The sequence below is a fragment of the Papaver somniferum genome, chromosome 7 (assembly GCF_003573695.1).
Source record: "Papaver somniferum cultivar HN1 chromosome 7, ASM357369v1, whole genome shotgun sequence".
NCBI classification, from domain to species: Eukaryota; Viridiplantae; Streptophyta; class Magnoliopsida; order Ranunculales; family Papaveraceae; genus Papaver; species Papaver somniferum.
In genome coordinates, this window is record NC_039364.1 from 37,665,871 (window position 1) to 37,737,959 (window position 72,089).

Genomic DNA, 72,089 nt, shown 5'->3' on the forward strand with positions numbered 1-72,089 from the left:
TTTAGATAGGCTCATGTACTGGCTAGTCAATCCTACTACTAAACTTCCCGATGAAAGTCAATGTTTTTTATTATTATTATTACTATGCTCTCGTCTTTGTGGAGTAGTAGAAATAATTTGGTGTTTAGAGGAAACATGAAACCCACTTAGTTGTCATTAACAGAGCCAAAGCTATGCCCCTGTCTAGGAAACCTAAGCTTCAGATCCCAACCAATATCAGTGTCAGCTGTCTAGACAAATGGATGCCTCCCCCTTTGGCTGGATAAAGTGTAATACTGATGGAGTTTTTGATGATCTATATCAATGGATAATGGTGCAATGTATGTGATGAGAGACTATTCGAAAAAAAAACCTTTTTTTTATGCTGCGACGATTTTCGGTGTGGCATCTGATGTTGAAGCCGAAGCTAGAGCCATCTAGTCAGTTCTCAGAAAAGCAGTGGAACTAAAGCTTTCTCACATTATCATTGAAAGTGCTGCTAAATCCTTGGTTGACCAACTTTCTGCTAGAATTTTTGATGGTGATGAATGAACGGATGCTATCTTCAGGGATATTTCTTTTTTCTCTTCGCAGTTTTTTTTTTTTTTATTGGTCAAATTGAAATTTTATTTAAAAAAGGCATTTAAGAGGGGTACCTTAACCCAATGATTACAACGACCAAAAAAGGGGAACCGAAAAGGGATTCGGTTACCCAAGAAAAAAAACCACAAAAAGAATTGCGGAGGCCGGTATAATGAATCTCATAAAAAAATCACCATATTTGTCGTAAGCCCTAACATTTTTGTATTCGATTCGGCCTAAAAGAACGTTTGCAATTTGATATCTCTAACGAGGCTTACCAAAATTTTCTTTTTGTTAGCCAAATTTTTTTTCTTCGCAGTTGATTGCTTGTTTATTTTTTTTCTACCTAGATTTTGTAATTTTGTTGGTTATGCTTTAATTCATTGGGTTAAAGTAAACTCTTCCTCTACGTATTGTCCTATGCCTCCCGCCTGGCTTAGGCCTATTGTTGAAAAGGACTCTCAGCCTTTTTTTGAAGGGCATTATTCATAAAAAAAAAATTAATAAAGAAAAAAGTCAATTGTTTGAATGAAGCCCCAAAATCCAATTACTCCACTTGAGTGTTTGCCATACCATCCAATCCAATGTACATAGTGAATTGGCTTTTTGTCCGTCTCTGTCTCTGTAGTGTTACATCTTTGGCCTAATCCGGATTATTGCTATTAGGTTAACCTAATCCACTTATGTTTCAAATTCATTTCGTTACACAAATGCACACAGCATACTCCACCCATGAAAACCAAAACGTGATCTAGATAGCCTAACTAACACACTCATGAATCGTCCTGATCTTGTTGGACGACGACCAAAGGGAGGAGTCCCTTAATGATGAAAAAATGGTGAGTTTGTCCGTCACAATGTTTGTGCAGAGAAACTGAAATTGGTTTTCTGGAAATCACAATTTCATGAAATTAAGCTCAAACTTGGGATCATCAATCAAATTGATTACAGATTTCAGTCATTCACAACTTAAAATTCTTTAAGATAGCCATCAGATTGATTGAAATCGATCAATTTTAAAATCATTTTATTAAAAAGCAGTTTTCTTTCATCGTCGGCCTTCACTGCTGCAGCAGTAATCTAGTTTATTTTCCGTGTTAAAGCTCACCAAGCAACTAAATGGCCGTCCTTATATAGATAATCTAATTTTAGTAGTTTTATCTTATTAAATCTGATATACTAATCCAATCTTATTTTAGTCTGATATAATCTTCTGTGTCATCTTCTCTATATTTAAGTCTCATCTTTTCAACGACAGGAGGACGAGAGGGAAGCACGCAAACACACAAAATGAGAGCTTGATAATAATAGTCAAAACGTGGGCCCCACCTGGTCAACCGGAAGGAAGAAAACGCGTCCTATTACATCGGAAATGCGACCCACAATGACCACACGAAATTAGAAACCTAGCGCAGGAAACGATCACTGCACTGGCAGTGTTAAGTTAACGGTGGGTGTAGCCTCTCCACTTCAATCAACGCTGGGTCCCACAAAGAAGAGAAAAAAAAAAGTGAAAGGAAAAAAAATGAAGTCGGTTAGAGAGGTAGTTGAATTGAACCGTTGGACATATAGACGGAGAACCAAAAAAAAGAAAAGTTTAATCAAAAAAGAAAAAAAAAACAGAGCCAGACGAAAACAGAGCTCTGGGGTAATGGCGAAACAGAAGCTTTGAATTCAGTCTTGATCATGGCAGTGAGGGAAAGAAATTTAAAATAGATATAAAAAAAAATTGAGTTTAGATTTTTTTTGTCTCTGCTGCCTTCTTCTTCTTCTTTTTTCTCCTCTTCATCTCATAAACCCTCCCCTTTTTCTTTCTATTCTTCTCAATAACCAATTAACAAGAAACCCTAAAGATGAAAAATTGTGAACATTTGATGATACAAGATTATCAGAATTAGGGTTTCTTTAGTTGAAAAACCTGGCGATTTTGAATAGTAAAGGGTTGTTGATTCACGGAGCAAAGAACAAATACTATTGCAATCATTGCTATCCTTATAACAAAGAATATTATTTCTGGAAAAGATGGGGAGTCAATGGAATCCAAATGCTGGATTCCAACTCCTTATTAGAATGTCAATGTTTCTTCTTTTGATTCTTCTTTTACACATTCATCAATGCCGGTCGCTTAATCTTGAAGGTAATTGTATTATCTGTGTTTATGTTGTTTATGATTGTTGTTTTCCGGTTTTGATTTTTAAATGTTTGATTTGTGTGGGGGAATGTAGGAGCTGCATTATTAGAATTCAGGGCAAATGTCACTAAGGATCCTTATGGTGTCTTAGAGAGTTGGAATCCTAATGATACTAATCCATGTACGTGGATTGGTGTCCGCTGCGTGAACGGCGAAGTTCGCATGCTGTAAGTTTTGTAGTTTATGTGTTTGTTTGGTTGTATTAGGCATATCAAAGAAAATAGTGGTTGAAATTTTAGCTAATTTGTTGCAAAGATTTGTAATTTGTGTACATATGTAAGCTGTGTTTTATGAGCTGCTGCGTAACATTCTTGTAGGGATTTAAATGGTTTCTCCTTGGAAGGCACGTTGGCACCCGAACTTGGGAATCTTGGTAACTTAAGATCTCTGTAAGTGCTCAATACATTTCGAAAAAAGGTTGAATTGCATGGGAGTTGAATCTTCTTGACTGTCTATTGTCTAAATAGGTGTCTCACAGAAATGATTGTATTTTTGCGAAATGATTGAATATTTTTACACTTATAGCCCGTTTGGATACCAGAAGTAGAAGCAAAATTGCTTCTGCTTCTGGCAGAAGTTACTTCTGAAAGATCACAACTTAGGCTTGACAGATTTATTGTCTTGAAAGTCGAAATTGTCATGGTTACAGATAGTTAAAGATATGCCATGGGCTCATACCTCTGATAGGACTGGAAGTGCTGGATGCATTTCTAGAACTGATTGATGTTTACAGTATGAGAAACTAGAGTTTTTTTTTTTCCGTTTGCTTCTAATCGATGTTTAGTACGCCTTTACATTTATACACTCACTGACATTTGTAAGTTCATTGTGTACTTCAATTTCATACTTAATGTTAATCAGTTTCCAGCATTTGAAGTTTTCATAAATCTCAACTTTTGTATCTTAGTGTATTCCTTGCGGCATTTGAGTTTCTTTGTTCCCCACAATTTATCGTTTTTTCTTTTCTTGTGTTTTGCTAGAATTCTACAAAAGAATCAGTTCACAGGATACATCCCTAAAGAGTTTGGAGGGCTTAAGAATCTGGAAATATTGGACTTACGGGCTAATAACTTAGAGGGAACAATCCCAATCGAAATAGGCCAATTGCAGTCACTGAAGCAGTTGTGAGTCCCTTTCCAATTTTCAACCTCAGTAATATTCTTTTGGGTCCAAATGCCCACTTACCTAGATTAGATTATGTTTTTGTATTGTAGACTACTTTGCAACAATAAATTCCAAGGCAGTATTCCTCAAGAGGTTGGGAAACTGAATATGTTATCTGAAGTACAATTTGACGAAGGTCTTACTCTTGCTTCTGGTTCTGGCATCAGCTGCCCGCATAGAAAATTTGGACACTGGTAAGGTATTCTTTTTCTTCAAAGAAATTTTCTTACCAAAAGAAATCTTTCTACAAGAAACTATAACTAGTATCTACTGTATAACTTATGAGGTACTTGATTTTTGGTGACATCTGAATTCGACTTATCAGATCAGACATCAGGGTGTATCCCTGACTTGATCATGATTCAGTTGCAGATTCATCAAAAAACTAATGCTACCTTAATCTGATAGCTGATCTCTTGATCTGAAATCAGATTCATCTTCTCTTGAGTATCATCTGTCATTTAGACAGCAACTGATAGACCATGTTTTTAGAGCAGCATTTGGCAGAACAGCTTGAAGCAGCTGAAGAAGGCAGATTACTCTTCCAGGAGTCCACTCAAAGGAAATCTCTTACATTATCTCAATGTATTGCCACTGTATGGATCAAACATATAAGTCATTACGTCTTGAATACGATTTTCTTGGTTCTATATTGTATCAATGACAGGTTTATTCAGGCAACTAAGACTGATATTGTTTGGTATTTGTTCTTTCTTCAGCTTTTACTTGAGAAAAGGCCCGTCGCATGTCCCTGTAAGAAGATGTTGTAACAATCTACCAAGTGAGTAGAAAATATAATTAATTTGAATGCATAAAATTTCTTTTTTACCCTATGCAGCAGAATGAAAATATATCCGTTGTTGGCACTGGCAGGTTCAAGTGAACAACTAATTGAGCGACGTGTAACTCATATCGCACATTTTGTACACCGGAAACTGCTTCAAGTACCCAGTAACCTCCCTGCTTCACCAGCAGGCAATGTTAACTCGGCTGACCAAGCAGCTGAAGTTCCATTTACCCGGAGTAGTGGAGCTTTCCCCGCCATACCGAATGGCAAGAAGAAACATCCGCCTCCACCTTCACAAACTTCTCCCGGTGATGATCCCGACAAAAAACCTCCTAGCACACTAAACGCCAATGCAGCCCAAAAGCCAACTGAAAATCAATCTTGGAAGACAATGAAGTATATTTACGTGATTCCAGGTGTCGCATTCCTTGTAACTGTTGCTGTAGCCATGCTCTGCATGTGTCGGAAACCAGGAGAGACCACCATAGGCCCTTGGAAAAGTGGACTTAGTGGCCAGCTGCAGAAAGCATTTGTCACGGGTAAATACATGATTTGGTTTCAATTTGAATCAGTTCGTGATTACAAATGTAAAACTTGGGCTTATTCATTCTTCAAAAATGCAGGGGCACCCAAGCTGAATCGTTCAGAGCTAGAAACTGCCTGTGAGGATTTCAGCAATATTATTGACACCCTTGATGACTGCACAATATTTAAGGGAACATTGTCGAGTGGAGTTGAAATTGCAGTTGCTTCGACCCTAATTCCATCCTTTAAAGATTGGAAGGATAGCTCAGAAATGGCCTACAGGAGGAAGGTATTATTCTTATCAACTTATGTATTCCAGCCAGCTTGATGGCACATGACAATGCATCGCAACAATTCTCAACTGAAATTTCTTATGGTTATTGTGTTTTCTGTATCTTATCTTATCTTTTCTGTATCTTATCTAGATTGATACACTGTCACGAGTGAACCACAAGAATTATGTCAATCTACTAGGTTTCTGTGAGGAGGATGAACCTTTCCTCAGGATGATGGTGTTTGAATATGCTCCAAATGGGACACTTCATGAGCACCTGCACGGTAAATATTTATTAGACATAACGAAGCAAGAATTGTGAAATCTTCTTAGGTTCTGAGGTATACCACGTGTTCCCTTTTCTGTCTATTTTGCAGTTAAAGAAGTTGAACATCTCGACTGGAACGCAAGGGTTAGAATTATCATGGGAACAGCCTATTGCCTTCAATACATGCACCATGAACTGAACCCACCTATAGCACACCCCAATCTGCAGTCACAAGCTATTTACTTGACAGATGATTATGCTGCAAAGGTAGAAAGAGAATGCACCATGCTTAATCCTTCTATTCTATTTTACTTTTTCATCCGCAATTTTTTGTCGTCAATTAAAATGTTGTCTATGTATAGTAAATGCTTTGATGTTGTTTTTGTTCTGATATCCCTTAGATTGGAGACATCAGCTTCGGTACAAATATTGCCCCCAAAGCAACAAGTCCAAAGGAAGAGTCAAAACATGCTAAGCTCCCTCCATTAGCTGACCCTGAAAGTAATGTCTACAGTTTTGGTTTACTGTTGCTAGAAATCATCTCTGGAAAGCTCCCTAGCACTGAAGAACATGGATCACTCATCAAATGGGTAAATCACCATATTGACTTAATATTGCAGTTTTGACCTTTGTTACCTACTTTTTGTTTCTTATACCAGAATATTTTTCCTATTTTCAGGCTTCTGAATACATAAATGACCAAGAAAAAATGAACTCCTTAGTTGACCCCACACTCAAGTCAGTCAAGAACAACGAGCTCGAAATCATTTGTGAGATCATCCAGGACTGCACCCATGAGGATCCAAAGAAGCGACCAACAATGAAAGAGGTCATCACTAAACTGAGAGAAGTAATTTCTATCTCACCTGATGCTGCTACCCCAAGACTTTCTCCACTCTGGTGGGCCGAACTTGAAATCCTTTCCGTGGAGGCAACTTAATATCTCTGGCTCCAGTTCTTTCTTTGTAAGTCAAGTGTCTCTTCTATTTTCCCCACCTAGCTCTTATATGCAAAAGATCTGCTGTGTAATCCATGTCTGGATACGTGTATATTCTGCCAGGTTTTCTGTATCCTAGTTTGGTATCTCTCTGTCTCTATATGGCTATGATGTTCCATATACTTGTTTCCTTTGTTTTTTCCTCCGTTTCTCCGCTGGCTGTCACAATAAAAGTGTGATGAATACTTTCACACCCGGGTGCATCCACCCTAATGTATACTAGAGGTCTCTACGCCATATGATATAGACTGAGATATGAAGATTACATATTACAGGGTGTCTCTCACTCGTTCTGTAGTAAATATCTTATACTTGTAAACGATTCTTATAAATAGGCTTTTGGGGGCTGTAAATTCTTTTAATCCCGCCAAGTTTTGCATGCCTCAGTTGTTGTGCCTCCTTTTTATCCTGCGACCACAATTTTCTCTTGAGCCTCTGCTGATAACTGAACAACACCGACGGTGTATTATGACAATTTGTTTGTAAACACTTTGAACCCAATTTAATTTTCTTTGAGATATATACTGTCTGTGTCTAAATGATGCCGAGCTCAGATGTGTTTTTTTTTTGTTAAATAAGTTGGAGACACTGGCAGAGAAAGAGAGTTCAAACACTTTGCAAAATTATTAATTCTAAATAAAACAAAATTGTAAACATAGGGAGACAAAAGGAATACAATCTTGCTATCACAGAGCAAAGAAGAAGAAGCTTTCTCCAGGCAACTCATCTGAAATACATAATTAATATCTGACTACATCTTACATGTCCTTTTTATCTGGAGAATCCAATATCAATCTTCATCAAGCATGGGAAACTTGTTTTTCCTAACTCAAAGTCTTAACTGCAAAAACTTAGAAACAGAAAATGGATTCAGACAATATATATGAAGGCTTAGTAGTTAGTAAGATTCAGGAACAGGCATGTCCTCTTCATCTGGTGGAGCCATAACCCATTTCCCGTCTTCAAGCACCATTCCTTTATTCTTCTCTACCCAACATGACGCTGGGACTAACTCGTCATCTTTCAGATAGTCGCTAGACTTATTAACTAATGCAACACTTCTGTCCACTTTCAATTCAAATTCTTTTTCTTTCCCATTCCAACCAGCAACTGTATGGAGTATAGCTTGCAGATTATGTCAGTCGCTAGGATTTCTGGAATCCTTTAAACTCGTCGACTTTCGAGTATCGACTTCAAAATCTGTCCCCGTATGAGCAAAACCTAATAGCCTACCTGGATAATGCGGTATAAGATCAATCGTGTTCTTCACATGCAATATCCGTAGGTTAGTGAATGTCGTTATCTTACTGCTGAAAGCTTTATCACCAATTTGTGGGCTACCGAATACGATAGCCGTCACAGGTACTTTAGATAACCCATTTTCAACTAAATCAAATGCACATAAGATCGCTAAACATGCACCGAGGCTGTGTCCAGTTAGTATTACACTTACATTTTCATCTTTGTACATCGTGACAAGTCTTTTGATCTTTGAGAGAACTTGGGTTCTCGCACTTAGCTTTGTGAATTGGGAATTTGGATTATCAGAATTGTAAATCGTAAGCCAACCCTTCATAACTTCAGGTATATTTTCTTCGTCATCAGCATCAGTAGCTTCATTCTGTTTGCAAATCGAAATGTCATACCAGTGGCGCTGGCGTTGTTCAGTAGCATTTGTTTCCGCGTTAAGGTATCTTGGCTTCAATAATGGTTTAATTGATGCCTTTTCCGCATCAAACACATTCATCCATTCAAGAGTTGTTGTTGTACCACGCCATGCTACGTATATTTCCCGTCTTCCAAGGATTTTGCTAGCTTCATCAGTGCTCACGGAAATGTAACCGATCCAGTTCGATTCACGATCCCAGGCTTCTTTAGAGTATGAGAACGAAAAGCAGGATCTTACCACACGTGAAGTTCCATAGAGGAATGAATCCACAAAGTAGTCATTTGCAGCTGATTCCAGTGCAACTTATTTGAAGAATGATTTTTTTCCATAACGACAACTACCACAATATTTGGAGTGCTTATCGCTTACAAATGAATCATAAGTTGCCTGGCAGAAGTCGCCACAACGGAGCATAAGTTGCCGCAAGTTCAAATCGAGAGGTTCCAGGAGCCCTTCCCAATGGTTGCTTCCTAATATTTCTTCCCATCTTCCTGGTTCCAGTTTTGGAATCTCCATTTTATGACTTTGAAAATGTATTGATAATTGCTCGGAAGGCTTAGAAAAATTGAAACTGCTCTGACGTGAAAGAACTCTCGGGGTAAATCCTTTGAGATTATATAGACGTGTAAAGTAATACTAATGATGATTATGCCAGCTCTTTAGTTAGATTGCGTGTTTTCCAGACTAGTCCAGGGCACTCAGGGCCATGGGGTTCCAATTAATAAATCCCAACTAAATCGTAATTTTGAGATCACACTGACTTTTTTTTTTTTAAAAAATGATGAAAGTTGAGAACTTGAAATGAGTTTCAACAAAACAGTCCCAAGCATAGGTTTTGGTGCATTCCACGCAAATTGGCGACACTGTTTAGTAACGAGCTTCTTTTTTCTTTTCCTTTCAAAAGTTGCTGTAGCTAGTGATAGATGTCGATCTTTTAGTGGTAGTCTTTGACCCCTTTCTTCTCTTGGTTCTTGATTAGGATCGAATGTTGAGAAAGCAGTTTACCTAACAGCCAATGGCTTCACTTTCAATATACCAAAAGTTCGAGAAGAAGGAAAACTTACAGTTTAGTCCCTTGGTCTGCTTATCTGAAAACATATGGGATCCTCAAATTTCCCTCACATGTTCTTGGTACTGATGAAATTCATGGGCGCCTAGGGACCAGTGGCAGAGGGACCGGGATTTGGTGTTGCGGAGGGCTGAATTTCTTTTTTCAAGAACTAAGAATTCGTTGATTTTTATAGTTCGTGTGTAAAGTTTTTCCGACTCTTAACATTTTTTTTTTTTTTTGTTTTTTTGGCATGGTTGAATGGTCTATTAGAGCAATCACAGTGGGCGATCAAACCCATAAATATGATCTAGCAACGAGACGCAGTGGGACGGATTAAAGAGCAAAAGCCTGACTATAACCAAATCCTAGACTATATTTGGTCTGGGATCAAGACCAAACCCAAATATAGTCGAGCGAACTTAAAATGTACGCTTGTTAACAGGCGAACGTATAATGTACATTTCATGTGGGGCAGTTGTATAGTCCCCATTCCATGAGTTGTTGTGTATGGCTCACATTATATCTTCGCCTGGCTACCCATCGGGCATACATTATATGTCCGCTTCACATATGGGCTCACGTTATATGTTCGCTCGATCATATATAGTCCACCACCGTAGCGGCGTAAATACAACACGGACTAAACTCAAAATTTGGTCTTCTTTTTTGCTCTTTAGTCTTTGTTTTTGATCGCACCACTGTCGTTGCTCTTAGTATGTATAACTTAGGAATGGACTTGAACAACTGGAATGGGATAGGTTTTGTAATGCACTAGGTCATGTACCTGTTTTTGATGAGGAGATAGATGAGATGTCTTATGAAGGAGATTATAGTGTGAAGAAGATTTATGAGTTGCAGTTGGAGGAAGTTGAAAATTACAATTTTCAGAAGTTCTTATGGAGAAAGAATGTTCCTGCAGAGGTAAGTCTTCTCTTATGGGTCTATATGCATAATTCTATACCAACTCTAGCTATGCTAAGGCACAAGGGAGTTGAAGTTGCTTCAGATAGATGTTATTTTTGTCAGAATGTGGTGGAGGAAGCTGATCATATTTTTGTTCACTGTGAGCATGCTTGTGAGCAATGTTTTTAAACTCGTACGATTCACGAGTCAAATCATACGAGTCGAGTCATAAATTTCCATTTCAATTCAAATCGCTTGTGTGAAGCGTTTGACCCACGAGTCGTACTAGTCAACGCTAGTATACGCTTCAGAGTCATAAATTTCCATTTCAATTCAAATCGCTTGTGTGAAGCGTTTGACCCACGAATCGGACTAGTCAATGCTAGTATACGCTTCAGACTTCTTCTTTTTTGCAAAAATGACGCTGGTAGGGATCGAAACTGCGACCCTAGGTCACAGAACAACACCCCAACCATTGAACCGTGGCATTTTGTGATTGGTAAGGTATTATCATTTTATTTATAATAAACTTGGAAAACATATGTAATTTTTGTTGAGCTTTTCACCAATTCATTAGTTTTTATAGGTAAATATACGATTCAAAAATAGACTATGAATCTACGATTCAGGATTTAACATACGATTCTATTCAAGGATTCTCAAAAACGATTCACGATTCGATTTACGATTTAAAAACCTTGCTTGTGAGGTTTGGATGCATTTCATGGAAGCTTTTAAAATGAACTGGGTTATGCTTGATACACTGGAATGTCTATTTGAGATATGGAGTCACTGCAATATCAGAGGTAGATGCAAGGATGTTTGGGAGAAGATACATTATGTCATCATTTGGCATTTATGGCAGCAAAGGAATGATAGAGCTTTTGGAGGAAGACACAAGCCTGTGTCTGAGTTAGTCTTGCTAATTAAGCAGGATATTGTCCTTTGGTTTCTTGAAAAGAATACGTTTAGACATATCCCTGTAAGGTCTATATTATTTAACTGGAAAACTGTTCTACACTTCTAATCTAAGTGTTTGAATTTTTTTCTGGGTTGTAAATATTTTTTCATCTTTAATATAACCTTTTTTAAAAAAAAAAAGTATGTATAACTTAGGGGGTATATTAATTAAATACCCTTCGATTTGGAACCCTTCAAAAATACCCCTATCACATTATAAATATACCCCTTCTCTTATATATAAACTTTATCCATTTAGAAATAAATTATTTTAGTAATCTATTCAATATGATATTTTTATTTATTTCAAAAAATAATAATTTTCTATCTTAATCACTCCATCACCGCCTCAAACTCTACCGACGTCAATTCACCACCACCATCACTCCACAACCATCATCACTACCACCACCACTTCACCAACATTTCACCATCACAACTCCACCACTCATCGTCACCGCCATCGCAACCACCATCGCCTCCAAATCCACTATCGTTGCCGCCAAGTTGATAACGAAATTGAAAATTTAGAAATAAGTTAGGTCCAGATTTTTGTATCAACAACCGAAGTTGATCCAGATTTTTGTATCAACAACCAAAGTTGACACCAAATTTTGATGTCAACAACCGAAGTTGATATCATATCTGGTGTCAACAACCCGAGTTGTTACCAAAATTGAAAACTCGGAAATTAGTTAGGTCAAGATTATGTGTCAACAACCCAAGTTGATACCAAAATTTGGTGTCAACAACAAAAGTTGATCCCAAAATCTGGTGGCACCACCACCTTCAACGCCGGCATCACCACCACCACCACCAGCATGTGATATATAAATAAAATTATTTTCATCTAAATTTTTATTAATATTGAAAAGGTATTTATATGATTCAAAATTAAATGAATTACATTTTAGAAGATCGAGGGATATAATTATTGATGGATAAGGGTATTTGTGAAATCCATGAAAAAGAGGGGTATTAATAAAATTTCCACTAACTAACTTAGGTGGGTGAATTTTGTAAGGGAAACTTAGGCGCAGACCCAAAAAAAATATTCTTATTGTCAGGCCCAAGATTAATTTTTAGTTATGTGACACCCATAATTATATGAAATTTGAAAAATGTCTGCATAACGGGTTATGCACCAGGGGTATAATTGGCAACACAATTTGGATATAACATATCTAAAAATCCGCGCCTTGGAATTTTATAGATTTTATATCGTTGGAAATCTTTTTAAGAGAGCTACGCAACGAGTACAAACAAGAATATCAAATTTTTGTTTTTCACGAAAAAATCGGAGGTGATCATCATTTTAGGCAAAATTTTCGAAAACTTGATACATAACCATTATGCAGCCACCAAAAAAGATGCATAACACATTCTGCAGACGCATAACGAATTATGCAACTATTTTCTCCACAGCATAACAAATTATGCATCTGTATAATAAAGTTATGCATCTATAACAAGTCATGTAGCCATTGTATCAGTGCGTACATGAAAAAATGATGCATAATGCATCTATTTTCTCGATGCATAAAGCAACCAAAGGTGTTCCTATTGGTAGAGGTTTGTCAATAGGAATTCGGATGCAAACTTTAACATTTTTCTTTGAAGGATGATTTCCGTAAGGATCATTAGCTTCAAACAGTTCTCCCATCTTGAAAATAAGTTTACGAAGATCTTCAAACTCAGTTCATTTAATAGGATCGTTACATAGAATAAGCCACGTTAACTCTTCATCAAAAGAAGTTTGGCAGTTGAAAGACCATCGAGAAGGAAGGTGTTTATGGGTGAAAACTATTTCTGCTGGTTTTGGTAATTTGGGGTGTGGATGAGAAATGAATTTAAACCCTAAACAAATGCACTGCACGGGAGTGCTTTTGATTCGAGAGATCAATCTGTACAATTCTGGCCTAAACCAAGAAATGGTCGTTCCATACTTGCTTCGGTCACAAAGTGAAGGAGATGGGGTTGATCTTAGAGAGGGAAGCGAAGAAGGTGTTGAGATCGTGAAGGTGTTGGATGTTTTTGACTTGTATCAGAATACCGAATTGGCTTGCAATAATGTAAGCAAAGCTCTGTGTGTTTGAATACGTTGTATCAACACTTGGTTTCTTTCTTGTCTGTTTTTCGGAAATAGGGAGGAGAACCTATTTATACAAGTCATTGAGCCTAACCCTCATCTCTCGTGGGAAGTGGAGGAAGTGGAGTGATGGAGTAGTGGAGTCGTGTTAGTGTCACACGATCAGTCTTTGCCCACTTCTCCCATCATCACTAACCGTCCATGTCTTCCTGACACGTTCTTGTGTTAGGAAGGATTGTAGAGAGGTGATTGATTAATCTAGGCTGTTCTTCGGGAATATAAGACCAGATTATCAATTGGTTCCTGTTCACCTTGATTTTATATCTTAATACGGAACAAAACCTAGGGTTTATCTGTGGGAGACATATTTATCCTTTGATAGATTTTTCTGTGTGAGATAGATTTGTTTATTATCAAGTCTGCGATTTTGGATTGCAGCAACTCTTGGTTGTGGGTGAGATCAGCTAAAGGAATCAAGTGCGCAGTGTCCTGCTGGGATCAGAGGAGTAGGAGTACAACTGTACCTTGGATCGGTGGGAGACTGATTGGGGTTCAACTATAGTCCAGTTCGAAGTTAGCTTGTAGTAGGCTAGTGTCTGTAGCGGCTTAATACAGTGTGGTGTTCAATCTGGACTAGGTCCCGGGGTTTTTCTGCATTTGCGGTTTCCTCGTTAACAAAACTTCTGGTTTCTGTGTTATTTCTTTTCCGCATTATATTTTATATAATTGAAATAATACAGGTTGTGCGTTCGTGATCATCAATTGGAAATCCAACCTTTGGTTGTTGATAGATATTGATTGATCCTTGGACATTGGTCTTTGGTACCGTCCAAGTTATTCCTTGTATTTGATAAAGACTCTCTATTGATTTTAGCTTGAGTAAAAATCAAATCAAGAGAGAGATATTAACTCCTTGAGATACTTTTATCTAGATTGAGTCTGACTGTCTAGTTGATTCTCTAGCAAAGTATTTCGGAGTTAGTCCATACAGATTGCTAAGCGAAATATTGGGTGGTGTTGTTAGACCCCCGCTTTTTCAATTGGTATCAGAGTAGACAAACACGTTCAAGACCTTACAAGTCTGTGTTTGTAACGATCTGACTCTATGGACAGTAGTGTTATCTCAATAAATGCACCACCAGATCCAGGGATTTCAAAATTCTCTTCCATGACTGATTTAATAAAATCTGTAGAAGAAATTCTATCTAAACCTCCACCAGGTTTAAAATCCCTTGAAGTGTTTTCAGGGCTTGAAAAAAAGCTTGAGAGATTATCTCTTGATGTTGAGTTATACCTCCAGAAAGAGCAAGAATATCTTGACAGGCTAAATCAAGTTATGATGAACAATATTCATGTTGAGGTTGATATTGATTTACTAATCAGTGAGCGCAATGCTCCTCCTCTGCGTAATCCAGTTAGTTGTGATAAACTAAACGAATTACAAGAGGAGTTTAAATCTCAGTTATCTGAGTGTATCACCTCAAAGCATGAATTGATTCGTTGCTCAATTCCTGATACTTCCTATGAAGATAGTAGTATTGTCTTATTTTATGAAGAATCTAGGACGTCTCTTTTTATCAAAAGAGTTTCCCTTCGCAGGACTAAAAACTATCTGCATAAATTGTTTTTTATAAGTTGGAAAACAAGAAATCAGAAACACAAATCTTTTTGGGTTCTCTTGAAGTTCTTTGATAGACTTATAAAAACAGTTCCTTGGGTGTTTCTCAACACTACAAGATTTAAGAGTTTTTGGAAAGAAACTCTTTCTTGGTGCCATGGTGAGCAAGACATTGTTCACCTCAATATAACTTGTTTGTGTTGAAAGTGCATCCTCACCAAGAAATGCCCTGCTATGTATACGGTGAGGGAAGCACAACAATTTGGGCACACAGATTATATTCGGTAAGGCTGTAGAATTCAATTGGACTTTTCTAAAAAGGTATGTCTATAAGCTTGAGCAAGTTTTATGTTTTTATTACTTATTTGAGTACTTATAATGATCCATGTACCTTGTTTATTGTTCATTTCTACCTAACTTGATCTGTGTTTAAGGTTCTTAAATGTTTAGGTTTGAAAATAATAGTTCGGGATGTTTGGACTACATGGTACACATACCAAGTATGCATAACAACATTCAAAATCAAAATCCAGGGGTTTAAGTTCGCAAACCCGTATGCATACTTGACGTCGATATTCGGTAAACTTGTTTTGGCCGTAACTTCTTCGTCCGAACTCGGATTTACCTCATTCTTTTTGCATTCTCTTCCTTGTTGAATTCCCTTGAAAATGAAGATGAGAATTGTTGAATTTGTATGAGTTAATATTGGTCTTTGTCCTGTCTCTTGTTTTTTAGTGTTTGCTTCGTTTCGTTGCATTTGTTCTATTCTCTTGGACTTGGGCACTGGGATTCTTGGAGAAATCCTATTCTAAGCCATTTTGTGGATGTTACAAGAGTGATGTTGGTGAATCACAAAGAAGGAAGTTCGAGAATAGGTAGTAGTTCACATTGCTATATATTCTTGAGTGTTCACAATCATCTCATGTGAACTATGGTGCATAGTCGTCAATGACTTTGTATGTTCTTCTTTGTTAAGGAAATCTTTTTATACGCTTTTGGTAACCAATCTTGGTATAAATCCATGCGAAAAAGATTGATTCTACCTTCTAAGGGCAAAGATTGTTATTGCAGTATTAATCTTTATGATTTTGTGATAATGCAATTGTTTATGGGATATGTATTGTTTGCATCCGTGAACTTGAAGGTCCCATATGTTGTCAAAAGTAAAGTCGTTCATAAATTGGTGAATGGACTTTTGAAAAATACAAAAGTTATGCCTGCAATCATTTATTTGACGAAAAACAGGGTAAAATCTTTTGTGTGACAAGGATAAAGTCTATTATGTCGTTATGCAAATAGTGATGGAAAAATAGAATAGATCCTTGTATGTATTTCACAGTAATGATCATCACTGATCCATATCTTATGTATTACTGTGAGGCTCCGTAATGTGTCTTATGTCGAGCACGATACAACTAATTTGATTACTTTGTGATTAGCTTTGTTGGTTGTTCCGTAAGGTACTTTATGTCGAGCATTTTTGAACTAAATTAATCATCTTGATTGGTTATTTAGTTATTTTCTCCGAAAGTTTTCTTTTGTCGAGAAAAACTTTTGACCATTAAATTGATTACCTTCGTGATTAGTTTGGTTGTTTGTATTCCAATTAGATTAATTATGGGTTCTCTTGTAATTAGTCTAGTTGAATTTTCATATATTCCACAAGTTCTTGTGTTGAGTATATGAACGGATATAATAACTATGTTTTATTGGTTGATGTAGTCGTATATTCCGTAAGGTTTTCCTTATGTTGAGTATGTGAACGATTAAGTTAGTCATCTCCGTATGATTACCTTAGTCGTAGCTCCTTAAGTTTTCTTATGTTGAGAAGAATCAATTAAATTGATCACTTTGTGGTCTGATTTAGTTGCGTATTCCAATTAAATTAATCATGGGTTTACTTGTGATTAATTTGATTGAGTTTTGGATATAGAAAATCATTTCCATGGTTTTTGGTGTCCAATTAAAAATCCTTCTTTTCTTTCGAAATTAAGGTCGCTCTTGTTGTTCTTTCGGGAATGACATCAAATGGGGGAGAGTTCTTTTGAACTTGTGCTTAATGGTAATATCTTGCGGGGTGTGCGGCTGTGGAATTTTATAGGGGTTATCTTGTATCTTAAAACTCCTTGATGAATGCATTTAGCCTCGGCTTTATGATTGCATCTAAATTAAGTTGGTATGTATTTTTCTTTTAGTCTATGAAATGTCTCTTGTGGAAATTTCATTATGATTCCGTTCTTGTAACTTTGCCAATTTTATTGACAAAAAGGGGGAGAAATATTGTAGTTCACACTACAAATACATATGGTTTTTGGATCATTATGTAGGGGGAGTGATTTCCATGATCGAGATGGAGTATTGACTAAGGGGGAGTGATACATATCACCATAGTATTATTGTTAAAGTCGTGATACAATTGGACTTTGATGTTACATAATAATACTATGACACTGTATAATAGTGATCGAGAATCTCGATTTCTCTCATTGTTAAAGCTACGGATCTTCAACAACGGGGATGCTAAACTTACAACCTTTGGAATCATTAGAGTACTTGGAAGGACGAAGATTTCGGGGAACATTAAAGATTAGACTATGGAATAGGAGCCACTAAAGTTTATCTTTTTTTGTATTCCATACTTATTAATAGTTTTGTCACTAAAATTGACAAAGGGGGAGATTGTTAGAGCATAGCTCGGCCGACCTCGCATGCGTTGCTATCTCAAGCATGTTTGTCAATGTTAGTGATCAAAACTATGAGTCTTGATTTCTAGCCTACATAGCTAAGTCTCGGATTAGGATAGAAAAGTGTAGTTGAGCTCAAGGACTTCATGGCGATTCATCATACAACGACGAAGATCTACTCAAGGAACCGTGGAACTTCATCAACAAAAAGGTATGTGGAGACTTGAACTTATCTATCACTCAAAAGTGTATCTCTTCTATCTCGTACTTCTTATGAGACAAAAGTCGTATGCTATATAGACTGGATCATACACAGTTGATATTTCGAGCCGAGTATATCTCGCCTATCTATATCTCGAAATCATGTGTTGGTAAAGCGTTTCGCTTTGATCAAGTTTATCTTCACCTAGTGACGAAAGTCATGAAAAGTTTCAATTACTTTGAGAATTGCTCTGACGCGAAACGGTCTGTGAATAACGGCTATATAACGTCCTCTGAGAATGTCTCAATGATTTAAATGAGAGTTTAGATCACATAACCATGTATTCCTTAATCCGAAATTTTCGAACTTTGTTGATTGAGAGAAACCGGAGGAATTGGCTTTTCCAAGTCCGCGAACTGACGGAAGTTCTTGTTCCGAGAATTTTTGCTGGGATTTTCCAAAAATTCGTTTGCGTATAAGTCCGTGAACCTAGTCCGCGAACTAGCGAAAGTCTCTTTGCCGAGATTTTATGCTGAGTTTGGAAAACTCCACCGGTTGTTCTAAGTCCGCGAACTTGTTTGAGAGCTTAAGAGGTTATGATCTAAAGATGTGCTCTGAACATGAAACTTAAATTACTAAGGAATGCTTTATGCAAACTGTGGATATAAAGTTCATGAGCCCATTCAATCGAATCATCTTTGTTTCAATTGTGTCTTGTGTAGTTACATAAGATCTCATAGCAATTGAACAACTCTTTATCTAGTTCATTTGAGTCAATTGAACTAGTTATGGTGAAGAAGAACAAGGTTAATATGAAATGCTCATATGGTTAACCTTTTGGGTTACTATATTGAACCAACATACACGTACACGTTTGGGCATGGTTTTCACAAACCCAGTAAACGTCTACCCAAGTGTGTGTGACAAGCTAAGTTTTCGATCTAACGGTTGAGAAATATTAGCTTGAATCTAAGATCAGGTTTTCATCTAACGGTGAATATGGATTGCTTTGTAACTAAGGTAAAACCCTGATTTGAAGGCTATATAAAGGAGACATCTAGCATTGTGCAAAACTAATCCCCACACGTCTGTGTGATACTAGTGCGCTCTCTAGAGTCGATTCTCCTTTAACCTTTTGTTTTATTCTCTAAAACCAGGTTAACGACTTAAAGACTTCATTGGGATTGTGAATCCAGACCAATACTACTTTTATCGTAGTTGTATGATCTGATCTTGCATCTTCTATCGTACGAGTACAATCTTTGATTGGCTTGAGATCGTGAGAGTTCTCCGATAGGCAAGATAAAGAAGTCACAAACATCTTCGTCTCACTGTTTGTGATTCCTCGACAAACCGCCTGTGTAGTCAGGAAGGATTGTAGAGAGGTGATTGATTAATCTAGGCTGTTCTTCGGGAATATAAGACCAGATTATCAATTGGTTCCTGTTCACCTTGATTTTATATCTTAATACGGAACAAAACCTAGGGTTTATCTGTGGGAGACATATTTATCCTTTGATAGATTTTTCTGTGTGAGATAGATTTGTTTATTATCAAGTCTGCGATTTTGGATTGCAGCAACTCTTGGTTGTGGGTGAGATCAGCTAAAGGAATCAAGTGCGCAGTATCCTGCTGGGATCAGAGGAGTAGGAGTACAACTGTACCTTGGATCGGTGGGAGACTGATTGGGGTTCAACTATAGTCCAGTTCGAAGTTAGCTTGTAGTAGGCTAGTGTCTGTAGCGGCTTAATACAGTGTGGTGTTCAATCTGGACTAGGTCCCGGGGTTTTTCTGCATTTGCGGTTTCCTCGTTAACAAAACTTCTGGTTTCTGTGTTATTTCTTTTCCGCATTATATTTTATATAATTGAAATAATACAGGTTGTGCGTTCGTGATCATCAATTGGAAATCCAACCTTTGGTTGTTGATAGATATTGATTGATCCTTGGACATTGGTCTTTGGTACCGTCCAAGTTATTCCTTGTATTTGACAAAGACTCTCTATTGATTTTAGCTTGAGTAAAAATCAAATCAAGAGAGAGATATTAACTCCTTGAGATACTTTTATCTAGATTGAGTCTGACTGTCTAGTTGATTCTCTAGCAAAGTATTTCGGAGTTAGTCCATACAGATTGCTAAGCGAAATATTGGGTGGTGTTGTTAGACCCCCCGCTTTTTCACCTTCTAATCAACAGAAGTTCTCTGGGGTTCTTGAAGAGTTGAAGGAAATAAGAAAGGATATGCTGCAAATAAATGCTTTTGTGTTTAGGACTCTTGAAATTCAGAAGGCCCTGGTTCGGCATCAGTCAAGAAGGTTCTTTAAAATTGACTCCTAACTCCATGAACCTTATGTTCCAATGACTATTGACGACAAGGAGTTCTGGGACGATAAAGAATTTTTCAAAAGTCTTAATGTCTAGGAAACTTCTTATGTGAGTTTATTCTTGTGTTTTAAGAAGGATAACTAGGGTTTGGAATAGCCATTATTGTGAGTACACATAGCTATTTCAAACGATTTTCATCTTGCAATGTTTTTAGATTTATTTATTTAAATTATAAAGTTTATTTGGAAGATGATTTTGCAGTATTAATCTTTATGGTTTCATATATTGCAACTTGTTATGGGATATGTGCGTTTTCGTCCGTGAACTATGATTGTCCCATACGTGGTCAAAAGTTAAGTCTTTCACATGTCATTATGCAAATATTGATAAAATATTGAATGAACTTTTGACAGATAAAAGTTAAGTCTATTATGTCATTTGCAAATATTGATGAAAGATAGGATGAACTTTTGTTTACAAATATTAAGTCTATTACATGTCTCTATGCAAATAGTGATGAAAAATAGAATGAATCTTTGAATATTCTGCAGTATTGGTTTTCATGATCCACATCCTTGTGTAAATACTGTGCGGCTCCGTAAGTTTTTCTTATGTTGAGCATTTCCGATTAAATTAATCGTGGGTTCTCTTGTGGTTAATTTAATTGAGTTTTCTGGATACAAAATTCATGTTTCATGAGATATGTTAATGTCCAAAGAAATCCTTCTTTTCTTATAAAAGTAAGGCCGCTCTTGTTGTTCCTTTGGGAATGACATATAATGGGGGAGAGTTTTTATTTGAACTTGTGGTTAATTGCCATATCTTTGTGGGGAGTGCGGCTGTGGAATATTATAAGGTTATCTTGTATCTTTATAAGGGAGTGATACATATCACCATAGTATTGTTGTCAAAGTTGTGATACAATTGAACTTTGATGTTGTGTAATAATACTATGACACTGTACAACAATGATTGGGAGCTATTGTTTTCTCATTGATATAGCTAAGGATCTTCAACAACCATATGCTGAGTTGAGCACATTTAAAATCATTGGAGTACTTGGAAGTGACGAAGATTTCGAGTAATGTTGAAGAACCAAGGAGATCAAGCATTTGGATGAGAAGCTACAAAGTTTATTTATATTTAAATCCATATGTATTGATAGTTTTGTCATTAAAATTGACAAAGGGGGAGATTGTTAGACCACTACTCGGTCGAACTCGCAAGCGTTTTTATCTCAAGCTTGTTTGTCAAGTTTAGTTGCCAAAACTAGAAGTCTTGATTTCTAGTCTACTTATATCTAAGTCTCGGATTAGGATAGTAAGTATAGTTGAGCTTTAGACTTCACGGCGTTCATCGATTGAAGACGAAGAACTACTCAAGGGAACTTGTGGAACTTCATCAACAAAAGGTATATGGAGACTTGAACTCATCTATCACTCAAAAGTGTATCTACTCTATCTCCTATTTGAGACAAAAAGTCGTATTGCTATATAGACTTGAATTATACACATTTGGTATTTCGAGCTGAGTTTATCTCGCTTATCTATTTCTCGAAGTATGTGTTGGTAAGCTTTCGCTTTAACCAAGTTCATCTTTTATTCTTGATGAAAGTCAAAAGATGATCATGTGAAAATCGCCTTGTAACTTCTTACATGATTTGTGTGAGACAGTCATTTGATGTAGAGTCGGAATATTTCGTATTGACCTTTCGATCACTTGAAAATTGCTTTGAAGCGAATAGTTTGTGTGTGACAGCTATTATCGTCTTCCAAGAATGTTTCAATGATTGAAATGAGGGTTTAGAACATGTAACCATGATTGGATATAAACATAGTGTGTATTCACATTTGTGTAAAGTTCAAAACCGGGAACCATGGTATGCGTACCCGTATGCGTACTGGTTGGTTGTTGGAAGTCCGAAAACTAAGTATGCGTACCCGTACACATACTGGCGGAAGTTCAAGTCCGTCAATTTCTGCTGGAGTTTGGAAGTGTAAATGGTATGTGTACCCGTACGTGTACTGGCGTAACCAAACTCAATTCAGTTACTTAGGTATGCGTACCCGTTTGCATACTTAAGTAGGTTATGTTCTAAAATCGTTTTGTTCATGAACTAATACATTTATATAATAAGGAATGCAATCTTTTGCAAACCATGGCTATAATGTTCATGAAATGATTAGAGTGAATCAAAATCGATTTTGCTTCAATTATGTCTTGTATACTTTTATGAGAATATAAACAATTGAACAACTCTCTAACTAGTTTCATTTGAGTCATTTGAACTAGTTATGATAAAGATGAATAAGGTTGATATGAAAGTGCTCATATGGATAATTCTTGGTTAACTAGTGTTGAACCAACTAAGTGTACACGTTTAGGTACAGTTACTTTTATCTAAATGATGGTACATTTCATTTGTGTATAACAAGCTAAGTTCGATCTAACGGTTGAAAGATATTAGCTTGAATCTAATCTGGTTTTCATCTAACGGTGAATATTGAATGCTTTGTTACCAAGGTAACATTGATTGCAAACCCTAATTTGAAGAATATATAAAGGAGAACTCTAGCAACTGGGAAACCTAATCTCCACACCTCCTGTGTGATACTAGTTGCGATTAGAGTCGATTCTCCTTTAACCTTAGGTTTTTTACGAAACCCTGTAGGTTAGCGACTTAAAGACTTCATTGGGATTGTGAATCCAGACCCAACTATTTTCTCTGTAGTTGCGTGTTCTGATCTTGCTGTTTTCTATCGTGATTGAGTAATATCTTCTTTAAAATTGCTCGAGATTTATTCTCCGATAGGCAACATTGAAAAGTAGTCACAAACATCTTCGTCTCATCGTTTGTGATTCCACAATATCTTGTTTCGTTAATCGATTAGGATTATTGTGAGGTGATTGATAATACTGGGATGTTCTTCGGGAATATTAGTCCGGTTTATCAATTGGTTTCTGTTCACCTTGATTTATCAAAAGACGGAACAAAACTCATAGGTATATCTGTGAGAGACAGATTTATCTATTCAATAGACTTTCATGTTTGATACAGATTTGTTTATCAAGTCTTCGACTTTGGGTCGTAGCAACTCTTAGTTGTGGGTGAGATCAGCTAAGGTAATCAAGTGCGCAGAATCCGGTGTGGTTCATGAGGCGTAAGGAATGCAACTGTACCTTGATCAGTGTGAAATTGGTTAGGGCTCAACTACATTCCAGTCTGAAGTTAACTTGGAGTAGGCTAGTGTCTGTAGCGTCTAAATACAGTGTGGTGTTCAAATCTGGACTAGGTCCCGGGGTTTTTCTGCATTTGCAGTTTCCCTGTTAACAAAATTTCTGGTGTGTGTGTTATTTCTTTTCCGCATTATATTTTGTTATATAATAAAAATATCACAGGTTGTGCGTAGTTCAATCAATTAGAGAATCCAACCTTTGGTTGTTGATTATATTGATTGACACTTGAACATTGGTCTTTGGTATCGTTCAAGTTATTTCACATAATAATCAGGCTCACGGATTTCTATCTGTTTGATTTGCTGATTACATTGTGAAACAGAGATACGAACTCTTGGATATACTTTTCTTGAGATTGAGTCTGACTATCTAGTTGATTCTCTCGAAAGTATATTGGAGTTTGTCCATACCGATTGCTAAGCGAAATATTGGGTGTGGTTGTTAGAGCCCCTCTTTTTCAGAACATATTTCGTACATCAAGTCATAACCATTGCTAAGAATTGCTACATTACATCAAGTCATAACCCCTTCATAGCATCAACATAAATCTCCTCAATACTGAATCGATAATAAAACCCATGAAAGCATTCAAGAAACAAAATCAAACCCCAAATTTGTTCAAAAAGCATTTAGAATCAAACCCCAAATTCGCTCACTTACTGCTGGTGTAGTTAGAAAATAAATCAAACCCCTATATTCATACGAATACCCGTCCAACTCAGTATCAATATTTTCCTGCAACGTTCACGGTTGTTTTTTCGTCAAAAAAACTCAAAATTACCAACAAAACAAACAACCCAAAAATCAATAAATTGACAGTTTTTAAGAACCCTAGCTTTGTCCACACTCTCTTCTCTTCTCCGGCACTCGATTGAGATCAAAACGACTGAGAAATCAACTGAAATTGTGCAAATCAAACAAAGAAAACACCAATCAACTATTGAAATCTCTTCACTCCAAAAGTAATTAGTCTTACGGTAATAAAAAAAACTTCTAATTAAACTGCAGATTGGTATCTTGTAGCCTCCTTTCCTCCACTTTTTTAAACCATAAAAAAAACTAAAGAGAAAATGAGAAACGATTACGAGGACAACCAAGTAATTGCTTCATCAAAATTTGACCAAATCAATGACAAATGACCAATCATGTGGGCCTTAACGGAATTGCTAACTGTAGTGGAATTTTATAAATTCTGAAAGAAAAAAAAAGGTCGCACTTTATTAACCTGGCTTGATTGGGGTATACCTAATGAGACAAAAGCCAGGTCATTTTGAAGTAAAAGAAGCCACCCCTTAACCATTTATTTTCTAACTGGCTAACATACCCTTGTTTAATTAACATTAAAAAAATCTGATTAGCTTAATTAATTTAGTTTAGATTGATTAATTGAGTAGATTAAAACTTCTTAAATTATGAATTTGATTATGAAATTTTGTTTTTGATTGAACTTATTTGGGAAGATTTGTGATGAAATTTTTTTTCTTTTGCGAAAATCTTTTGCAACGGAAATGAAAGCACACTACCCAAACACTTCTAAAAAGGGGATTGCAAAGCTGTTGTATGAAATCATACTCAATATTAGATCAGAAATCAACACTTTCAGTTCTGAAAGTATGAAAAGTCGGCAAGATCAATGAATGAATACCATGCCGACTATATTTGGCCGACAAGGTAGATGAATGAAGATGATGCCGACTAACTTTGGCCGGCAGGGTATTCAGATGAAGACAATGCCGACTTTATTTTTTTGACATACAGGAGACGACTAATATAGTCGGCAAGGTCTACAAAAAAAAACCCGCCGGCTGTTGAAAAATACCCTGCCGGCTGTTGAAAATTTACAGTCGCCATGGCTATTATGAAAAGTCGGCAAGATATGCATGTTACGACCTTGCCGGCTGTATTAGCCGACAAGGTCTTCAAAAAATACCCTGTCGGCTGCTGAAATTTTTTACAGTCGTCATGACTATTATGAAAAGTCGGCAAGATATGCATGATACGACCTTGCCGACTAAAGACACAGAAATCATAATTTGCGATTTCTAACCTAATATAACAACCAAATCACACAACACAATGATGGGTTTGAATTTAAACATCACTTAAAGTCTTCTTTTCGCCGGTAGAATCAACCATTTTTTTGGAAAATCAATGTTCAAGATTTTCGGTTGATGGAAGAAATGGAAGAAGATGAAATGGAAGAGCAAAGAGATTAGAGAAGAGAGTCAGGGAAAATGAGTTTTTTAGTTTTTAATTTTAGGATTTAATTTTAAGTTAATCAGTTTAAGGGTATTAAAGTAAAATCACCAATTTTGACCACCCCTTGACAAGAACACTAGGTCCATTTAAATTTAATTTGGGTATACGGATTCCCCAATCTAGCCAGGTTTATTAAACCGGAAAACCAAAATGCGGCACTGTGTTAAAATTCGCAAAGAAAAAAAAAGCGAAAATAGATCTGTGTAGCAATTGAAACACCTAAAATCCTTTGTTAGCTGCTGCTGCTCCGACGGGTAAGCAAACCTTACCATCTATTCTATTTCTGTGTTATTCCTGAATGTGCCCTGAAGAAGCCGATAGGGAATAACGGCGGAGGAGGCAACCTGGGTTTGTATCTGGTTCGAGGTTTTTTGTGTTCATTTCCCCAACTAAGAGTGAGTATTAGGATACTGAATCCGTCAAAGGCGTATTATCTTTGGGTTTCTTTTTTTTTTTCTTTGATCAGTATCTTTGGTTTTCTTATTATGGCAGGACTATGTGTTGCATTTTTAAAAATTGTTGTATTAGGGTTTATAATTTATACTTAATCTTAATTCAGTGGCTAATCTCCTTGATCGAATTTAGTGTAGGATGGTCCTAACTGGTACCGGGATCATATAAGCGAGGAAGAGGGATTTGTTAGGGTCTAATTCTGTTGTTAGTTCCCAAGTCCATTAATGTTAATAATTGGCAAGCAAGAACCGAGTTTGTTGGATTCAGATGGATCTTTGCCTTTTTACTTCTCCGATGATGCTCATGAGGAGCTATATGGTCCCAATTCTGGTGTTATTTATTATATGAAAAATGAAAAATATTTGTGAACTCACCTAGTCAAACATATAACCACATTTACCAGGATATGAACTTGAATGTCAATTTTAATCTTCAATTATCGGAATTCTTAGCCTGGTTTAAGACTACCTATGTCACTTAGTAGTTTCGTTGCCTGAGGTAAAACTGAACATGCTTTCTATTCTTCATTTTGTTTGACGATCTCGTGGTGAAATTTGGATGAAATAGATTGTAACGAGCTGGGTTTTGTCAATGTGTTAGGTAAAAGAAGCAGGAGGTACATTTCAGAACTGTTGTGCGGTTGTAAATAAATGCAGAGATGTGTTTATGTTATCCCAAATGGTTCTATATTTCAAATGATGCAATCTCAAAGCTCGAGGAGGATGAAAAAGAAAATCAGATCATTTCATGCACATAGTTCCGCTCAACACTGCAAGTAATTTTTTTTCCTTTTAAAGTCTTAATGTTCGATGTCTCGAAATATGTAGTACTTTTTTTGAAAAAATTTGAATATGGTACCGAGTACTTTTCTGTTTTCATGCATGTATTACTTTCATCAGGCAATTTCATCAATAAGAAATTAGTAAGAGAGAAGTTGTTTGAGCAGGGGGTATTGACTTTCACCATGACTCCCGTTAAGGTTGGTAATGCGAATTGCTTCAATTGATGATTTATTGGCGTTTTCTGGATTGTTTTCTTTCGAAAAACTACTGAGTCATTTGTTGTACAATTTGCAGAGAAGCTCTGCGTTTGAGCGGTCAGACATTCTTATGGGGGAGCATTATCTTCTTAAGATAACTTACCCGTTTAAGGTCTATCTTTGACACGCAATATACTACTTGGTCTTAATCTGCACGTAATTGGCGACTCTACCAAAGGAGCAATTTATCCAAACTACGCTCAGTGTAATGAACACCTCGTTAGTAAGGTCCTCCTCGCCCAACCTCATCATTTCTCCATGTTGTTCTTTTCCTTGTGATATCTTGTCGATTTACTGTAATTGCTGTATGCCAAAGCGGATCTATACATGCAGCTCACATATTTCTGCCACATTTTAGATGTTGTATGTTTCATCGAAAAGGTCAGAATTTTTCTGGGTCTGTTGAAGATTGGCTTACTTAGGCTCAAGGACAAAATCTGAAGCCATATGTAGTTTTTAGGATCCACATGTTTTCTTTTTAGTAAAAAAGACCACCCAATGAATATCAGGATGCACATTTTGATGTGGATCCCAAAATGTGCATAGTGCTCCAATATGGTAGATGCTCTATGAAAGGTGGGATAATAGAGAAAAAAATGTGTCTTAGAAACTATGAGTTAGGTTATTATGGTCCTTTTGCATAAGTTTTTGTTACCTTGTGTCAAAGCTAGTTGTTTCTCACTGTTATTAAAATTGAGTTGCAGTGGGAGCTCAAGGTCAGGATACCATTGCAGAAAGAACTTGCAAGAATTCAACTAATGGTTGATTTGGCAGCATCAACTCTGCAGAAAACTCTGAGAACGGTGCGCATATGGGTGGGTCCAGATTAAGCTCTTCCGCTTACATATTTTTGTTCTGTTTTATTATGTATATATAGACTAGGGTGTTAGGTGTAGCTTTGAGAATAGTAAGGTATAACCCGTGCGGCGTGGTATTTATGCACGTATTGTTACTGCATAAAGCGTATTTTATCAAGTAAACGATGTTGCAGACTTAGAGTGAGTAGTGACAATTTATCTCTGGTAACATTTCAACTTATTTCAACTGCCTCATCTTTGGCATCTTTCCTACAAAAAATAGTTGATAGAAGTATTTATCATGTGTAAGTGGCCTTGCTTATTTCTGCTTCAACTGCTTCCATTTGTCTCTCTATGCCCATCAACTTCTGGTTCATTGAATTCATCTTTCTCTTAGCATCCCTATCTGCATAAAGACGGGTAATGCTCGATAAATCCCTAGATAGAATGCATGGTTACATTTGATATGATCAGAGCTGAGAAATTTGTCGTGAGACTAATATATTTGGTTTTTAATTGAACATGCTATAAGCAAATCTTGTATCAGATGATGCCTTTTGAATTGCATTAAGTAAACACTTTGATCACAAATGAAGAGACCCTGTTTGATTAGGTTCAAGTTTTACAGAAATATTAAGAATATTCTAAGTACAATAAAACTAAAGTGGGAAATGCAGAAAGTGGGAAATGCAGATGGAAATCAAGAAAGTAATAAAACAAGAGTGTTACTTAATAGTGTTACAGTAAAAAGTAATCCATTTTTTACTGTACTGTTTTATGAAATTTGAATGGAGTTATACTTGGTTATATATATTGTCAGATTAAATATGCCATGCATGTATAAGAGAGATATGTATCTTACCAGTACGCTCAGCATAATCGATTATGGTTTGATAACAGGAATCTTGCTCTGAGGATGAGTTCATGAAAGTATCCGGACTCTGCGACCTTCTGTTTTCTCTTTTAGACGACATATGTTTGTAGTTTCTCTTTCTTGAAAAGTTAATAGATAAGTGAATACAGAAGTAGCAAGTACTTAGGAAAGCTGTAAGATACCTGAGCAAAAAATATCTAGAGAATGAATCAAATTATTCGTTTATATATAGAGAGAACGAAGAATGTCAAAATGATCCAAGATAAGGTTTTATAATTCTCAGCCATGATCATATTCATCTTTTGTAAATTACTTTCATCAATATGGTGAAGAATGACATATGGCAACATAAGTATGACATATGGTGAAGAATTTTACTCATCATTCAGATTTCAGATCTTCTTTAAAATAATAAAAAATCAAAACAGAAGAAGACGGGTATCACCAAAATATCCTAGTTTAATTGGGGGCCATGGAATTTTGTTTGCCCCCCAAAATTTTCAAGGGTGTAAATATCGCAATATGAATATACTATTTTATCCTTCACTAATTGAAAATCAGTTTCACTAATTAACTACCCTAATTAAGGTCCCTAATCTATATACCCTAATTAAATCAAAGAGAAAATCAGTTTCTCTTTTATCTTCATCTTCCTCTCCTCCCTTTCTCTTCTCCACCTCCACCATTAACGACTCCACCTCCACCGAGGAAAATTCTTCGAACCGATTCATCGCGTAATCGTCGATGATAAAACTTTAATCGACGATTATCTTCTTCTACAAATATGGCTAAAACAAAGCAAACCGCTCGCAAAGCACTTCAAATTCCTAATCTTGTAGATGCGGTGAATGCAAAGGTGTACGTGCGAAGAGCTCATGAAGCAAGCAAATCGAAACCCAAAAAGGGAATGGCTCCAATTAGAGGGTACGTGAACTTAAACCCACCTCCTATTCGATGTTTTGGTTGTTTTTTGATTGTGTAATCGAGATTGGTAACTGAAAAATAGAAGTTGCAGAGTGAGAGTCGTTAGCATCGAAGAAATAATACCCTAGCGACTTTTACATTGCATGCTTTTTCTATGAAAAATCGTTAACCTGTTAGTGTAAATATGACGACCCTTGTTCTGCTACTTCGACCTTTTGTGCCCTAAAATAGAGTCGTCGCCATATTAGGTTGAAGATGACGACTGTAGTTTGACGACCCCAAATTAGTGCGTAACGACTCTGGGTTGAACATGAACTGCCTTCTGTTGGAGAAAACGATAGAGTCGTCAGTAGTATATAATCCCTAGACTAGAGTCGTTAGTAATCTATAATCCCTAGAGTCGTCATATCTTTTAAAGGGTCGGCAGTTACTTGTTTGACGACCCAAGTTTAGTCTTTAACGACCCTTTAAGGACCAAAATCATCCTTACTGTCCAATTTTTGCAAAGAGTCGTTACCTTATAAATTACGTCGTTACTTTGTAATGAAGAGTCGTTATTTTGTTAGAGCATATCATTGACGACTCTTTAACTGATAGAGATAAAGTTGATGTCTTAAAATTTTTTTTTTCGTGTTTGGAATGTAGTGACAAGAAAACGAAAGACAAGGTTGAAATCACGATAACTCCTCCTTCGAAACCTCCCCGCAACGATAAATACTTACTTGCCGGTCCATTGCGCGGAAGAAGGCCGAGTGAGGTATCATTTTCTATCACCGAACCAAGAGACAAAGGTAATGAGTTGTCCGATTCGTCAGAATCAGACACTCCTGTTGTTTCAGCTAACACTAGTGCTGAAGAAGAAGATGAACAAGAAGAAGAGCAAGTAGAGGAGGAACATGGTGTAGAACATGAGATACAAGAAGAAGAGATTCAAGAAGAAGAAGAGGAACAAGAAGAAGAGCAAGAAGAGGAGGAAGAGGGTGAAGGTAATGGTAGTGGTGATGATGAGGATGATGGTAATGAGGAGGAACAACATAAAGGTAATAATGGCGGTGATGATAATGATGATGAGGAGGAAGAGAATGAAGGTAATGATGATGAAAAGGATGAAGGTGGTGATGATGGTAAAACCACTGTTGAGGATGAGGAAGAGAATGCAAAGGCGAAAAAGACGGTAAAGAGGGTTAAGAAGGATGGAACAGATATTGCACCCAGTGCGAGACACGTTCCCGCTACTCATTTGATGTTGCCTCCTCTTCGAGGTGGTAAACTTAGAGGAGAACCTAGAGATGGGGGCAAAGTTCTATTTGGATATCATGGATCGTGGGCTCATTGCATTAGTGAGACAATCGTAAGAATCCTAAATTTGCTTGCTATTTGATTAGTTGGTGTTAACTTGTTTATGTTTTGTTTTTTAAATACGTGTTTGTTTATGTTTTGTAGGATCATAAGGATGCCGCACGTCTTTTCCGGCACCAATCTTCTTTCAATAAAATGGAGTTGTGGCCGCTAGAAGGTGAATGTGCAAGAGTTAGAGATTTGGTTGAAAACTCAGGTTTGTACAATGCCGTTCTGAACTCTGTGATTGCGTATGACAAGGTCGCAGTATCTAGTTTCTGTGAAAGGTATCATGCTGAAGTCGACACATTCCAACTTCCTTTTGGTGAGATGGCGATAACTCCTGATGACGCAGAACAGATATTAGGGTTGCAGGTCGAAGGCAAATCAACCGGTGAGAAGTTCAAGAGAAGGCCTAGTTGGGAAGACATCTATACATGGACCAAGAACTTGTTTGGCTGGGATTCCGAGAAGACTAATGGGCTTTTCGAGAAGGGACCTAAGTACCCGAAGAAAGAGTTCAAACTTGTAGATATTAGGAACATGTTTTTTGGGACAGAAAAGAAGGAAAAAGAAGAAGGTCTCTCTGATATGGAATGTCGTTATGCGGCGGCTGGGTATTTGTTGTATGTCCTTGCGTCGGTTATATTTCCTGACAGCAAAGTTAACCGGGTGAGCGCCAACCTTCTTCAGCTTTTGGATCCCTTGAAAGACGTGAGCAAGTACTCTTGGGGGATTGCCATAATTGCACACCTGAATGGTCAGCTTTCTCAGGGATCTCGCAAAATAACTTCTCAAATTAATGGGAATTTGGCTCTAATCCAGGTATTTGGATTTATGAAAGTTTTCTTATTTTTGTACATTTTAAAAATTGAATTATTTATGTTTATTTCATTGGTTGCTATAGGTGTGGATTTATGATCATTTCCCATCACTGATCAAAGATAATGAACATGTGGAACTTAACCCATAATGGAGCAAAGGTAGTCCAACGGGAACCAAATACTTGTTCATTGGTTCTCAAGATAGGGAACAAACTGATGCGTTGATACAAATGCGTCAAAAACTTGACAACATCATGGCTAAAGAGGTAGTCTTCAATCCGTACAAGAATAATAGAGTTGGCGCAATGGAAGATGTCGTGTATTACCATGGCCCTTTGTTTCACCCTAACGGTTTTTCAATGTACAATCCGATAAGAATCATGCGTCAACTTGGTTTTATTCAATATTCACCCGATGAGGATTATGTACCTCCGTTCAAGCACAAGTTGGAAAAGTGTGAGGCTGACGAAGCGGGTATAAAGGTGGCTTATGAACCTGAAGTTGATGTCAAGCATTGGAATGATAGACACTCTAGGCTTGTAGAAATCTCATGGTGGGTGCATGCGGATGAAGGTCATGAGGCAACACCGGATTACGTCGAACGGTATGAAGGCTTCTCCCATGGTAGGGTGATATGGGTAGATCCGACTCCGGGTAGGAGGACCAACAGAGCATCCACCTCTTCTTCTTCTCAAGTCGACAGTAGAGATGCTACTTCCATTCTGACACTAGTGGTGAGTATTTAATTTTGTAATTGTGTTATTCATCTACATATAAGAGAGTTAATGTGAAATTGTTTTTGAATGCATATATAGGGAGCGAATGAAGCTTCTTGTCAAGGCTTTTTGTTGCTCGGCTGACAAAGGGGAAGTGATGGATCCTGCGAAGAAACGTCGGTACGTAGATTACTGCACGCACATTGAAAATCCCAATGCAAAGAAGATGTTCAAGGAGCTGGCTAAGGAAGGTAAGAGGAGCCGAAAATCACGTAGCCAAAGAGCACAAGAAGTTGATGAGCATGGCCAAAGTAGCCAACATCATGATGAACATCCCTCAGAGGTACAAGAAATTACTAGAGAAGATGATGGTTCCCCAGAGGGTGCTCCTCCTAAGAAAAGCCGGAGAGTTAGCAGGTCAGGGAGGCAGTAAGGTGGTGGTCGAGGTCGAGATGGTCGACTTCAACTTATGCTAATTTTACTTTATGAATTGAACTTAAGTGTGTGTTGAAACAACTTATGTGTTTGGTTTGGAGTCTTTGTTTTGAGTACTTTTATGTTTGGCAACTCCTGTGTTTGTTGCAAATACTATGTTTTCAAGTATGCTCGTTAGAACCATGTAGTACTCCAATGCAGACAACATTTCCCTTCCTCATACCAAGGGTCGTCATCTTCGTTTCATAGTACTTTGACGACCCTAATTGTATTTACCACTTCAACACACAGAGTCGTTAATATCCTCAAATAGAGATCTAACGACCATTTTTCCCAAAACATCCAGGAGATGGGAAGAATATTTCTGGATAGAGTCGTCAGTGTTTATAATGAAATCAATGACGACCCTTGGTTAAAAAAATATATCCAGGAGGTTTGAATTTATTTGGCTAGAGTCGTTAGATTTTTCATGTCAATGACGACTGTTTGTTGGATTTAGGAGTCGTTACTCTGCCATGGATACCTGTGACGACTCTCATTTTGAAACTAGAAAGGATTTTGATTTCATTAGTAAAATAACATTACATCTATCTCGTATTGCATAAGAGTTAACATGGGTATTCTTGAAGTTGATGCAGCAAATGGTCGTCAACGTTGTATATTCTGTATGGTGAATGGAACTTAGTTTCCCCATTACGTATTGTCCATAACCCATCGAAACGTTCCAGCTGAAATTAAACGAGGAATGTTATAAATTTGAAGCATGACAGAAGTATAAATATTAACGGAATACTCACTTTTTCCTTAAGAGGAGCTCTTGGATGGCGAAGTAGATCCCAACGGTCTGTTATTTTGAAATTCAAAATAAGGGTCGTTAGTTTTGTTTTTACACAAGATGACGACTCTGGAGATAACCAGAGTCGTCACTGTTTTACTAAAACTTATAACGACTCTTTATGAAAACATTACATGTTATTGTTCTTTCCGGTGCGAGATTTAACTACCATTGCGGCTTGGATGTGATGAAACTGCTCTCCTCTCCATTTGGTATATTCTTTTTGGGACGCACGTCTATCGCCTTTATGCCTCACGAGAAACTCGTTGTACTTGTTGTACAATCTCATAACGTGAATTGTCCTATCACGAATGTGGGACGGTTCATAATCATAGCCTAGATGCGCGTGGGAATTAAGGAAAGGACCGGAACCAACGTTTATCCAAAATTTCCATTCATCTTTTGCATCTTCGTCAAGATATTTGACGCTGTAATAGTTTTTAACCCATTCGGTCTCTTCCTCGACTTGCTTGAATACTTCCCGGAGATGCGCTTGTTCTTTTCCTCGTTTTTCAGCCTCGCGCATCTCTAATTCTTCCTTTGTAGGATATGGCGTAACGACTCTTGGTTTTTTGCATCTTCTAAGTATGCTTTCAATTGATGAAGGAGTTGCCATTAAAAAAAAGCTTTCATGAGGTTGTTTTCAATTGATTTTGCACCTTGATATGTTCCTCTACTTATAAATAATTTGTAACGGCTATTTTTTTTATGGGAAAACGTGTATAGAAAAAGAGTCGTTGGGGGTTTTTGCAAACAATTGTCATTGTATACACTATCAATATGGCGACTGTTGTATAATCCACTACAGTCGTTTAGGTATCTGAAAATACCAATGACGACCCTATGTTGGGAAAACATCCAGGAGACAACCTAATTTGGGCCATTAGAGTCGTTAGGGTATCTGAAAATACCAATGACGACCCTATGTTGGGAAAACATCCAGGAGATAACCTAATTTGGGCCATTAGAGTCGTTAGGGTATCTGAAAATACCAATGACGACCATATGTTGGGAAAACATCTAGGAGACAACCTAATTTGGGCCATTAGAGTCGTTAGGGTATCTGAAAATACCAATGACGACCCTATGTTGGGAAAACATCCAGGAGACAACCTAATTTGGGGCATTAGAGTCGTTAGGGTATCTGAAAATACCAATGACGACCCTATGTTGGGAAAACATCCATAAGTTTAACTGATTTTTATGCCGCAAGATAAAACGCATTGTATTCATTAGGCATTCTTTAAAATACAAATATTAGGGTTCAGGATACAACCATTATCAAAAAGTATGCTTAAAAATGCAATGCATAGTTTTGAATGTACATCTTGTCTCACGATTCATCGCCCATGTCTACGTAAACCGGGGTTGGGTCCATAGCATTCCAAAGGTTCATTCCATACTCGTACTGATTTGTCCACTCCTTGGTGTAGTCTCCCCAATCACCATAGGCCACCCGTGGTAAAGGACATTCTTCGGAAATCTTCAAAACTATGTAATGGTTATTGTTGACATGTGCCATTACAATTCTTCTTTTCTTTATCGCTGCGTCGCACCGAGTTCTTGAGGGTACGTACATACAAGACGCTCCGGGGAAGCCTTTGCTAAATACAATTAACACACAAGTGAATGTGTCCGCTAAGAGTTGACCACCAAAAGGCATTTGCATCCAAAACTTATAACCGGCCTTTTCGACCCCGTCCTCCATTTCACGTTACAAACCAACTCCCTAAACTTCATTTCCCTCTCTTTTGGATCTCTTTCCATGAGCATTGTCAAATACAATTGTTTGTCCTGAACAAGCTTTTCTGCCATTTTTTTCCTTGCATATTGGATTTGGGTGAGCTTAAGTTCGTCGGTGGATATAAGGTGATCCAAGATGACGTGAGGAAGTTGATCGGTGTACTCTTTATACAAAGTATAAGTAACACGATGTGGTCTTCCTTGAGAATCTCTAGGTGTGCGCGGATTTCCCTTAATTCCGCTTATGGTCACCATTCCGCTAGTATGGCTTTTCTGGGTACCGACCACATGCTCTGCAACATCCATGTCTTCCATTCGTTTCACTTTTGTTTCACTTTGGGTCAAATCATCCTTTTTTGGTCGACCCTTTTCCTTGGGGAGAGAGACTTCTCATACTCTGTATATTCCGCCTGGACATAATCATGACGTGACGGGTCACTTTTTCAACTCTTGGCCGCCTTCACGGTTTCTCTAAATGATTTTTTTGTTGTTGGTCTGCCCGGTGGTTTTTGTTTGATTGGCTCTTCTTCTACTCCCAAGCTCTTACGGGCAGCTGACCACAAATTAGAAACCAATATCTGTCTTTCTACACAATGTACTTTTTGATATTTCTCACTGATATACTTGCCAATCTCAAGGTCTCCAAATTGTTCATCAGCGACTCCCGTGGGATTAGGGGTGAATGAAAGTTGCTTCCAAAAAGGATCGATATCTTCAATAGGAATGTGCGACTTGTAACCACCAAGCTTATGTCTACAGGGGATTCCAAGCCACGTCTCAGTTGTACAATTACAGTTCATCACTTTTCCACTTGAAGCTTTCGCTCGAAATCTGTGAAGTTCAGCCATCATATGCTTTATTTCCCACCATGACACTTGGTGCGAAACCCAGCATAGCAATTGTTTGTCTTCCAGGTATTGCTTCAAAAAACGATCCTTACTATACTCCATCTGAGTCACTATCTTGCTAAGATCATCCTGGGCGTGCTCATGAATAGCTTCCTGTACAGTAACTACCCCACCAGTGTTTTCTCGAAGAATTTTCTTCAAACGTCCATGGGACTGCTCTGCGATACTGGTGGACTCGTTTTGGTAGTGTTTGTACTTATTGGTCCATGCATAAACAAACTTCTCCTTCCAAGGATTCAACCAGGTATCTTGGCAATAATCGACCACCTTCTTATAATCCGTACTCCAAACATCGATGAACTTTTGCAAATTTGCATAGTACTTTACTTCGGTCTTCAAATGGGCCAAAAGGTCCGAATATTTGCAGAAATTCTCCCATACATCCCCCTCTTCATCAAATTTTTCCTTGGCTTTTTTTTTCTCTTCCGCTATCTCTTTTTTTGAAAGTTTACTAAGACGCTCGTCTTCCTCCTTGGAACGTTGATTACCCTTTGCAGGTTTGATCTTTTGGATTTGATTCTTGCAATTATTAAAAAGATTCTTTTGGATGTGCCACGTACAAAGAAAATGTTGAGCAAGGGGAAAAATTTGACGAACGACACTCATGACTGCAAAATCCCTATCCGTAAATATAACCTGCGGTGTCTCTTCGCCACGGTAAATCAACCTAACTTGTTCCAAAGCCCAAACATAGTCTTCTATTTATTCCTTTTCCATAAAGCACCATGCCACGGTGAATGATTGCTTATCCGAAGTATGACTAGCCACGTTCAACAACGACATGTTATACTTGTTGGTTTTATAGGTGCAATCTATGAACAAGACCCGGTAAAAGCACTGTGCCAAATCCATCATCCTAGGATGGGCAAGAAAAATATGAGCCACTTTGTCGCCCGGACCGACCCTTGTTTGCATGATAGTTATGTTTTTCTGACAACCACTCTGATTGTTGCATAATTAATCTACCATCCCATTCAGTTCTCTTGATCGTTGCTTTGGCAGCGTAGATTGTGGAAAGAATAGACAAGTTTGACTTATCTTCCGCCTTTATTGCATTTAGAATCTTAAGGGGCCTACATCGCTTCATCCGCCGAACCTTTTCCATTTGATGTGGTTTCAATCGGGCATATGCTGGGTGCCCTAAAAGAGTACTAGGTGGAGGATGGTTGTGAGGACCATCCGGAATACTATACATCCACCATAGTAGAGTTTCGGGATGCCTTTTGAAAACAATCCTGAAGGGGCATTTTATCTTCTTCGACGAAGTTTTGTAGACCCTCGTCTTCTTCTTCACACACTTGTAGTTCTTCCCTTTGTGACTTTCTTCCTTATCCCCCGCTCTCTCGCATAGCATCTCCATTTGCTTACAATCTACGTGTTTGCTTTGAACAATTACGCACATATTCTCTTTTGCCTTGGAAATAATCTATTCCTTGACCTCAGCCTTTGGTTTCCACGTCTACATTAAACAAATAACACGTTCATTATAAAACACTAATTAAATAATTTTCGTATGGATATACATTGACTCAAACAATAAAAACGTACCAAATCGGTCATATATGCTTGGGAGGTATCCGGGCCGACAATGTCGAGGGGTTCAGGTTGAGAGCTCACCCGTACAACCAACTACAAAAAAAGAACAACAAAATCAGTATAGGGTCGTCACTCTGTAAGATGTTAATATGACGACCCAGACAGTCGTCAGCATAATTTACAGGTGAACGACTCTTTAAGTCGTCACCCATATTTTCTGTAGACCAACGACCCTTTTCTCGATGTATGACGACTCTTTTTTATAAAGTGACGACTCTACATTGATAGATATAACCAACTCTGCCCAGTTTTCACCTTGAATCGTCACCTTGTATACATATAAAATAACGACTCTACGAGTCGTTCTCTGGTACATGTGAAGAGTCGTTTGGTTTTAATTTTTACGGATTAACGATTCATGTCAGTGGTTGCATTTATTTTTGAATTTAACTCAACCAAATGTGGTTGAGACAGTTTGGTCGCTCCATTCTATATATAGAGGCCCATATCTCACCTATTCCATATCAAAACCCTAATTATCAACCTCCTCTTCTCCTTCTCATTTAATTACCATTTAAGAGCAAAAAAAAGAGAAACATCATGACTCCATTCACTAATGAAGAGAATTGTGCCATTACAAGAGCTTGGAAAACAGTCACTAACCACTTTGAAAGTCTAGACAAAGACATTGATGAAACATCGGATGCTTGGTGGAACCGGGTATTCATCGTTTTTGTGGCGTTGGACGGAAATTGCAACTCAAGGTGTTTGAAACAAGTCAAGGAACGCTTCCAGAAGATACAATTCGAGTGTGATGTTTTGAAAAGAGAACTTAAGGCTGTTAGGGAAGCCTTTCCGGATATGTTGAGTGTTGTAAGAGTAAGTATTTGAACAAGAGGTAAAACTTATAAAAGCTTTGATCGATACTAACTAAGTATATTTGCATTTTCAGTTGGGGAAGGCGTATCGCTATTATGAGGAGCTTCGTTGGGAAAAGTGTGAGCTCCACGATTGCTACTTTATCTTGGAAGGCACTAGATATAACTACGCCATATATGATTAAGTGTATAAGTGCACCTTTATTATCTATTGTATTTCATTTCCTTCAATGCAACGCTATGCGAGATGTATGCCTTTTACGATTCAATGAAATGATTCTATGAAATCAAAAATTATGAGAATCTAGTGCAAGGGTCGTTATTTTATATAACTAATCAAACTAACGACTCTAAAAGAAATTAGTAATTGATAGTTAGGATCGTCATTTCATATGACTACATGTATGACGACCCTAAGTGTTACTTTTTACAGAGAGTTTTGGTTTTAGAGTCGTCAATGTGTAAACAAAACAACAAAACGACTCTAAGTGACCTAGTTAAAAAGGGTCGTCAATGTTTAGCACACTATCCTAACGATTTTTCATAACCTTGAAAAGTTGCAGGTTTGAGTCGTTATTGGTAGTGTCAATATACTGACGACCTTAGAGAGTCGTTTGGGTATACACCCCCCGACTATGACGACCCTTTCTCTGAGTTGTTCCATAGTGTGGATGATTCGACCACTTGGAGCACCATTCCGACAATTTGAAGAGTATAAGAAGTTTACCTGATTGTTTTGACCTTGGGGTTCCTCATTTTGAGTGTTGGTTCCTTCATCTTGAGCAATGGGATCTTCATTCCAACCATTGTTCATGTCTTCCTCTATCAACATCTCCTCATCAAACATCCAACCCATATCATTAGTTGAGACAATCTTACCATCAACACAATCATTGTTGTTATTTGAAGCTTCACCAATCTCATTCCCTCCACTTGAATCACCCGTTTGTAAAAACCCTAGGTTTTCCTCTCAAAACTCCTCCTCTTCTTCTCAACACATAAAACACATTTTCCATAATTTTTTTCCTAAAATCAGATTTTAATCTAAATACACTTACCACACTAATCAAACTAATTAATTCCTAATACTAATCATATAAGGGCAGTTTTGCCATTTAGAAAATATTTTTTTTTAAGGGGTGACCCAAATTAGGATTGGGTGACACTTTTTGTCCCGTAGTACATGGCCCCCAATTAGAAGTTATGGCCCCCAATAAAGCTAGGCAAAATATCTTTACCAAATATAGAGACGTGTCTACGGACAAGTTTAAGCACTTTTTTTGGTTTCTACTTGGTTGCAGTGGAAGAAAATTACCAGCAAGTTAACATTTTTGGGCTAAAATCACAATGATAGGGTGTAATCTGTAATTTTATTGGACTTTAAATGTTAAGAGGCTCGAACTTGGTATCAGCATTAGTGTGAGTTTGGCATTTGTTGTGCTTTGCGGCGCAGTAGTAATAAAGTAGCCGGATATTTGGTATACTCTGTTAATACGTATTTGGTGTGAAACTAATAAACTGTAACTTTTGTTTATTAAATTGCTATATCGTGAAATGGGAATATGTGGTTATGCAATTACCAGTATCATCACTTGAAATTACCTAATTCTGGCAAAACAATTGTACAACAGCCAAATGAGAAGCTGATTTGGGTGATCCAAAACCTATGTTTTCAACCATACTCCATTACATTGAACCATACCCATGTTTACCGATACCGTGCACAGAATCGGTATCCGGTAGTAAAGTTTAAATTTATTGGAAGCTCAACAAATTACAAGAAGGGCAAAATAAAAAATAAAAAAAGTAAAAAAATCTATAAATAAATGTCAATATGTCATATTTGCTACTCCATTTAGTCTGACTAGGTGTTCGGCGTCAGCCTTGTGGCTGTGAGACTACATGTACCTGATTCTGATGCTACAAGTTTAACAAGCCAAAAAGAGAGTGACATTTTCTGCATGTTTTCTTCAAAAATAGGTCGATAGAAGCAGTTATCATGTGTAAGCGGCCTTGCTAATTTCTGCTTCGACTGCTTCCATTTGTCTCTCTATGTCCATCAACTTCAGGTTCATTGAATTCATCTTTCTCTTGACATCCTTATCTGCATAAAGACAGTTAATGTCATATAAACTCCTAATAACGAGAGAATGCATCAGTATATTTAATATGATCAGAGCTGAATAGTTTGCTGTGAGACTCTCAAGTAATGTTACATAGAGATCTTTAATCAAATGATACCTTTTGAGTAACGTTGATCACAAATAAAGAGACCCAGTTCAATTAGGTTCATGTCTTTTAGATATGTTAAGAAATATTCTAAAATTTATCAATGGAAGTCAAGAAAGTGAGAAATGAAATTTTCAGACTATTCCGCTCTTTTTTTCAATTAAACGGACATGGGGATAGAAAGTCCAAAATGCGAAAGGAATGATCTGAGTTTGCAACATTCTAGTTGTTTGCAAGCAAAATGCCAAATGTACATTTGACTCCATGAGTCAACTGGTGACTGTAACCGGCTAATTAAGGACTTAGTCATAAAAATGTATTCTTTTAATTTCATTGAATTAAAGCATTGCCATAATGTATTCTTCCTATCCTCTCTGGAGTTTTGGTTCCTCCATGGTCACCAAGTGATACCAGTATCACTCGGGAAATTTGAAAAAGTAGATCAGGCTCAAAGTTCGATGACAAAACAAAACAAGGTAATGTAACTTACAGCAATACAGCTGACAGAACAAAATTTCATTTTCTACTGTTTTAAGATGTTTAAACTGATTTATGGTTAGTTGTATATTGCAAGATAGATATGTGATGAATGTTTAAGAGATAGATGTATCTTACCAGTACGCTCAGCGTAATCGATTATAGTTCGATAACAGGAATCTTGCACTGAGGATGAGTTCATCAGAGTTTCCGGCCTCTGAGATCTTCTATTTTCTCTCTTAGACGACATATATATGTTTATGCTTTTACTCCTTTTGAAAAAAAGAAAATCACTAAATAAGAGGAACTAGCAGGCACTTTACGAAAGCAAAAGATATCTGAACAAAATCGAGCAAAAAAAAGAAGATATGTGAACAATATGAACAAGTTATACCACAGTATATATAGAGATCGAGAATGAAGAATGTCAAAATGATCGAAGATACAACGACGAGCATGGTTCACGACTTAGGCTGAACAAAATGTAAATAAGTGCATGAAACTTGAGAGAATCAATCGTAGACTTTTTGTAAGTAATAGGTGTTAGAGTTTAATTTGCCGGCTGTGATAAATAAAAAACGGTGCAGTCGGTCAACCTCTGCTATAGTTGTTTGAAATACAAAAACTAAAACATAGAATCTCTTCCAATATGTTGGTGGAGAGCTCCTCATCCAATCCTGATAGTTTTTTCGTCTTCAATATGTTCTACTTTTCAAAAAAGAAAAAAAAAGAATCTCATCGTATCCATCGCCCTAGTTGAAACCTATCCAAATAATATTGATCATCATCACATAGATTAATAATGGCATGTTGAAGCGAAAACTTATGTCAACGCATATCTTATCAAAGATTTTATAGCCGGTGGGTGGGAGGAATTCGTGTGTAAAGGTATGTATGACGAGTATGCATGTAAGAGCATTGTTATAGTTTTCAACCTTATACTTAATCAATTGATCGAACTCCGAAAGATTGCATTTGATTTATCGTATATATAAATGTTGCTCCCTAAGTCCCATTCTGTCCAGCGGTATTGGAAAACTCAAAAAGTCAAATAATCAAGGAGACCAAGAAAAATTGAATGTTTCTCCTACATTAATAAGAGTATTATTTTGTTTTCTCTTAGGATTCATATTTTAAGGTAGTGAGTAAATATTTAAACTCAATACCCAAAAAACTAAAAACTTTCGGTAGGATCGCGCAAGAGAGAGGAGAGCACAAACACGGAAGCAAAAAAAACTACATTGATAATAATTTTGGTGTACAAACTCTCATGACTTAACAACCTATTTAAAATAAAACAAACTTAACGACCGGTCAAAACACTTCCTAATAAAATCAAAGTCTAAATAAAGGACACTTCTAGAAACACAAAGAACTTCTAAACAGAGTAATCCTCCAAACATAAAACTCTTCTAGAATCAAAGCAACTTGTTTCTCAAGTTAATTCGACTTCCATAACGTGTCAACTGTTACTGTTGATCCATCCTGAATGTGTCAACTATACTGGTTGATCCAAAACTCATAGTCTTGGTTTACTAATTCCAACATCCTCCCTTAAACCAAGATTTCCTTTAACAAGCTAGAAACACTATTGTTGTGCTCTATCTACTTGCTAACCAAGATTTCCTTTAACAAGCTAGAAACACTATTGTTGTGCTCTATCTACTTGCTAGCCAAATGAAAAAATAAATTCTTTCGTACAAAATTACTTCACTCGTAACTTGTAACTCATTACTGAGCATTGTAGCTCATCTTCAACTTTCTTCATCTCTTCACATGTTACTTTAACAAGAGTCACAACCGAAAGTTAGTGATGTCTGCTACAACTGATATTTTCATGGTTCACAAACCTTTCTTCTCTTCTAATGTACACATGTTGCCTTACTTCTCAAATTCCACACCGGAATTGCTTCACTTCCCACGATCACAACCTTTTGACGTCTCTTCCACAACTCATAGCGTCGCTCACATGCCTCTTGTTGATCTTCTTCCACAACTCATAAGTATTATAACCTCCTCTTGTTGTCTTCTCACACATCATCCTTGGTGATTACTTATCTCTTACTTCACAACTTGTTGTGTTTTTTCTTCTCTTGTTCCAGTCACAATATTGATGTGAAACCTTCACACTTCTTTACTCTTTAAGATTCTCTCACAATCTTATCACACTTCTGCCACAAGCTCTACTTATTCCAAGTTTCTCTCACAAACTCTTCAACCATACTTCATGATTTCCAACATGTTTGAGCTTAAACCTCCAACATGATACCATCCTCCCTTAAGCTCAAACTACGCCAAACTGATCTTTACCAAACACGCAAACATAACCACTGTGAACAAGTAGTAACCCTTTGCAATGAACCACTGTAACCAACCATCACAGACTAGATTTGACCGACAGTGGATGGAGGAGATACATGCTTGTTCTCCAGCATCTAACCCACAGTGGAGCGAGTAGCTTGTTCTCCAGCATCTAACCCACAGTGGAGCGAGGAGTTTGTTCTCCAGCATCTAACCCATAGTAGAGCGAGGAGTTACATGCTTGTTTCTCTCCTCTCTTTGATATCAGATTTTGAGACCTCACGCTTAACACTAACCAAAACAAAAACAAAACAAACCATGAATTCTATAACACCGAAAACAGAAGATTCTTCGACCTTTTCTCCCTCTCCTCTCTCTTCCTCTCACCTTGCTTTGATACCAGATGTAGGATCGAGCAAGAGAGAAGAGAGCACAAACGCGAAAGCGGAAAAGACTACATTGATAATCTTGGTGTACAAAGTCTCATGGCTTAACGACCTATTTAAAGTAAAACAAACTTGACGACCACTCAAAGTACTTTCCTAATAAAATAAAACTCTAAATAAAGGACACTTCTAGAAACACAAATAACTTCTAAACAGAGTAATACTCCAAACATAGAAATCTTCTAGAACCAGAGCAACTTGTTTCTCAAGTTAATTCGACTTCCATAACGTGTCAACTGTTCCTGTTGATCCACCCTGACCGTGTCAACTATACTGGTTGATCCAAAACCCATAGTCTTGGTTTATTATTTCCAACACTTTCGTTTAAATTGTCAATATTTTAGGACGTCAAAACAATATTAGCTAGGACGTCCAAAAATGGGACGAAGGATGTACATAACATGAACTTACGAAGCATACAACGATTGAAGTCTCGATGATTTGACTTATTTTCTTTACTTTGTTGCTTATTATGATAGCATGACATGGTACAAGCTCGATAAAACACGATCTTAAATTATATATATACACACAAAAAGATGAGTCAGTTATCAATTGTGAAACTAATTTCCAACAGTTTTTGTGCCTTGTTCTTTAATTAATGAAGCATAGTTGTTAGTTGTGACGGGAAATGCAGATGAAAATAGATTTATTAGGCTAATTATGTATACAGATGAAAATGATTACACCAATTATCTGACATTTTCATCATCACCGGTATGAGACCATGGTGGTATTGATGATACGCTTTCTCCTCCATCGGATGATATCCAACATGTTTTGCGTGGTTTATTTAAGAAAAATACTATACGGAAATAGAGAATTTACTTGAAAGCTTTTGAAAATAATTTTTGACGAAACGCCTTGGATGATCAGTTTGTGGATTTAATTTCTCGTTTCTCTAATGATATTTTATTCTTTCTTATTCTTATTATGGAGGTTTTGGCTTTATGTCCCTTCGTTTTTTTTTCTTTTGTTTATCCGTCATATGATAGACGCATTTATGTGTCTAATATATCTCAATTATATATAGTGTTAGTGCTCGATTCTATACTTATTTGGTTATTTTATTTATTTGTAGGTGTTTTTAGAAGAATAAGGATTTGCGGCGAAATTGGCTGAAAATGCGGCGTTTGGACCTCCGTTGATAGAGTGTCGGAAGCGCCCCAGAAGTGTATCGGAAGTACCCCAGAAATACCCCGGAGGAACCCCGAAAAAAGTGCGGAAAATGCCCCAGAGGACACTTGCTATACGGACCCTTGATTTTGGATAAGGGGTAACCTAATTACTAAGGGGCACCCCATTTCAAGACACATGCTAAAGGGACTCCCAATCTGGTTAAGGGGACACCACATTCAAAATTCAAATAATGGAATTTGGCGGGAAAACTAAAGTTCAAGTCTGATAACTTGCTGTTGATTTCTGGGAAGTTTTGAGGGAGATTAAATCCCTGAAATCAATTGGGATAGGCCTGTTAAGACTAAACAGACCGTATGCAAGTGATTTTATCGATCAACTTGGGCTGGAATGGCTGGGAGAAGCGATCAAAGTCCAAACATGATACGTATTGTTCTGTCCAGTTTCAAGGATTTGTATGAAAGATTTTGTGAGAGTTTTACTCTGGATAGTTACGTACTAGGTCCTGTTCAAGTCTTGATAAGAGTTTGGTGGAAAGTTTATAGCTAACAGACGCGTACGAATAGCTTTGAGCAGTATTTTCCGAGACTTTGGAAGAAAGAAAAAAATAGAGATTCTATCGGGATTTCTTTGAGCTGTGAAGTATATAAGAGATGGAGAGAAGTGAGAGAAGATTATCAAGAGTTAGGGGTCGATTGGGAGGCCAGCAGAGAGGCGCAGGAGGAGTTGCAGGAATTGTACCTGCTGCTGCTGCTGCCATTAACAAAGATCGAAGAACACGAAGAACACACCTGCAAAGACAGTCGTTATTTGAATAGTGGAAAGACTAGCGGCCGTGGGTCTTAAAAGAAGGCGTCAACAGCAGTCTTATTTTCGCAGCGTCAACATCAGTGGTATTTTATCGTTCTTTTCTGGACGCCGTCGGTGGGTCGCAGAATCACTGTTTTCATTCTTTTCACTATTTTAATCAACTTTTTGAGCATCAAATATTTATTTTTAGAACATGATTATTATGAGTAGATAAACCCCATTAATGGGATGATGGAGGAAACCATTCTTTATGCATGAGTAATTCTATTTAATTCTTTATGACTATTTGCACTATTATGAGTTGTTTTATGATTTTTCTTGATTATTTGTGATTTTATCTGATGATGTATGCTTAGTCTAGGAACTCTTGATGCATCATGCTTATGATTTACATCTAATACTTTACAAAATCTAGTTTTGGCAAAGAAAAGAGTCGATATTTGTTATCATTATAAGCTATAATTGTCTAGAATTAATAGTTGATTCGCATGAGTATAAGAATTGGTGGAATCCTGAGTCCTAGTATCTCTTGATCCTGTGACAATTTTGTATATATTTTTGTTTTTAAATCTATTCAAGTCCGAGCAACGAATCCGTATTTACCGCAAATTTAAGACTACAACATCACACACATACTATTAGCCTCTTGTATAAGTTAAATGGATAAATTTTTAATGGTGCACGAATAACAAAATCACGTACAACCGTCAGATGCAACTTATGAGAATGCATCTTGACCACCACTTGTAAATGCCCTTCCATCCATATATGCCAGGTGTAAATGTTAAAAACAGATCCGCATTGTTTATGACCACAAGAAAAAAGGGAAAAAATAAAGTAAATTGACCAATAAGTCAAGAGCTCGAACCCTTATAAGTACAATTTTCTTTCTCTTTTTTTGAAAGCTCTAGAACTTATTTTCACTATTTTTTTCAAAAATATGTTGAGAGTCACCCACACATAGGCCAACTATACCCAATATTATATACTCCTTTATCTTTTCTAGCTTTACATCCCAAGTGTAATGCCGAGGGTACCAAGTACACCACAATATTTTCAATATCAACATATAAGTCTGATACCTTGCTTGATCTAATATAGACAGAGACTGTCAAGAATATAGCAACCACAAGGTATACACTTGGTATAAAGTTACTAGTTTGAAATCGAACCTAACTATAGGGATCGTCTCAAGTGTTTGGGATTAACATACATTTTATTTAATTTTAATTATAGACAAAACAATATTTATAATTGCTAAAAGTAAAAGTAAAGACACAAAAATATTTTGTCAACGAGGAAACCGCAAATGCAGAAAAATCCTGGTACCTAGTCTAGTTTTGAATACTCTCACAATTAAGCCTCTATACAAAGATCACTACCAACTTCGTATAGTTGAGACCAAGTATACTATCCCTAGTTACCTAGTTTCCTCAGTATCGACCTACAACCAATCTGGCCAACAGACGCGAATCATAAGATGAATTCCATTATCTTAAGTTGCTTCAGTCTCTCTGAAAACTTTAAGCACTCAACCCTTTAGATCATCTTCTAAACAGTAAAGGACTAATCTGTTTGGAAACCACTCTTATTATCTCAAGAAGTTAATCAGAGGCTTTTCTGTTTAAAATAAATTAAACTCCTTTGGCGGGTTTAGATCTCCAAGATCTGGATTAACAAGTTAACCAGATCAAGTCAAACAGAACTACCAGATTCAGATACTAAAGAGTACCACCAAATGATAGCTTGTCGATCTAACTACGATTAGCACTAACAAGTTTATCAAAGATAAACTGGATCTAGTCGGATCCCAGCCGATCAAGTTTGTGCACGAAGTAAATCACAAAGATGTGAAACAAATAAAAAAATCTTCTTGTATTCAATCTTCATTAGTCTTCTGTACCTGCAAAATAACAAACTTGATTCCACCTTATGATCAGTCATGCACAAAACATATTATGTTAACAATGAATGATCACAATTCAATGTCAGATCTAAAATCAGATATGCACTACCGCTAATCTCTTGATCTAGTATGAGTGACCTTATCTCAGAAGAGAAGGCTTTCAAGAATAATCAAACTATGTACAATCAAGAGTTAACAACCGTTAGTCAACCAAATCAATAATCGAAAACTAAAATAACAATACAGATTCTAGTATCCCACCAATATTACTAGTATACGCTTCTTGATCCCAAAGAAGTTTTTAAACTAGCGGACATAAGAGATTTCTCCTAATTAGGTTACTCTCCTCTCCAAGATAGTATTACAAGTAATACTATTAGTCGGCCACATCTGTGACAATGAAACGAAGTGCCTGCCTCAAGATAAGTTTGTAAGGAGAACAAACTTCACTATTATAGACCAAGGTAGTTTGTACACCAAGGAATTTCCATAAACGAAAAAATTCTCAAGATATGCAATAAAGCACCTGTAAATTCGGTTTTGTCTAGTTCCAACCAATATCGAGTCCAAATCTGTTCACACTCCTCTAACTAATGTATATTTCACATATTCTTCTGATTGGTTGATTATTTAACTGATGGCCCCATTATCCTCCATGTTTAGAATCACGGCCCTCGTTACATAACTCCCTAAATTAAATCAAGGGTAGAGATTAAAATGTGAAATATACACTCGTTAAAGAGTGTGCACGAATTTGCACTCACCAATATCCAACTGTATAACCGAAATACCTCTTGGACAACTCAATATTAGCTAGCACTTAACCAATATATCTTTCCAGAGATATTTTTTGCTTGTTGGTAAAAGAAAAACATATACATTCGAAAATCTTAAAACATTCTCAAACATTTCAGTTTTGGGATCTCACCTTGAGTATCAAGGAATATCTTTGAAAATAAGATTTATGCTCATGTCCAAATTACTCATTATGTCGACATCTTGAACTTTCCTATTTTGCAAACCCTAAAATGTACGTGACTTAAGGAAATTAGTTTTGCCTATTGGGACCAGTTCTACCTTAACTCTCAACATAGGTTAGGATTGGTTCTACCTTGACTCTCAATATATGTAGGGAGATACCTTGACTCCCAACATAAGTTAGAATCGGTTCTACGTTAATTTCCTATGTAGGTTAGGATCGGTCCAACCTTAGATCTTCAATGAAAACTGGACCTTCAATCCTATTGGCTTCTTTCAATTACGGAACAAGTTCGTAAGTCTATTTTCTTAAACTCATGTAATTAAACATAGTTTTCTAGGCATGAAATCGAACCTATGTTCACTACAAAATCTAGTAACGAGTTACAAAGATTATGTTGGTGTCGCAATTACGAAGTTTAAAAGATAAGCATTATACTTCGTAATTCAATATACAAATATAAAACATTCACAATTAAAATCTCCTCTCTATTAATATAAAGATTATATATGACAATGTATATGTGCGAATACAAAAAAGTCTTGGGCAATTAAAACTCCACTTGAGGAGATTTACTCCATCTTAAGCGACTATATGTTTTCAGAATTAAACCGCTTTATTTAGAACAGATCAACGGAAACGCATATGATGATGCCTCGTCAATTGTAAGAAGCCTTCGTTACTTGTTTTTCAACTGTTTCCAATTGTCTCTCGATGTCCTTCAGCTTTTGGTTCATGGAATTCAACTTATTCTTTGCATCCCTGTCTGCAGAAGTAGAAACATGAAGGAAATCAGTTTTGTACTGTGGCTTTGAATTGACGGGCTACATCCTTCAGTAATCATATTTTAACTATTCTTATGCATGTTCATGAGCTCTTTTGTACATTTATACTCGTCAGATAAAATCCATCCTCTCGTAACTAATTTGATGGTTCTTTTTATCATCCAATCAATTAATCCATGATTTACTAGTAGGTACACAAAACGTCTTTCTCCCTGCACTTCCTATTTCATAAGGGTCATTTGCAAGAATTATACGACCAATTCATGCAAAACAAAGTACAAACTTATTGAAGGTTTCTTTAAAAATGTACTAGTACTCATCATTATACCTACAGTGAAAAAAAGGTGAGCAAAACGTTGACATATCCGCATCCAATGTTGTAGCATAAATGTATTTATACATGGGTGAAGGAGAGTATAGATATACTCTACTACATACATATAGAGAGAGAAATTTAGAGTACATACCACTACGTTCAGCGTAATCAATCATGGTCTGGATGTATGAGTCTTGATTTGCCGTTTCCGACGTCTGCCATCTGTAACTATCCTTCCTGTTCGACATGTCGATGAACAATTACTTTAACTAGGAGCAAATTTGCTGCTGTACAGTAATTAACCCGATGAGTTTGGAATGAGTAATGAACTGGAAAGGAGAGACATATACAGATTATATAGGGGAAAAGTAGGGAAGAAAGTAAACCCTAAAAAGTGAAGATCACACGAAAACATCCAGCATGCATAGATCATGCACACACAGAAACGTGTTTGATTCTTTTCCCACGCTGCCATAGCCATGAATCTGGAGTTATATGGCTGACGTGAAATATATCAGTAGCATGTTTAGTTATCCTTATTGGAGTAAACTCGTGTCCACACGATTCGGCCAACACAGTGGTCCAAGCACTTAGACAGGAGACAATCACCATATGTTACAGTTAATATTAATAGTTCGTGCAATATTTCTAAATGTAACCTAAGACATAGGTAGCCAGTCCTATGCTTCAAAAACAAAAATAGGAGCTAAGCCCTGTAACATATGCATGAACCGCAAAATTAAACAAAAAAAAAAGGTTGACCGTCTCAGTCCCCCAGAAGGAAAAACAATTACAAATAAATAAATAAGTCAAAAATCCTCTTGACTTCCTTCCCCATTGACTTCATTGTGCAGAATAAAATACTCCATAGGCTCAAGGAAACGGCAACAAATCTCCCAAGGTTCATGTGGTTTGACATAAGCACACATCAAGCATTAATCTTGATTAGAAAGAGATTCTATGTTTCGTGTTCGTATCGCACTCACTGTAATAGTAGTTGACACTGCTTATAGAAGTCTTTGTTTTGATTCTCTTCAGATACTTCATCGTAGTATGCACATTTGTTGTGCATGACCCTTGCACATTGTTCATCTTTTATCGATCGGTTTGACTTTCTTCATTTCATGATTTTCATCTATGGGATGTAACTACCGTGACATGCATAGCAACTAATTTGATATCGTAACTAATCTAGAGTAAGGAAAGTGCTACTAAAATTTAATTGAATTCTTCCAAAGGTTTAAACTCCTCCTTAGACACATTGCTCTGGACAAAATCTCCTCATCTAGAAGCTGAAAACTCCTCCAAAGATCATGTTCTTTATGAATTTGGTGTCAGTGTCACAGTAAGCTATCAATGAGATTCCCCCTACTTGTTTGTTTTGCACGAAAGATGAAATTGCTTCAAACTTACTGTTGCAGTGCCCTATGGCTATGGAGTTATGTTCTTTTTCACTAAGTAACTTAACTGGAACTTCATTATTTCCAACACTACTACTGAAGCTACTCTCCTTTTTCCGCAGTTGCATTCTGGTTCTACTGGCCATAAAAGTCTTCGGAATTTGATTCCTCCTGATATGCTTATGGAAGGAAAGGAACTCTAGAATCTCCATGAACAAATTTGAGACGGCTTCTCACTTGGTCGACATGATCAAATACACAATTTACTTTAATTTGGGCTTTACCGGGAAGAGTTTGCCGATGTTTTTTTCAGCAGGACGGTGGGTTCGAAGATGTTTTTTTTTTTTTTTTTATAGGCTAAAGCCGGATCCAAGCTCCTACCCAAATCGAGTCAGTTGGACTAGACCCACTGCTAGACCCAACCCCGTCAAATCCTTCTATACAACTAAAATAAATGCAAATCTCTACTACTGTGGGGATCTACCCCTGACTTCCTCCTTACTGGAATTGATGGGATACCACTGAGATATGCTCTTGGAACCACTGACTTCCTCCTTTATATATCATTCGTATAATTTTTTTCTTGAACATTTCCACATTGAGTGGTACTCTTCTTTGGGTAAATGACTACATTCACAGGGGTCTTGGGTATAAGTTTCACCATGACTCGAATGTGGTAATATATGAAGCGTCGATACAGACAGGGACACGGATACGACGATGTAGATACACAGATTCATCAGTTAGAAAAAAAGAAATTAAGAAAAAAATAATAATAATTGAAATGGTAAACTATAAAATGTTCTTTTTAGACTTGCCAGGATATATTTAATTGAAATAGCAAAGAAGCCAAAGATATGCCTGTTTATAAAGCTTAAAGATGATCGTAACTTATGGTAAGTTGCAGAATTACATTATTAATCAACCAATTAGAAACATAAGAAGTTTCAACTTCGCCAATCTAGAGAGTTGCAGCAAATTGATTTCTTCTATTCCATATAAAATCCAGTGGTTGGGGTTCCTCGTAGTTTCGTTCACACTTTGTCCACGGAAACTTGTGTTTCGCCATTTTTCTTCTCTTCGCTGCTACTCCCACAGAGTCACCGTAGTTCTAAAAAAAAATGTAAAACAAATAAAAATTGAAGATTTTATCTCGTAATCTTTTAATTAGGATTTTATTAGACGAACCATTAAACTTCTGTTCTGATTTTCCTTACGCGGAGGATTAATAGTATTGAGATTTACTTTTTGTAATTGATCATACCTGAAGACAGAGTCCGTCCTCGACATCACAAACCGGAAAATCTTGGGGACAGCAAAAGGTGGATTCCGGGCAACACACTCCATTCTCATACCCACAGCAACCGTAGACAAAACAAACACCATAAAATTTCAAAATGCAGCAGCAAGTTTCACCACTTGGACAATAAGCAATATGATCACCACACTGGTTTGGGCATGGACTCGGAGGTGGGGGTGGGGGTGGAGGAATAATAGGACTAGGAAATGGAGAAGGAGAAACAGAAGTTTTCGTTGGATAAGAAGCCTGTGCGTTGATGGCACAGACACCATATTCTAAATCCGTATTCCTCTTTATGTACACATATCCTTCCATACCCCAATTTGTACCCCATGAGTTCTTTACAATCCAATAGTCTTGATCGTCTTTTGAACCATAACCCACGATTAAAACTCCATGGTCTAAGTCTTTCGGATTGCTCGAGCAGTCTCCATCGTAAACTCCCTGAGAACATTTTACAGTGATATGTATGAAAAAAACTTAAACTTTTCCTTTTCTTTGTTTAGAAGATTCTTATATGATGATTTATACATACCCCGGTGTAGAGTTGAAAATCCAATGAAGAAGCAACAATTGCCACACTAATAGGTTGGTTAGCAACGGAACAAAAGAGAGAATTTTCTTCAGGAGCTACATCTCTGTACCCATCAATTGTTACCACTTTCTTTTCCTCCTAAGCAAAAACATAAACTGATTAGCAAGAAAAGATTCATTTAGCCATAACACTAATTATGGGTGGCAAGTGAATGAGTGATGATTGATACTTCGGCGAACTCAAATGCATATTCCATGTCCGGATGTCCAAAAACAAACTACGCGCATATCGTTGCTTTGGCAAGGTAGTTTTGGAATTCTTTTCTGGCTTAAGATTCTTAAGCCTAATATTACTATAAAACTCAAATTAATGTTTCTACACAGTATTATTAAAAATTGATACCTTGGTAATATTGCAAGTACCATCCTTGGCGGTGTAAGGGTAATCAGATTCGGTATCAATACCGCCGTTATTAATAACAAACTCAAATGCATAGTCCATGTTCCCTCCGTTGCATCCCTCGCAACTTGTATCACAATCTACAAGTTCCTGTTCTGAAATGCTGATAAGTTCTCCTGTAACTATTGCATTTATGCCCTCCATCGCGCCAGTTGACGAAAACGCCCAACAACTCCCTGAGTAAATTTATTTAGTTATTTGAAGCTTAGATTTATTTTATTTTTTTTGAAACATAGCCTAGATCATACATGCTACCATATTAAATGACAATTGCATATAAAGAGAATAATACATAAAAATGTATGAAACTCATGATCAGTAGTACACTATTTACCGCATTGGCGTTGATTTTTAACGGGAGTGACAACTCCTTTCTTCCTCCAATCCATAGAAGTCGGAGCATCGCAATCCGTCATGCCGCTGTGTGGATTATTTTCTTTAGTACGCTTTGATATTAGCTTTGAAGAAGGCAAATAAGTTTGTCTAAATTCTTCATTAGTCATATCCGCAAACACATTTAATCCCACTTCATGTTGGCCTATATCACTCTTCTTATCCTTCCGATTCCTCTCCATTATGTAATTGAGATTTTTCTTAAAGCTCTTCAATCTCATTTCTTTTTCCTCTTCATGTTTGTATACTTTCCCATGTTTCTCCCTCCATTTCTCAAAAATTTCCACTACTCTTTCTTCTGTTGTTGCGAACCCATGGTCCAACTCGTGACTCACTATTGAGAATGTCGACTCACTCTCCAAACTTTGACAATGGGTGAAAAATAATAGCAAACCGAAGGTAGAGTACAGGAGAACTAGTTGGATTTTGAGTCCACTCATTTCTTTTCTTTCTTGATTCCTTTCGCCTGCTAACTCGGTTGAAATATAGTATAATCTTGCAATGTTGCATTATGAAGGCTCAATGTCAGTGTCATATATATGTTATGTTCAAGGTTAACTTTGGCTGTTAGGTGGAAATTAAAGTGAATTAGCTTAGCTACCACATAGTGTGCATGCATGCGCAAACACACTGGTAAAATTACTGGTAGCTTTGAGGGAGACCTGTATAACATGACAAAAATGCTCTATTAGAAATTGAAAAGATGGTCAATTTTACTATATGGATGGAATTTCCATTTCTATTGCTATGAAATGATTAAGGTCGTGAAATAGTAAAGCGAAATAATATTTGAAAACCAAGACGGAGTCGGGTACAGTTCGTCCACTAGTCAAAGAGGATATCACCTGGTGAGCATTCAGTACCTTTTGACCGGTGAGTATGGGAAACAACAAACAGTCAAATTTGTGGTAGGTGACAGGCTACTGAGTGGCATCTCACGGAACCTACTTGATGCCCCATTTCTTTTTCTCATTTCTTTCTCCCAGTACGTGGAACCTAAGAGGTACAAAGTTTGTCATGCCAACACTAGCATACCCAATACAAGACGCTAAAATTTGAGCACAACACGCCACCTGGCATATCAGTGTAGTTTCCTGTAACATATTGTACTAATCTAATCGACGCACGGCACAACAAAGCACGCGGTACAATGAGCACGAATAAAACACAACATGTGGGATGGATAAGCACAGTATGCACCACATTAAAACGCAACATAATAAACAATATTAATTATTTATTTATTTTGATTAGCAAAGCGAAAATTTCCATTATCAAAAAAAGGGGCACAAAATCTTTGTACTACCCAAAGAGAATACAAGCTAGAAAGCAGAAAGAACAAGCAAAGAAAAACAAAAAAAGTAAACACGTGAGAGAAATAAGAAACAAAAACAAAAAAAAAGCAACTGAAACTAAGGAGGTTGAAAGGGTTAAGTGACAAAATGCCCCAAAATCGACTCTAAGGTTGCGAAAAAGTCCCGGACGTTAGGGAAAAGATTAAAAAGCCCCAAAATCTTATAAAAAATGCCTTATTCCGTTACTTTTACCTATAATAGTTAAAATGGGGCATTTTGACAGATTTTGACTGGTCAACTGTGTTATGAATGGTCTCTTTTGCCCTTCGACAGAATCTATAGTTTCAGGGTATAGGGTTCAGGGCTTAGCGTTCAAGGTTTGGGGTTCAGGATTTAGGGTTCAGGTGGTGGTATTATGCATCCAAATGATATGGATGTCTTCCTTGCTAATTCAAAGTATGTAAACGGTAATGGATATGGATGTCTTCCTTAATCATCCAAATGAGCACTAAGTCGTATATGCTTTAATCGAAGAACGATGGAATTAGACAAAAAGAGGAGGAAGATAATCATGATAATGATAATACAAAATGTCTTATGCCAAGAAGCTTTAAACATACTCGACAAGTTGCAAATATTTTGGCTTCAACAAGAAGGTGTTCATAGTAATGAGGTATTATGCATCCGCAAATCAAAAGATGCGATAAGAATTCAAAAAGTTACATCCTTTTCTCAAATAACTACGAATAAATATAATGTATTATCTTAAATGTTGATGAACAAGATCTATAAGTGTAAAATAGTGATGATTATAGTAATATATGGAGGTAAATTCCTTATGACGGGACTAGAAAAAACTATTAATATTAAAATATGGAGGTCATTACTATTTATAACTGGCCGAATTTGAGACTTTAATTTTTTATTAATATATAATAGAGTTTATTAAATTAATATATGGAGTTCTTACTGTATATTGTATCAGTTTTAGGGATTAAGGCCATATACGTATTTTTAAATCTCTAATCCATAATATCTTTCTCTTGAAACTCTTGAATGACTTTCATAAAATCAAATTTGATGATCTACGAAGGCGGTGACTAAAGACAACCCACGCGACAACTAAATGCAACCTTCCTTCAAAACAGAGAATACTTGTTAACTATCTTATAAGTGGGTGAAAAAACCCTTCCTTTTTTCATCTTCCTCGTTCTTCTTTTTCCGTTTGACTTTTTCAATTGTGAGTGTTCAAGAATCAAAATCTGATCAAACCCATTGTGCAAAGAATATCACAAGCAGACTCGTATATATATATATATATATATATAAGGTGGATTGATTCACTGTGTTGTCTCTTTCAAACTGATAATTCAAATCAACAACAGTAATCATCACCATTCGTCTACTTCGTGCTTTCGTTTCCCTAACAAATGATACTGAACTTGTTTTCATAAGAAAAAACCTCTTTTTCAATTCAAGAACTTCCCTAATTGTTCCTCATTCAAAATCACTGAAACGAACCCGAACCTGAATATCTTTCACAGAAAATTAGATAAATTTGAATAACATAATGATTTCAGTTGGCGGAAGAAACCATTATAAATAAAAGAAATTGTAAATATCCATCAAGTTTTTGTGTTTTCATAATTTTTGTTCAGTTTAGTTTTTTTATTCAGTAAAGATTGATCAAGTTTTAATATAACAGGGAAGGCGATGAAGATAATTATTTTTTACCCATGTTAAAGCCAGTTAACAAATATTTTGGTTTTTAAAGGGAGGTTGTGTTTGACATTTTTATAGGTTGTATTTAGTCAATGCCTCTACCAAAAGTTTAAGAAATAAAGAATTTGAAAACCGTTAGGCCCTGGGGCCTTAGTTTTCCCTAAAACATTAATAGCACACAAGGATTTCTGACTAGGTAATTGGTTGCTCCAAATTAAGAAAGTTTCATAGTTCGTCTATCTTTTTAAAATGCAAATCTCCCATAACTGGTCTGCCGAGGCTTATCTTGAAAATTTCTCTTAAAATGATTGACAATCCCTACCTTAATCTCATGGTCATCTATCGTCATTTTATCATCTACTTGATTTTGTTTATATGATTTTTTTCGTCTTCTATCTAAAGCAATTTTGTGAAACAATTTGGTATTCTTTTCATTATTTTCAATAAAATCCACTATGCTACTATACCTCCATTTCTCGGCCACCAAACCAATAATATTACAATATTTTGTTATGTCATCACTCTTCTGTGCTATTGTTCATCACTCAAACCACCATTAATTTTTTCCTCCAAGTCTAATTGATGAAATTCCTCTTCTGAGTCTTCTAATATCCTGTCTATTACGTGTATGTTTCACGAAAACTCTTTATTATAAATATAAATTTTGGACTATTCTATTTTAATATGTTATGTTAACTAATTTCTATGACAATATACATAAAATGCTAAATATTATTAAGTAATAAATACTATTTTCAATTTTTTTTTTTCTTTCTAAATGTATCATTTGGCTTTAGCTGGTAGTAAATAAATAATTATTCAATTGTTATCATGTATTGTGGTACGTTGGTTTTTAAGAATAAAAATCTAATAATATTAGGTAATAAATAATATTTTATGCAAAATTTTGATTAATTTTGCTAAATTTATCTTAATTATCAAAAAATAATTGAATTACTCATTGTTTAAATACATGAACATATATTATTTGGAAAAACATATATAAGTACGCTAGCATGACAAAACAAGATTATTCGTGTGCAATGTTATGCTTTGCTTGTGCCTAAAAAGCACAACACGTTTTAAATTTCTGGCCCGGTATGGTAAATATCATGCTAGGGACTTAAAGATGAACTCAAATGGACTGTCGCATCATGTCACACTGGGTTGCACGAACGCTGCATTTTTCGAGCTGTGTCCGCGTCTGACTCGCGTCGAACACAGGACGCGCGTGGGACGCTGACACGGCACGTGTTCGACCCACCAATGTGCGTTTTCCGCGCGCGTCTGGTTTGGACGCACTGATGACTCGGGTTCGAAGCGTTTTTTTCTTTATTTTCATTTAAATTTCTTCCTTTATTTTTACTATCATTAACTAAATGAAGAAAGACAAACATTGAGATCCATCATTTAGGTCTTTATTAGGGTTTTGTAACTGGAAATGACATCACATATATCCTTGGTTGGGCATGTGTTGTTCTAGTAATGCATTTTGATTGTGTCATGTGTTTAATAGTGGTTGATTGCTTGACCTTCGGCGTGTATAAACATACGATCTCTTCTTTTCTTTTCAAAATTTATACACATGTAACATCATTTTCTAATTTTTAGGATCGAAACACTTGACTTCGCTATATAAATACATGATTGTATATGTAAATAATATATAAATAAAATATGTATATACGTGTCCGCGTCCTAATTTTTTGATAATTTTGTACCGCGTCTGCGTCGTGTTGTGTCCGTGTACACGCGTCTGTGTCTGTGCAACCCACATGTCACACAATACGCTAATATGCGCTGAAAGATGGACCCAAATGGGCTAAAAAAATAATCTTTTGACATGGGCTTATAGGACTTACCAAGCCAAATACCTTCATCTGGTTATCATTTTTCTAGAGAGATGGATTGGCCGATTAAGTGGCTACCGGCTAAACCCAGATTATCCCCCCATTAATTCGCTAAGCAAGCATTTTCTTTTTTTATGCTAGTACAACACGTAGGTTTCACATTTGCGAAAAATATGGTTTAGTCCAAAATCCCATCCAAATATACTAGTTAGTCCACACCCATTCAACTAGGTACAATTTAGTTTTTTATTTATTTAAAATATGGAAAGTACACTAATAACCCTTAATATTACAGTTTAGTCCAAATATTTTCAGTTTAGTCCATAATGACTTATGATGACGTCACCAATTTTAAATAATATAAATATAATTTTGAAATGATTTATCTTTGGAACCGCTCATCCAAAATTCACAAACTTTATATATTCGGAAAGCTCTTTTCCATAGCTACAAAAAGAGTACCCATGTGACTATATAATTTTCACTTTTTAAAAATTTTAATTTTCACTTCATTGTTTGATGTGTAAAAAAAAAGTGCACCTTCACGCAACTTTTAAAAGTTTATGCATATAGTTTTTCACATGTGCACCACTTTGTATACACCAACAAAACATGGATATGCCTAAAAAAAGAAACAAAAAAACATGGATGAAATTGGTCATTCATATCCACTCTCAAACCTACTTTTTCATGGAAATTATCCTGGTGCACCAATCTGCAAACACATGCATGAAACCGTTTATTCATAACCGCACAGAAATTTACCTTTTCATGGGAAAATATAGTTGTGCATCAATATGTACACACCTTGCAGAACATGCATAAAAATGATCATTCATGACCGCACCTAATCTTCTTTTTCATGGAAATTACATGGGCGTACGTATTTATACACCTCTCCAAACATGCATAAAATTGATCATTCATAACCACACACAAACTTACTTTTTCATTGGACTTACATAGATGCATCCTACAAAACATTCATATATAAAATCGACCATTCATACCCACACATCGACCTATATTTCATGGAAAATACATTGGTGCACATATAACCCATACAAAACATGGAACAAACAACCATATTCGCCTAACAATTAATCTATTTCATTGGATTTAAAAAATGTGCACTAGTATGTACATAGCTACCCATATTTTATAAGCATAATATATGAAAACTCAGATGGATTTGAATCATCAACCTCCACAAACCTTGTGATAGGCTTGGGCGCTCTACCATTTTGAGCTTGTGAGTCCCTAAATTAAATACATAAAACGAAGAAAAAAATTAATACCAAAGGTGCATCAAGGTATGATATAATCAGCACGTGTACAACTACATACACATCAACAATCTACATTGTATAATTATGTACACATTAACAATCAATAGGTGTACAACTATGTACACTTTAACAATCAACAAGTGTACAACTATGTAGACATTATGAATTAACATGTGTATAAGTATATATACATTAAGAATCAACATGTGTATAACTCTGTGACCTAGGTTACTCTCACCAACAAGGCGACAACCATTTGAATATCCACAAAATAATATAAGCGAAAACAAAAAAACGGATTAAAAAAAAAAGAAGATAAACTCACCTAGATCAATGATTTTTCATGTTGTTCAATGCACATCTTGAGTAATATTTGCAGCTTTCTCTTTACCAATCCCTAGTTGCAATAATTGTCTCCCAGATTAAAATCTTCAAATAATAAGTTGTTTAAGTAAATTGAACCAAAACCTTGTACAAAGAACTTGCGAACACCAAAAATATTTTCAACACTATAAGCAAGTTTAACTTACCTCCCGTTGAAACTGCATCCCGTGTGGATTGAACTATGTCCATCTTAAGAAACGCTCCAAGACTTTTAACCTCTCCAACGGAGGTGCTCGCCTGATTATTCATGAGGTGAAATGAGGAATAATTTAACATATGTGAAATTTCATATTATAAAACTAATGAATTGGCAGGTGTTCAATAGGATAGAAACTCAAGAGTTCAATTTGTGCAGAGAGTCACTTTTGTTGGGAAATAAAAAAAGTAAAGTAAAGGATCAGTTAATATACACACATCTACATATATACGAATGGTCTACATTGCAAATATTGATTTGATTTATGAATGAAAATCCACTTACAATATCAAATCAAAATGAGTAAATGGCGAGTTTTGCATCTTGTATTTGTCAAGCAATTGAGGAGGATCTACGTTTATACCCATCATCTATATACTTGCTTGAAGTTAGCAACCTTTTTAATTTGTTGTTGATGTTAGAATACAGTTACTCTAAAATTGATGCTGAGTTAGCAACAGAACTTTGTAGTATCTTTGAATTGAATGCAAAAAAAAAAAAAAAAAAGGAAAACATAAAAAATAGAATAATCATAGTATGAAACCTATGAGCTGGAGATAAATAAGGTTGGAATGCATGTAATGAGTCTGAAATCCTATATATACCTAACTGTAATGCATCTTACCACAAACATTAATGCCTCTAATCATTAATTAATAATATTTGGTGTTGCAAATTATATATATTCAACTAAATTTAATAATACAAACAAATACAACAGAGTTTATCTCCAAAAGATGCGGTGGATCTTCTATTCATTTCCATGTAAATTCCTAGAAAGTCAATTCTTGGGTTGAAGGTTGTCGGCACATCCCTTCATCAAAATTCAAAAAAATGGAATCAGATGCCTTTCCTACATAATCAATAGGTGTACAATTATGTACACATTAACGATCAAATTTCTCGCCATACCTTAGGACTAGTCGTGACTATTTCTCCATGGGGGTAGGGAAGGGGTAATTCATCCCTAAAATAGTGCAACTCCAGCTACATAGTGTGTACTATATAGCATTTTATGCTTCTTTATAGTGCGGTTTGTATGGGTTCGACTCCGAGGCCGAGCTAGTAAACTTGATTTCTAATTTATTGCATACAAAATTCTTCCGTATGGTTGCATTTTATATTTGTGGTCTAGTGGTGAATCTAAAGAAGAAACCAATATAAAATCAAAAAAAAAATGAAACTCTTCTATACATGTTTCCAACTAGCATAATTTCCAAATGTGTATTTTGTACGTATATAGTATATACCCACTAAATTAGTTAACAACGTCTAACACCAAAAACAAACAGAAGTTGCATAGCGTTGCTGCTAAGGGAGTTGTGCCAGGCATAGTCAGGTTCCACTTAGAATTGACTTTTGAAATCAAATACTAGATATAAGATGTATTTCTCATCTTAAAAATTTAGTTCAATCAAGTAGAGAGACACATGTAAGAACATCAAATTAACATGACTACTTCCCTTATTCTTTTATAATCTTCGAAAGCATATAACTTTCTTGTTCTTGTTCTTTGAAATACAGTACGCTCATTTTCCTTATAATCGCTAACATTTCTAGTTTATTATTACTAAGCAGAGCAACTACAGCTATATATCCAATAATAATCAATCAAATTTGTAAGGTTTCAAAATAGCTAACATTTATCATGTACCCAAATAGGTTTCTTGACCTGTATCAGTATGTCTTCAATATGAAACTTGACAATTGTGTAATGCCAATTAGTAGAAGGAAACAAGTAATTAGTGTAGTAGAAATCAATATTCATCATGAGTAGGTATTCAAATTGAGAACGCATCTAACTAATACCAATTAACAGATGTATAACGAAGTAAAATTGATAAACAAAAATATGGAATTTTGCAGGTGAAGATGTTCTAGAATTAAAAAAAATAAATGAAGATGAACTGAGATTGAAGTAAGTAAATCAATTTAATCAGTAAATACAAGGTTTCTCACAATGTTTCCATGGATCGAGATTTGAAGGATTCGAAAAATTGAAATTGAAATTGAAAATTGACAAGAGATTACCAATGTTGTAGAATCAGCAAAATCAGATCTGAGAAGAACAAACTTGTTGTGATTTGATGAAGAACCATTTATCGTTTGTAATCGAATCTGAATCTAAACCATGATGTTGATTTCAACTGCGGAGAACTAGATATGTTGTTGATTTCAACTGAAATACGCAGAAATCTCTGGTCTTTCTTTCAGAGATTTGCTAGCAGAGAAACGCAATAATGATAACGACTTTTACATAAAGGGCATTTTGGCTATTAGAAATATGAGGTATTGGACTGAATCGTTAAAAAAGGATTAACTCGATTTAAAAATGTGATATTTGGATCTCCGAGTACCAGGCCTGAGGAGGCTGGACTAGAGCGTCCAAAGCCCAACTAATTTGGGACTAAACGTCAATTTCTACTTCACACTTACATCGAGCGGGTCAGGCCATCCCAAGCCCGATTATAGCACTGGTCAGGCTAGGCGGGCTTGTAATCCTTATTACCCATTAAGTTTAACAGGCCAGGCCGGACAGTAGCAAAAATATAATGCTTTTAACCCGTCAATACCCGCGAAACAATACTGACCAGGTCATGTCAAACCCTGCAGGCTTCAGTCCCAAAACATAATTCAAATATTAAAAAAGTATATAGTTTTTTTTTTTTGCCTTGATGAATGATGATATATCTGTAACTTGTTTAAGTGATAGTTCGGGCAATTCGTATTCATTACTGTGAAATGTAATTCAAAATTTCTTCCGACCCCAATAAATTGTCCAAACTTGAAATTTAAGTTCTAATGATCACATTATTAACAAAATTTATTCCATACTAAAATCAAAACAAACCGCTTACAAAAAAAACAAAAAACAAAACAAATCCACGAATGATTGATCTATTGATTGCCTGCTTTGCAATCCCTTCTTCTATAAATGAACATACACCCCTTTCCAATAAAATAGACGTAAAAGATATTGAATCGATATTAACCTAGAAATATATAAGATATTATAAGCCATTGTGAATAGTGAATTGGTAAAATTTATGTACCCAACACAAGAATTGATTTCAGACTTTCGGTGCAATTGAACGAAACCTAAAATATTAAGGAAGAAACAAGGAAAGCAAGTGAAAGTTATGTTAATAAAATTTTAAAAAAATTATAACCTAAGTAATAAATAAAAAATAAAGAAAAAAAGAGACCAACGGGATTAACCTAATTGACCAGGGATCGAACTTCCAAATTATGGGTTCAGCTCCTGCTGCCGATAATCAAAAAACTAAAGAAAAATAAAGAACGTTCTGTTAATAAAATATATTTATAAGTGATTTTTTTTAGGCATCCTATACTTTGGCGTATCTAATATAGACATTATCTAGATGGGTTAATAGGCAGGTGGGGTAAACAAGTTACCGGGCAGTTGGGCAAACCGGGTAACTAAAGAGGCCTACCGGGCAGGCAAATAGGTCGGATTCCAATATTTGAACAAAAGGCTGGGTGCCCATTTATAAGTACCGGGCAGGCCGGGCAAGCACATGATAGGCTGTCGGGCGTCTATGGGATCCTTCGGATCCGGACGGTACATGACAAGCGGCAACTTCCATGTATTTTGTACACCCTAACTTGGCACCCGTCTATACCCTTTGTTTGGAAACCATAAACGGTAAACATTTAGAGCTCGATATGTTTTTCTCTCCTTGCTAGTTCCTTCTCAAAACCTAAAAAAAAACCTCATCACCATTAAATGGACTAGATTTGAGCAAGGTTCCTTTTCTTTTTATTGTTTTCTTAGATACCTGGTTGTTTAGGTTAGATCTGTCTGAATTTTTGTTTCAATTTCCATTGTTTTTTTAGGAGATATTTATGGTGTTTTTTGTAGGTGTTTTGTCCTTTTTGTTTATGTCTTCTCTTTTATGGAAATTCTATATGGGCTCTTATGGCGTTTCTTTACGATATCAATGGAGATTTTGGACTTTGGGCACATTACTCTCGTATTTTTATGATTTTTTTCAAGAAGAAAAAACCCTGTCAAATGTTGAATTATAATTCTAAAACCTTCATTTCAATTTTCGGATTGCTTGGTGTTCTTATTGGTAGTTCGTTGCTATTCTTTATGGATTACTCGTTGTTAGTACCGTTTAATTTTATTTCGACCTTAAATCTCGATGTTTTTGAAGTCTTTCTAATCTCTATTTTGTCTAATATCTATTTTATCACCGATCAATTTTTTATTTTATGAGATTTGCCAAAAGAGGAAGGAGGAGGAAAAGAACAAAAAAATTGCGAACGCCGCACACCACAGGGAAATGGGTTGGGTCAAGTCATGTGATACCAAGCATTTTCCGTATCTCACACCAAAAATTCTTTACAAACCGTCCAAATAGACTCCCTATAAATCGTGTAGACGCATGAATACCCAAAAAAGGGACGCCTGTTAGCTCCGGATAAGCGGGACCCACTTTTTTTAATTTTTTTGTGTCTTAACGGTTTTGCCATTGTCTATTTAGACGGTTCGTTAAGAATCACTCATCTCACAAACGTCAAAGACTCAAAAGTAACATGAGTTAACAAAGCAGATTTCTTGCTGACAATATTTTTGTTCAGTAGTGTCAGTACACGCCAGAATCAGATGGACATGAATTTAAATGTCCACCTCGTGAGTTCACGTGCTATTTCTCCAATAGCAAAACATAACTTAAATATCCGTCGAAGATAAAGACAAGAAAGGGGAGTCCTTTAAAGTCCCGAAACCCTAAGTCTTGAAATCAAAAGACTCAAAACGCAGTAAATATTACCGTCCTGAAGTACCGACTAAACAACAAACAACATGACGTAGCATTACTTCCTTTTGCTTCTCTTTTTGACGTGAGACGAAGCATTACTTGAATAGTTAAAACTTTCCTTGTCAGTATTTATATCTACGATTTTACTTGTCTTCTTCTGTAAACTCTAAAGCGGAAACTACTGTAACTTGTTAAAAGGGGATGATATTAATCCGCAGTCCGTTGTATATTGCGGCCGCACTTGAGCATGAAATATATTAGTCCTAAAAGAAAACGTTGTGTGTGGTATTTTGTCTAAAAAAGCTGCAAACTCTAATATGAATGCAGTCTGGGTTTCTACTCCGCCAGACTTTATAACATTCCTCTAACTCGGCCAACCGATAGCATTTCTCTAACTCGGCCAACCGATAGCATTTCTCTAACTCGGCCCGATCGTTTGTCATTTGTGTCCCTAGTCTGGAACAATAATAACCAGATTAAGGAAAAAAAACATGACACGCCACATGAAAAGATACGGGTAAATGCCATGTATTCAACGTTACAAGGTTTGCGGATAAACTATCTCGACACATGGCACACTGTACCGACACTTGTCAAAACATTGGCATCGTACTTTACATGATTCTTACCTCGTCCCATTAGACCCCAAATTTACCAAAATTAGTCCATGCCGTACGACAAAAAGTAAACAAAGAACGCATAGTCCTAATAATTAAAACATCTCATTAGTTTATCAAACATGTATGTACATTCATATTAACTAAGAAAATTAAGGAAAGCGAAAAGAAGAGATTAAGAAAACACCAAGAGACTTAAGGTTACACCAACACTACCAAGAGGAGTCCTCAGTAGAAGAACTATAAGAAGAGGAAGAGGAAGAACATGCCATTTTCTCACAAATACTATCAAGAGAGTTGAGATCACACCTAATTAGTGTGTTAACAAACAATCTTGTGTCTTGTGCAGTATTTCCATCTGGTACATCAACCACATACGATTGAATCACAACCGTTGATGTATTCCCAAAAACATCATCGTCACTGCTTTCATCTTGATTATCATTATTACTGATTTCGTGAAGTGTAATGATAGACTTATAGTTATTCAGTCTATGATCACCACCAAGAATACTAACACATATGACATGGTTAGCATGATCAAGTAAATCTAACCGTTCAGTACTTGATGTAGCTGGTAATCCCGATACAAGACGTACTTCACGTATGCTACCAGTCCTCCTCCCATCACCTTTAATAATTTTACAACTTCTAACAAACCTTTTGTAAATTTGTGGTTGATCGAAACGGCTAACCATTGACCAAACTAATTCTAGTGGTGCATCGATGATTTGACTTAGAAAGGAACAACACTGGTTTGACAATAATTCATGGTTATGATAACGACTAAACATTTCTACTGTTTTAGGATTTGTAAGATCAAGCTGTTCTTGTCTAGGGTTTGAAGAAGCATATTGTGGGTACGATGTCTGCATGGCGTTTTTAAGGTTCAAGTGGAAGTGTAGGTACGAGAGAAAAGAGAGTGCGAGCGAGTGTGGACTGTGAAGTTGAAAACTAGGGACGTTGGGTTTATATAGATAGAGTCATAGAGATGATACAGAGAGTTAAAGACTTGAAAGACAAGTCGGCCGAATTTTGGAGATCTTTAACTACTTTAATTTACTTTAGAAATTGTTGTCGTTTAGTATGCGAAATTGGATTCTAGCTCTGTCTGGAATCTGGAAGAACGGACGGAATACATATCTCCAATCTAGGGCTGTTGTGTGATCAAGCCCCACCGTCTAACCAGACAGACGTCTCGCATGCTCCCACAATAAACAAGTCATATCATGGCTGCTCATGGGGTGCCATTGGGGGTGTACCAGTCCAAAGGTAATGGCTATTTTGTCCAATATGTATTTCGGTACCCTGTTAGTAATCCTGGTGTTTTCCGTACCTGGTTTACACGTGATTTCATATGGTTAAAACATGTTTCATTCATGATTTAATTTAATGAAAGTTACTACATATTTAATCAAGCTTCATTTAGTGACTAATTTTTTTTGTCTTCCTACGTGTTTTGCTTGCTGTTGGAGATAATACTTCAACAAAAGACTACTTTGTAAGCATGACTATTGGAGTTATAAGAAGTTATACATCCTACATCTAACATTCGTAATGAAGAAATAACAAGATAAGCAAGTAAGAAACTCATAAGAACACAAAATATACGTGATTCGACATGATTACCTACGTCCATGGGAGGTGAAAAGATGATCTTATTATTTCTCTCAAGTTACGATGAAGATGTCTCTCAACAATACTTAGTCTCTCTCCTTACTCACTTACAAATCACTTGCCCCTTCTCTCATTGATGGTCTTATCGGGTGATCATCGAAATCTTCTTCCGATACTTCATTCCCGACTTTATCCTCTGCTGATGAATAGGTCTTCCGCTTCATCCCTTCTCGGCTCAAGCTATCCTTCGTTCGATGGTCATGGTCCCGATATTAGTTAGTCCGATATTCATGTTTTTCCCGATCCGAGTTTGCAATCCTTTATACACGAGCCGATCATGACGTGACCCTTCTGCTCTTGCGTGTGCTCTGTCAGTGCATTTAATGCCTCGTCCTTGAATCAGACCCGATAGTTGAATACAGGTTTCACTTAATACGTGTCATGACCTCCTCCACATGCAACAGATACTCTCTTTTAATGTGCTAGATCTGATAGGGTGATTCTGTACTTCGTTTTGCTTCCTTACTCGGTACATCATAGCTCAGGATTGCGCCACCTTCATCTGTTACCTAATTGCTACTACAACTACTCAATATAAGCATGAGGACCTCTCCATTCATTGCCAATTGGTTTTGAGTTGGAATCCCAAGTGTTAATACTTGCTCTCTGCTCCTTTTTCTTCGAGCACATTTCATTCGTTCGGGCCTTAGAAGCCTCCAGTACAATGGGTCAAAATCATCATCCTGGGTGAAGGTCTTACGAACACATTTTTTTTCGTGGGTCATCACCTATTATGGAGCCAGCAAAATACATTAAGGGAGACTATGTTTTTTGTAGAAATATGGAGAATTTGGTAGACTAAATGTCAAAAAATTGGTAGCTAAATACAAAAAATGGGAGAAAATGAGGGGTGTTATATCGATATGAAGATTTTAGAGATGTTAAAGCCAGGGTTGGTCAACATTCGCCTCCCTCATGGTCATTTCCAAAAAAAAATAAATAAATAAATAAAAAGAATACCTAAAGTTCATTTATAATCCCCAAAAGCTTATTTAACACTTTTTATCTGAGTTCAGAGATGAAAGGTTACGAAGAAAGTTTGACCTAGACTTTCCTTTACCTTTACTTAACCATGTCTTCTTTTTCTATGACCTTGATCCTCGCATTGGAGTTGAAAATTTGGTGGAAAATGTCTTAAATGCTAGGTGTTATATATGCTTGTGACCTTCCCCCTTGCATAGAGATGGTGTTAGATATATTCTACCAAAAAAAGGGTTTACAAATCTAAATAAGGGTCCTCATTTTCAATCCATGGCTTTGTATCACACAATCGCCGAGACTATTTTTTTTCTTAACAAATCTGGAACCTTTCTAGATGTACAGTCCAAATAGACAACACCAAAACTACCCGCTCACACAAAGTGAGACCTAAAAACCAACCCCTATTATTTGAAAGGTACATCTGGAATTTCTGTCGATTTTAAACTCTCACTTTCTTAATAACCTTAATATTAATTTAAAAGTTGTATTACCATAACATCTGTAATCATAAAGCTATTGTTAATCGTTATTTCCTTAATTTATTTTAGATCCAATTAACATAATTGGATTGCATTGATGTGTATTGATCAAAAGAAACATACCCAAAGATTAAATAGAGAGGGGAAAAATAGTTAACGCAGACAACATAGTGGTTTCGACAATTGTATATGTTAAAAAAAACAGGACATAAAGTGCATTAGAGTATAAAACTCATTTAAGATATAAAACCTTTTGAAGGTTGCAAGGATTTTCAAGAAAAATGGCTCTTCAAACTGTTTTTGGGAAATCTAATATGCATTTCTATTTACAATTAACAGTTTAGATATCCTAATTTCTTGTATGCTCCTCCTATTGGTCTGTCTGGTGGTATAACAATAGTCTGGAAATCTGGTGTTGACTTGGAAATTATGCATATTACAAGACATTCAATTTGTGCTATTTTACATACGCAATCTCATCATTCGGATATTTCAGTTAGTTGTATGTATGGAGCTCATGATCCTGATGAAAACAAAGATCAATTGTAGTATTTATTACAAATGCAACCACATGTAGACATTCCTTGGGTATTGATTGGGGATTTGAACTTCACCATGAGTGATTCAAAAATTATTAGCTCTAAACCTTCTCATCACCATCATTCTAGTATGATTAGGCTAATTATTCAACGACAATAGAATAATATATCTAGGTATCTCCAAAGCTTCAACGACATGGTCAAATCACAGATCGGACAATGAATACACTGCAGATGGACTTGATCGAGCTCTTGTTAATGTTTCTTGGATGAATTGTTACTATAACAAATCTTCAACATATTCCTCTAGTAGCTTCGGGTCATTCACCGATTCTGTTATCTACCTCCATGAATGTTGTATACAGAAATGCATCTTTCGATTATATAGATGTTCGTTTTCTCATGCTTCTTGTGATGAAACCATAAACCAGAGTTTGTCTCAATCCTTTTTAGGTTCCCCTTAATATCAATTCTTATCTAAGTTTAGTTATACTAAACGTCTTCTTTTACTCTGGAAGAAGCAATCTTTTGGTAACATTGAATCACATATTTAGTCTCCTCATCAGCAACAATTTCTCTAATATGAACTTACCTACCTTTCATCATGAAGTTGCTGCTTTACCTCATTCACTTGAACAGTGGTTGGATATTCATAAGGATTTTTTCATGCAAAAAGCAGGTGCTCACTCTTATGATGCTGACAGAAACACCTCTTACTTTCATGCTCATGCCAACTACGACAAGAAGAAAAATAACATATATGTTATTAAGAACTCAATGGGAATTTGGTATGATGATAAATCTAGTATTGAAAACACTCTCCTTGAATACTTCTCTGCAATCTCAAAAACTTTTGGTCCTGTTTCAGGTGACCCTATTTTAAACCATTTTAATAAATATGTTACAGATGCAGATAATTGTATGTTCTTCTTCAAATTCCTACTGATCGGGAAATCAAAGAAAATGTTTTCCATATCAAACCATGGGCTTCTCCAAGAAAAGTCGGATTTCAGGCTGCTTTCTATCAGTTATGTTGGTCCACAGTAGGTGCCAGGGTAATACCTATGGTCCAATATTTTTTTGTTCATAAATTCATGTTGACACCTATAAACTATACTTATCAGATTCTTATACCCAAAATTTTACATCCTCAATCTCCCTCGGATTACAGACCCATTAGCTTATGTAACGTAAGTTATAAGATCATATCTAAAATCATTTCAAACAGATTGAAACCTTTACTTGAAAACTTATATCTTCTACTCAAAATGGTTACATCCCTGGTAGACACATTCATAATTATTTCATCATGGCACATAAACTCATCCATACAATGAATTAGAAAAGAAAGGGAAAAAAATCTTACATTGGACTTAAACTGGATATGTCGAAAGCTTTCGATAAATTAAAATGGCCCTTTCTATTTGATATTTTTCTCCAACTTTGTTTTCATCAGGACCACATTCAACTTGCAAAGCAGTCTATCACGGTGACAAAAGTTTCTCTTCTAATCAATGGTTGTCCTTCTACATCATTTACGCCATCACGAGGAATTCGATAAGGTGATCCACTATCACATTATCTATTTCTTATTGTAATGGAAGCTTTGTCTAGGATTACACATTCTCAAATTCTTCAAGGTAATATGAAAGGCATGAAAGTTACAAAGCATCGTCTGGAGGTAAGTCACTTATTCTTTCTGACGACTGTCACCTTTTTCTTGAAGCATCACCATCT

The 72,089-nt window shown here is 36.4% G+C and overlaps 3 protein-coding genes, 2 long non-coding RNA genes and 1 pseudogene across 9 annotated transcripts; 2 read left to right on the forward strand and 4 right to left on the reverse strand.

The window, feature by feature from the left end:
* Nucleotides 1-2,103: 2,103 nt before the first annotated feature.
* Nucleotides 2,104-7,146, forward strand: LOC113297009 (protein MALE DISCOVERER 2-like). The gene is made up of 13 exons (XM_026545383.1): nt 2,104-2,698; nt 2,787-2,919; nt 3,070-3,141; nt 3,733-3,876; nt 3,967-4,110; nt 4,414-4,512; nt 4,636-4,697; nt 4,790-5,242; nt 5,327-5,517; nt 5,654-5,786; nt 5,880-6,037; nt 6,172-6,360; nt 6,450-7,146. Exons 1-13 carry the CDS (start codon nt 2,584-2,586, stop codon nt 6,708-6,710), a joined length of 2,154 nt encoding a protein of 717 aa, XP_026401168.1. The 5' UTR covers nt 2,104-2,583; the 3' UTR covers nt 6,711-7,146.
* Nucleotides 7,147-7,410: 264 nt separating this feature from the next.
* On the reverse strand, nt 7,411-9,132 carry LOC113292590 (annotated as a pseudogene).
* A 16,774-nt stretch (nt 9,133-25,906) lies between these two features.
* Nucleotides 25,907-29,229, forward strand: LOC113297010. Of its 4 annotated transcripts, XR_003333246.1 has the most exons (6): nt 25,907-26,158; nt 26,817-26,991; nt 27,116-27,195; nt 27,293-27,483; nt 27,960-28,070; nt 28,953-29,229. It is a non-coding gene; the product is annotated as an uncharacterized LOC113297010 (long non-coding RNA). The 4 variants fall into 4 exon arrangements; XR_003333243.1 differs by lacking the exon at nt 28,953-29,229 and having other exon boundaries at nt 27,960-28,323; XR_003333244.1 differs by lacking the exon at nt 28,953-29,229 and having other exon boundaries at nt 26,349-26,991; nt 27,960-28,306.
* Nucleotides 29,230-40,683: 11,454 nt separating this feature from the next.
* On the reverse strand, nt 40,684-42,228 carry LOC113293338. Of its 2 annotated transcripts, XR_003332236.1 has the most exons (3): nt 42,164-42,228; nt 41,908-42,041; nt 40,684-41,167 (listed from the first exon to the last, which is right to left on the reverse strand). It is a non-coding gene; the product is annotated as an uncharacterized LOC113293338 (long non-coding RNA). The 2 variants fall into 2 exon arrangements; XR_003332235.1 differs by lacking the exon at nt 42,164-42,228 and having other exon boundaries at nt 41,908-42,143.
* A 10,406-nt stretch (nt 42,229-52,634) lies between these two features.
* Nucleotides 52,635-55,030, reverse strand: LOC113297011 (low-temperature-induced cysteine proteinase-like). Its single transcript, XM_026545385.1, has 5 exons — nt 54,478-55,030; nt 54,087-54,319; nt 53,685-53,822; nt 53,114-53,593; nt 52,635-52,960 (listed from the first exon to the last, which is right to left on the reverse strand). The coding sequence occupies exons 1-5, from the start codon at nt 54,974-54,976 to the stop codon at nt 52,811-52,813; spliced, it is 1,500 nt and encodes a 499-aa protein (XP_026401170.1). The 5' UTR covers nt 54,977-55,030; the 3' UTR covers nt 52,635-52,810.
* An 11,858-nt stretch (nt 55,031-66,888) lies between these two features.
* Nucleotides 66,889-67,551, reverse strand: LOC113294530 (abscisic acid receptor PYL4-like). The gene has a single exon (XM_026542924.1). The coding sequence runs from the start codon at nt 67,549-67,551 to the stop codon at nt 66,889-66,891; it is 663 nt and encodes a 220-aa protein (XP_026398709.1).
* Nucleotides 67,552-72,089: the final 4,538 nt, after the last annotated feature.

Excerpts from the sequence above, each read along its gene's own strand:
- LOC113297009 (XM_026545383.1), top strand. The coding sequence starts at position 2,584 with ATGGGGAGTCAATGGAATCCAAATGCTGGATTCCAACTCCTTATTAGA. Across the intron at positions 4,513-4,635 it reads TATCTCAATGTATTGCCACT|CTTTTACTTGAGAAAAGGCC; the intron begins GTATGGATCAAA and ends TTCTTTCTTCAG. Across the intron at positions 6,038-6,171 it reads CAGATGATTATGCTGCAAAG|ATTGGAGACATCAGCTTCGG; the intron begins GTAGAAAGAGAA and ends GATATCCCTTAG.
- LOC113294530 (XM_026542924.1), bottom strand. The coding sequence starts at position 67,551 with ATGCAGACATCGTACCCACAATATGCTTCTTCAAACCCTAGACAAGAA.
- LOC113297011 (XM_026545385.1), bottom strand. The coding sequence starts at position 54,976 with ATGAGTGGACTCAAAATCCAACTAGTTCTCCTGTACTCTACCTTCGGT. Across the intron at positions 54,320-54,477 it reads TAAAAATCAACGCCAATGCG|GGAGTTGTTGGGCGTTTTCG; the intron begins GTAAATAGTGTA and ends AAATTTACTCAG. Across the intron at positions 53,823-54,086 it reads GTACTTGCAATATTACCAAG|GAGGAAAAGAAAGTGGTAAC; the intron begins GTATCAATTTTT and ends GTTTTTGCTTAG.